Below are 72,089 nucleotides of genomic sequence, written 5' to 3' on the forward strand. Positions count from 1 at the left end.
CTTTTACTTGTATAAAATGTGTTTTATAGTTGTGCTCTTTGTGTGTGTGTTGTTGTGTTGTTGTTTTTATAAGCCCAAATGTATGTCTTGCTAGGTCAGTTCCAAGAAATCTTGTGCATTTTTTGTAAGTTTGTTATTTAAAGTAGAATTTATCTTTCTGTCATTTACTCTTGGCTTTTAGATAACTACACAAAAATTATACATTTTTATTTTATATATGACTACTTTCAAAATTATTTTCTTGCATTTTTTAAATATCTCTAAATAAACTATTATATTATGTGGGAAAATAAATTATTTTGCCTTTTTTGTTAGTTTGTTCCTTTAAATATTGTTATATGTATCATACTCCAATTACTAGAATTTCTAGTATCATGTCACATAATTACATAAAGGCAGGGACATCTTGGCTGATCCTTGATCTCATTTGGAAAGCTTCCAGTGTTTGTTCCTTTCAAATAAAGTTAGTTCTTTCTTTTATATAAATCTTTTGGTTAACAATAAAGAAAAACTTCTCCATTCCTTTTTTTTAAGCATCTTAAACACATAACACAATGTTATATCTTTCAAAGGTTTTAGGAGTTTCTACTGATAGGTTATTTTGTTATTTTTTAATAATAAATTATGTTTCCTAATGTTGAATCATCTTTTCTTCCTCATTAAAAGACCAGCTTTTTCAAAACAAATAATATGTTTATATATTGCTCTAGTATCTTTGATATTTTATTTTAAAATGGTTTTCCAACACTTGTGTGATATTGTTATGTTGTTCTCTTTTTCTGCATTATTTCCTCCACTTAGGTTATCAGGACAATATACACATCATGTAAAAATTTTCATATAATTCCTTCTTCCTCTATTTTTAAGAATAGTTTATATGTATAAGGATTCATTATTTTTAAAATGTTCTAAGAATTCAATTTCAACTCCATCTGTTCCAAGAGTTTTTGTTTATTTTTTTAATTAGGAATTCTTTTTTTGAGTTTCTTAATTTTTCTTTCTACAATTAGATTATGATCTCAAATTCATGTTTTATTAATATGGAAACTTTACAGTTTTGTAACTATTCATCCATTCCTTTAACTATCTAACTTCATTGGAATCTATTTTATATGGAAGCTTATAATAAATAATGTTCTTTATTTACTCTCCCTACATTGTAAACCATTCTCATTTTTTATTCTAACAAGTTGCTTTTCCCTATGACAACTTTAGTTAATTGATTTTATTAGTTAAAAGTTTTTGTTTACTAGTTTGTCTTTTAATCTTATATTTTATTAATTTTTCCTTTAATTTTGAAATACTTTGGACTTTTGTTTTGGATTCTTAACTTCTTGGTGTTTTAGTTTTAATTTCTTTTTTCTGTATGCTTATTTTTAGTCCTCCCATTTATTAATAGATATATGTCATTCCCCTTCCCTGCAAAGAATTGCTATGGCTAAATTACATACATATTTGTATATTTTCTCACTATCCTCATTCTTTTTTATTATTTATTGTTTATATGAATTCATCTCCTACTCATTCTGGAAATGTTTAATGTTTGTCTTTGTATTCCCAATGACTAACTCAGCAATGAGCACTAAATAAATGCATATTGTAATGGGAAGTACACTGGATTTAGATTCAGAAAACTTGAGTTCAAATCCCAGCTCTACAACTTACCTATATAATATTTAGAAAGTCATTTAGCCTCTATAAGTTTCTATTTCCTTATCTGCAAAATGTGTACATTGAATTAGATAGCTTCTAAGGTATTTTCTAGCTCTAAATCTATGATTCTATGATTCCATGAAATGAAATACTTTTCTACACTTATTACCCATTTTTATACATATCTTTTGTTCATATTCCATTCACTTATCACTAAAGTCTATATCAAATTTGTCATTGGGTGGTTAGTTGAGAACTGACCTCAGAATTAGGAAGATCTTTTCTGATGCATTATATTTATTTGACCTAGATAAAGTCACTTTACATCCCAGTGACCCAGAAAATTCTCTAAGACTATAAGCTGCAAAAGAAATACTATTCTGAATTGGTGATGAGAGTTTCCTTACTAGTAGTTCCCTTTTTAAATGAAATCAGGTCTAGTTAAAAAGAAAAAGAAAATAATATCTGTAAAGGATATTTTTAGTATTGCTGCCTTGTTGCATGGACTGATAAACTCTTTATTTTGTAGTACATGATTGCACTTTTTTTTAAAAATGCCATGTGATGGAGAATTAAAAGGTATTTTCTTATTTAATACTCATATTCAATAATCATCATCATTCTTTAAATAAGTTTTTCTCACTATTCTATCTTTTAATTTTCTTCTTATCTGTTGGTTTTGTCAAATTCTGAAAAAGTTAAGTTTAAGTCATCTATCTTCCTCCTGAGGCCTTTTTGCTTTTTAGTTGGATATTCTTATAAGTACTTAGAGTCTGTGTAATTCAATGAATATTATTTTTTATATATAAATATAAATATATATATTGATGTTATGGTGGGATAGAGGTAATATGCATTGTGGATAAGAAGCTGAGTTTGGAGTCAAGAAAAACTTGATTTGAATTCTCCCACCTACACCAGCTAGCAGTATGACCCTTAGCAAGTCACTTGGTCTTTTATGTTCCTCAATTGGCTCCTTAGAAATGAACTATTGAGTCACATATAAGTTGTCATTTGTATTGAAGAAAAGAGTTCTTAAATGAGGATTTCTCTGCATTTAGACACTGCTTCATTATTTATGGTTCTTTAAGCATAAAGTAATTCCCTGTTTGTCTTTCTTGATATCTTTTTTTTGCATCTTAAATCATGTTTACAAATCTAACTTTAAAAATTTTCCTGAAACATAATGAATTTTTCCCACCTTCATTTTAGCTGCATTTCTCTTTATGTTTTAAGTACAACTCATCTATGTAGTGAATTGATGAGCTCTCTTTTCTAACCCATTTTTAACACTTTTCTATCTTATAAATTAATTTAGTTCATTCACATTCAACACTATGATTCAAATGTTTATTTTCCTCATCACAGTATACATACATACATACACACATATACACATACATATATGTGCAATATATATATATATTATGTACACACACATACACACACACACACATAAATCAGCACTATGATATGTTTGCTTGAAACAATTTGGTTCTAGCTTTAACCAGATATTCTGTCTCCCCTCCCTGCCCCACACTGCCGAGGCTAAATCCAGGTTTCTCAGTTTTACATTTATTGTCATGTTTCTCTATCTCCTCCCTTTTCTTGTCCAACCTGGAATAAGCTGTAGTTTAGGAGACAGCCTAGTTCAGTGAACAAGCAATGATTCTGAATTCAGAGCACTCTGGCCCAATCTAGACTCTGCTACTTCTTTGCCTATGGAACTCTGAGCAAGCTTTTCTATATGTCTATCCTTGCTAACCACAAAACAAAATAGTTGAACCAGATGACCTCATATTTTTTCTGCTACAGGTATACTTTCCTATCATCCCTTTAATTTCTCCCCCCTCCCCATTTCATCCCTTTTCTAAGTCATTTCTATCTGATTTCCTTTTATCCTGAAAATGTTCTTTGTCTCTAAGTGACTCTGAAATAAATTAGGCTTCTAAAAGACAGTAACCATGTTTCCCTCTTTCAGGTTATAATATTAATTTTTACCTAGTTTTTGTACTATATGAATTTATTTAATTTCAAACTTCTCTTTTATAAATATGCATATAAAATTCTCTTTTTGTATCTGATTTCTTCAGTAGGAATTATCTAAATTCCTTTATCCTCCTTAAAACATTTTTTTAAATTTAAAGAGATGGTAAAACATAGACTTTGAAGGTATTTTGTCTGAGCTGGAAATTAGTTACATTTTCTATCTAGAACGTCATATTAAAGTGTTTCTTTCCTTGTACTCAACAGGAAAAAAAAATGATATGTTTTATGCAGTTTTCCTTGATTTATGAAAGACATGCATGATTCTTTAATGTTGAATCTCTATAACTTGATGATAATTTTTCAATGAATTAAACCTGGGCTTTTTATCTACTGGCAGTCTACTAATTTCACTGGTTTGTACTTTTCCCACTTACTTATATTATAGAAGAAGGGCTTATATCCCAACAATATTGCTCAATTAAAAAGTAGTTTATATCCCCTCACAATACTCTAGAAAATTTGTTATAAAGAATAATAGTATAACCACTAGTCCCAGGATGGCTTTCATCAAAAAAGATAGAAATAATCTAATAACAATACCAACAATGACTACTCATTCTTATAGTGTTTTGAAGTTTATAAGGAATCTATATTCCTTCTCTTATTTCATTCTCATAACAATCCTTCAAGGTAGGTCCTATGCCATCATTATCCCCATTTCAAGATGTGGAATTGAAGCTCAGAGAGGTCTAAGAGTTTGCCAAAGATCATACCATGAGTAAGCTTCAAGTACTTTTGTTAAGATTTAAAACCAGAGATTCCTGGCTCCACATAAGATATAATCTTCACTCCCCCAAACTATAACTTGGAAAATATGAAGACAGGGTTGAGATCATCAGGAAAGTAAATATATATAACAATGAAATGATAGATTTTTCAAAAGTAAAATAACTAATCCCAACTAAGTTGTACAATTCACTAGACAGCTCAGTCTGGCAGTGAGAGGAGAAAATTGCTCATGAGCGTAATTTTCATTCATTTCTCCAGTCCATCAGGATAGTTATCTACTTTATTTGAAGGAACTATGTCCCAGAAAGCTTCCATGGGCTTGAAAGAGTTAATGTTCTTCCCAGAAATTGAGCAATTAACTTTCTTCTCTCTGCTAGGATGAAGCTTATGATACCCAAAGAGAAAGACTTCCTGTGTCTTTAACCTTTCTCTGAAACAAATTAAATGTGTGTGTGTGTGTGTGTGTATGTGTTTATATATATATATATATATATATATATATATACATATATACATTGACAACATTGGTTTTTCTCCCTTTGCAGATAAGCCCCCTGGAAAGGTCATACCACTAATAAATTGAAAGGCTAGTCAAGCTTTTCCTGTTATCATTTATTTGGAATCATTTTTCCCTTCTTCATTTCAGTTTCCCGGAGATCTCTCAGCTGTTAATTGGAACCTCTGTGATAAGCTTTGCCCAATTTTCCTGTTTCTCTGAAGTAGGTGGTAATAAGGGCTAACCTCCACTACTAAAAGAAAAAAAAAAACTTAATTTACTGGTGCTTCTTGCAGTATTGCTAAAAAAAAACAAAAAAAAAAAAACTCATTGCTAAGCCTTGAAAGAGTTCTGCTTTCTCCTTTCAGAGATATGAGCTGGAATCAGAGTGGGCTATCCCATGAGTTACATTTTTCTGAGCCTTCAGATCAGTCAATGCGATTATCTCTCCTATTAATCAAAGTGCCAGCCTGTCAAAAGTCATACAGGGTAAGAAAGATATTCTTTGTGCTGCTAGAGCACTTGAATAAAACCCAAACAGAGAAAAACCAAAAGTCAAAACCAAAAAAAATCAAAGTAACGTGGCTGTCTATTTTCACCTAATGCTGTTGTGATGATCAGATGAGATAATATTTATAAATAGCTTTTCAAACCTTAAAGTATCATTTAAGTTCTAGGTATCATCATCATCATCATCATCATTAATCATTACACTTTTGGAGTTAGAATGACCTGGGTTGAAGTCTAATCTCTGACATATACAAGCTTTCGGAAAGTGATGTAACTTCTCACTCCCCGTAGGCAACTGGAAGACTGTAAGTTGTAGAACAGTCACAGATCTACCTTAATAGAGGGATATTCCTCCCCAGTAGTTCACCAATGAAATCCCAGGTCTCCCAGGTCTCCCAGGTCTAGTCTGACAATGGGAGGACTATATAGGGATATACATAGATAGATAGATAGATAGATAGATAGATAGATAGATAGATAGATAGATAGATAGATAGATAGATAGATGGATTTATATACATACATACATATATATGTGTGTTTATATATGTATCTACACACATCTATGTATGTGTATATCTACACGCACATATCTATATATACATATATATGATAACTGAAAAATAAATCTTACCTGTGAATATGGCAAAAATATGCCAGAGTTGAAACATCCTTATTCCCTTTTGGCTACAATGAGTATTTCCCCACAACTTATCCCTAAGGGGGGGGGAGGCTAAGAGATTAAAAGAAACTGAAAGCTCCCCACCCCTGCAGAGATATTACCATAAGAATGATCTCAACAGGGAATATCAAGGTGACAAATACACCTCACAGAAAAATGAAGCTGTAAATCTTCACCCAGCAGGGAAATACTGACACCTATAATTTTCCAAATGGCTTGTCAGTGATCTTCATGAAGCATCTAGTTGGACTACTTTTAGAATTGAAAATGACATCAAACTCTATCTGTATCATCTGACTCCATCACTCGCTAAATGTTGCCTAGATCAGTGTATCTCAAGGCATTGGTTGATCAAATACATCAGAAGTCTTTCTGGTGTATGTCCCTTCCCTTCCCTTTCCCTCCCATCCTCTTCCCTTCACAGCTTCTACAGAGAAAAAGTTGGGCAAAGGTAGGAGTGGAGGTGTGCTGAGAAATGAAACTAAATGGTTTCATTAGATTGTGAGTTTGTTTTTCTTTGTATCTCTAGTGCTTAGCTCAGTGCCTGGCACATAACAGGTACCTAATAAAGCTTGTTGAATAATTAATAAAGGAAAACTACAAAATGATCAAGAAATTCAGATACGGGAGTTGAATTCACAGAAGAAATTAGAAGTGCCTGAAAAGAAGAACCAAAGAGTAGTGAACAAAAACAACAAGTAAGAAAGAGAAGGGCAACCAGGTGGTACAGTATTTGGAGCACTGGGCTTGGAATCTGGAAGACTCATCTTCATGAGTTCAAATACAGCCTCAGACAGCTATGTGACCCTGGACAAGTCATTTACCCTGCTTGCCTCAGTTTCTCATCTGTAAAGTAAACTGGAAAAGGAAATGACAAACCATTCCAATACTGTTGCCAAGAAAACCCCAGATGGGATCACAAAGGGTTGGACACAACTGAAAACAACTGAACAACAACAACAACAAAAAGAAAGAAAAATGTGAATGGCACTTTCAGTGGGATGTTAGATACAATGGCCCAATCTACAAACTCAGCATTTAGTACTGAGTATCCTTATTATTTGCAAACTCTGCCCCACTCATTGTCACTTCCATTTTCTACATTTCCATATCAGTGGATCAAGCCTCTAGTTATGTTATTGTAGACAAACCATTTAAATGAAATTTACTTTTCTGATTTGTAAAATAGGAATTATAATACTTGCATTATATAACTCAATAGTTGCCCTGGGGATCACATGACAGAACATATTTATAAGGCTTTATAAAAATAAAATGTTGTATTAGCAGATGTGTTTGAATACAAGTTCCATTTTCCCTTTCCCCTCATCTGGCTTATATACAGCCCTATTATGGTTCATTGATGGCATTACTTATTGTAGTACAAATACACAAACACATTTCCTTTGAAAACTGTCTTATGTGATGGATGCTACCTAGTTCCAGACCAATACAGTAAATGTAAATCCTTCCTATCATGCTTATTTTCCTCTTATACTTGAGATTTACAAATACTCAGTCCTTTTTCCAATGTTTTGCTGTGTAGGTAGTCTGTGTTATAATAGAACCCTTAGAAGGAAAGCATTTTGAGGAGTTCTGTAAAGTGGATGCTGACCACTATCACATTGACAAAAAAAAAAAAACAACTGAAAAATATCTTCCCTATGAGTACAAATACTTACTACCTCCCTCAAACCAATCTAGTCCATTACTTCTTTTTTCTTTTTTTTCTGCTCAATGTAGCAATATTATGGTAATAAATTAATTCAACATGGCCTCTGTGTTCATTATAATAATGAAAGCTAGCATTTATAGAGAGCTTCAAGGTTTACAAAGCATAATTTATATGTTATTTTATTTGATCCTCACAACAAGATTATGGGGTAGGTACAGTTATCATTTCCATTGTACAAACGAAGAATCTGAGACTGAGGAAGATTAAGTGATTTGCTCAGAGTCTTGCAGTTAGTAAGTATCTGAGGTCAGTTTTGAACTCAGATCTTCCTGATTCCATGTCTGGGAGTCTATCTACTATGCCACCTAGCTTTCACATAGGACCCAAAGTGTTATTTGTATTTATAAATTGCCTGCTTGAAACATCAACATAATATTTTAAAGCAGTTCTGTTGACTATTTTTAGTTTTCAATTGGTTCATTTGTTTGGGAGAAATGTACATTGACATTTCTAACATTGCTAAAAACAATAACCTTATGTTCATTTACTTTCCTATGGAGTAAGCAATTTAGAGAGTGCACTTTGTTAGCTGATCTGGTGACATGCTAGGCAGTAAAGACTGGTGATTTATGAAGGTAATGGAAGTTCATTACTTAGGACATACAAGCCCCTGATTTGGTCACTGTCCTTAAACTTTGAGTTAAACCTACTCCTTCCTGTGAAAGTGAGTCTTGGCAACTAGTTCCTAATATTGTAAGAAGGGAGTGATTTTTCTCTTTTGTCACTGTTAGCTTTATGGAGTTTTATGTGGTTCAAAGAGGGGCTTCATCATGGCAAGCAATACAGCAATCTGGAAATCACTGAAGGCACCTGTCCCCTGCTGTGTTTCAGTGACTCAGAGTGAAATACTGATATGCTTGTTCAGGGAAAAGCAGTACTTTCTAGTCCTCAAGGCATTCTGCCCACCTAGGCACCCATTAATAGAGTTGCAAAAACTTCCTATTGCTTTTTTTTTAAATAGAGAAAATTTTAAAAGCTACAGAGTTAACTTTTGTTGCTCCTAAAACTTTGTTTTCTTAATACATATTTTATTATCATCACTAGTATTCTGGTATGGTAGAAAGATCACTGGATGGGATTTTGGGGTAGGGAAGAGTCTGGAGACCTGTGTTCTGATCTCATCTACACCACTCATTAACTGTGTGACCTCAGGTAGATCATTTGGTCTCTCGGGACTCCAATTTTCAGATCTGAAAAAAGATAGGGTGGACAGCATGAGGTCTAAGGCCCCTTCCTTTAAAACATTCTAAGCACCTGTGATACATAGTAATATCCAAAGTAAAACTGAAATGCCTACATAGGTATTATGGTACAACTGGTGTTTTGAAAAGCAAACCCACTATGATCCCTCCAGAGGTTTATGATACCAAATGTATACCATAAATGTAGGAAGACAGACATAGAGTTGTACATAGAGGACAGCAAATCCAGGAAGAAGGTGGGGGAAGTTAGGAATGAAGAGATAATTGGGAGAAAGATGTACATTGAGGATAATTATGAGAGGTAGAAGACTGAGTAATGAAATGTGGAAAGCATAGGTTGCTTGTCAGCTACAGTGTGAGGAATACCTACTTGATGCACTGCAGAAAGGCCTTCATTACAGTCAAGATCATTTAAAAAAATAAGAGTGGAATCAGGAAAGACTGAGGAACCTACTCCTTCAGGAGGACTTTTTAAAAACAAAATAGATTTTCATTGGAGTAGAAAGTTTTGAGTAACTGGATAACTTCACAAGGTCCCATTAACCCTCCCCCTGGTACTCACTACCTGTATAATCTTGAACAAATCACTTAACCTCCATAGACTTCACTTTTTTTTTTTTTTAATTTATAGAATGAGGAAGAATACTAAATGACTTCTAAGTTCTCTTCCAACTACAGATTCATGGTGCAGTTAGTCTCTGAATCAGGGGTAAAGGCGAAATAAGCACTTCATTTCTAGTTTAAGAAGGTCTCCTAGTGATAGGAAAGAAAGGAAGAAGAGAGAAATACATATAGGAGGAGTGTAACCAGGTCAGGTAGAATTTCTGGGAAGGCAGGACTTCAAATATAGGCAAGCAGGAAATGTGGTGTGATTTTGGCACTAAAAAAAATGATGTGTCCTGCTTCCTTGCCTCCTCCTTCATGAAAAATACATCCCTCAAATGATTTGCCCTGGAGGAAAAATTTTCACATTTCAGATTTATACTTTTGGTTTTAGGATCTATGACTTCCCCCTAAATGGAATAACCATTATTCCGTTAACAGAATCACACAGTATGATGTTAGAAGGGGCCCCAGAAGTCATCTAGTTCATCTTCCCACTGGATATAGGAATCCTTTCTGATGGATTCTCTGACAGATGAGTTCTCCTTCTGGTCTCTGCCTAATACTGCCAAGGATAGGGAGATTACCAACCTATCAAGGGATATTGTCATAACCCTACTTTTTTCCCTCCCATGACCCCTTGGGGCAGACTCTAACAGAGTAAAACAAAACAAAACATTTTGGGGAGAGAACAAGCTCCCTGAAATGTTCTCTTTCATTATAAAACAACCTGAGGTTTCATGTATATGGAGGTAGTATAGGATGGGTAATAATTAACTCTGGGATTTAAGATAATGTCATTTAGAGTTGGGAAGAAGAAAGGAGAGAAAGAAGATATGGAGACCATTTCTGAACAATTGGGTATGGTGAAACAATGATCTGTATGCCTATTATGATATGAAACATTTAACTAATTTTGGCTTCAGGTTCTTCAATCAGAAATCTAATTTGCTAAATCTAAGACATAGCAAATCAGTATGGGATAATGTAAAGGGTGCTGGATCTGGTCAGAAGGCCTGCGTTCAAATCTTACTCATCCCATTTACTACCTATAAGATCTAAGGAAAATTACTAAACCTCACTGAGACTCAATTTCCTCATCTATCAACTAAGAGTCTTGGATTAGATTATATTCTAAGAGGTGACTATGATATGGGCAGAGAGAGTGCTGTAATTCATGCCTAGAGGACGTGAGTCGGATCCTCAGACATTTACTTTTTAAGGTTACCTAGGGCAAGTCACTCAATCTCTGTGGGCCTCAGTCTCCTCAGTCGTAAAATGAGAATAATAATAGTGCCTATCTCACTGTGTTATTGTGAAGATTAAATGTGATAACATATCTACAGCCTTTTATAAACCTTAAAATGCTATATACATGCAAGCCTTCAGATAGCTATGCCTAAGTTCATTCTAACCCCTTCTAGCTCTAAATCTTATAACTGTATACTGAGTGTACCATATCCAATCCTGGAACAATGATGACAACATATCATTCCCAGAGGGTAGAGTGTTGAGCAGAAAACACAGAAATGAAAGAACTGTATCCAGGATAACTAACCAACCAAAACTGGGCTGCTCTTGCTGGGAGTAGCACCTCGATCCTTCTCTCCCTCATACAGACCTTGCATACAATCCAACATAAACCACTGATATTTACATTGCTTCTTCCCCTAAAATATCCCTAGCTAAACAAAGCCATGTCAGAAATGTTAGCAGCCTGGCCTCTAGTTCTCTTGTCTGCACTGTCTTGCTGCATGCCTTTCCTGCTCTGATACTCACTTTTGAACAGTTCATTTCATTAAAAATGTCTTCCTCATGCTGAATGGCAATCTCACCCTTTGCTTTCTAACCATTAGCCCTAATTCTGCCTTCTAGAGCAAAAGACAATCACGTCAAGTTTTGATTTCAATCACAGACCACCAAATTTGTTTGGATTATAGCAAGCCATCAACAAAATCTCTCCTATATATCTTGTAGACAAGATGGAAAAATGTGGGCTAGCTATACAGATGGATCTGGAAATAGTTGGATGCAAGAAAAGGAAGAGTAATTACTCATGCATAGAGGTCCACCCAAAGAGTGGTCTGCAGAGATGTGACCCAGGAATTTTCCCTTGTGCAAGTGCCATTTAACAAATTTATCCATGACTTAAGGTGAAGTCATGGCCAACATACCTAACAAGTCAACAAGCATTTATTTAGCATCCACTCTGTGCCAGGCACTATACTAAGGCCCAAGGAAACAAACAAAAAAAAATGCTAAAACAGTCCCCATGCTCAAGAGGCTTACAATCAAATGGGAAAAACAACATGTGAATAACTATGTAGAAACAAGATATATGGAAGGTTATTTTAAAGAGAGTCACTAGCATTAAAAGGGAGTGGGAAAGGACTTATAGAAGATGGGATTTTGGTTGAGACTTGAAAGAAGCTAGGCAAAGACAGAGAGGAGAGAATTCCAGGCTTGATGAATAGCCAAGGAAAATTTATGAAATTGGGAGATAGAACATCTTGTTCCAGGAACAGCAAGGAGGTCAGATCAACATTTACAGATAACAAAAACAAACAAACTAACAAAAGTAAAAACCACCAGAGAAGTATTATAACATGTGGGAAGAATAATGTTCACTGAGCTATGGCATAGTAGGTAAAGTGCTCAATTTGGAGTCAGGGAAATGAAGTTTATAATCCTACCTTAGATACTTACTAGCTATATAATTCCACACAAGTCACTTAATCTCTCTCAAACCTCAGTTACCTCACCTGTAAAATCGGGATAATAAATAGCATCTACCTTATAGGGGTATTGGAAAGATCAAAATGAGTAAAATCTATATTGCAGTTGCAAACCTTAAAGTACCATATAAATGTTAGCCATTAGTTGGTACATTACTAGCCTTGTACCTGAAAAACAAGAGGGGTTCTCACTCTTTATTCAGTCCACTTAGGACCAGTCCATCTGGAGAATAAAGGCATTCCATGACACTAGACTTACAAGGACTCCCCAAGGGCTCCTCGGTTGTCTGCTCATCTTTTTATGCCTCTTGTAAAATCTCTTGCAAGTGAGATATATTTCCTTTGCTTCCTCAGATAGCTGACTTAATATTGTGGAAAGGGACAAGTATTTTAAAAAAGATGGTTGTGGATGGAAATTATTGTGTGAGTAGAAGAGAATGTTCAATATTGGCGGGGGGATGAATTGCATAGGGATAGAACTGTAATAAATTCAATGCAATATGTGATGGAAAGACATTATCTATATATTTTAGGTGCTGTTATGTATAAAGGGAAGAGGAGGAGTACAGGAGATAAAATGTGTCATTATGTGAGTGTTTCTACCATTAGAAAAATATTGTAGTCATTCCCTGGAATAGCAGCAGATCTTTGCTGAAGCCACTATAAGTTATCTATGAGCAGCAAAAATCCTTGTCAGACATAGCTATCCTCCAAAATAATACCACTTTCATCTTTCAAGAGTCCATTCACATGACTATAAAGGAATATATCCTAGGAATTTTAGCTTCTCTTGTTCAAATGGGCATTTATCTGCTTCGTGATTAGGTAGTACTGATGATGCAGGTGCTGAAGAATGGTCTTCACCAAGACAAGGTGGTAGATGGGGTCCCATGAATATGCATTATGCCTCTTTGCTCGGGCCTTCTTAAGAGCTGAATGAAGTCCATGGGGCTACCTGAATCATCCTTGGTTTGGTGAGTGGAGAACTTGCAGCCAAGAAATTCCTGGGCAAGGACTATCTGAATTAAGGTGAAAACAAACCAAGAACCAGAAAGATTAGTTTTGGAGATGAGAGGATTGGAAATAGGAAGCACAGAGCACGAGCAAGATCAAATGTTTGCATTTACAACAAAGTCTAAGAGGGGAGGCTAGTCAAAGGTGAGGATCAGAGTTCAGGTTGTAGTAATTCAGTACCATGCAAATCATAATACAAATTGAGCTAGACAAAGAATTATCACAGTATTCCATACAGTTTTGGTCCAAGGTATAAGCTTTTGCCTCTGCATGACTGTGTATAGCTTGCCTGTACATTTCAGTTTCTCTAAAAAAAATTCAGAATTTTCTCCATTAAACTAATGAAATCTACCTAACATCACAATATCATAGTCAAGTCCCTTCTTTCTTTAGTTCTTTCAGGAGGAAGGTTGATTTTTTTAAAGGGCTCTTTCTCTAAATATGAATAAAATAAAACAAAAGTAAAGAATTAATGAGTTTATCATCTATCTCACAGAGTTTGTATAAGGAAAGCATATTTGTAAGGCATAAATAATTCTGTGAGATAGTATTATTATCACTATATATCTCAAAAATCTTATCCTAAGATAACTTCAATCTAGCCATATGTTAAAAGGAATATCCTGCCCCATTATTATTCCTTACCTCTATGCTTTATGAAGTATTTCTTCCCCACCTGTCATTTCTTCTTCTTCCTCTCCCTTTTTTTCTTTTTCATCTTCCTTATCAGGCAGACTTGGGGTGTATGGGGTGTTTGGGACAACTAGCACATCTGGTGTGAGGGCTTACCAAGCCCTTTTCAGGGCTGCTAATCGACCTTTGGTATCTCCTTGTGGCTCTAAGAAGCTGTAGCATGTGCAAGGGCCACACCCCAGTACAACTGTCTCAGCAGACAGGCAATAAATAAGATTGAAGGTAACCGATAGATCTCAAAGCTGTTGGTGAATTAGGGGGATGCCTACCCCAAGCATGTGAAGACTTTCCCAGGTGGACTGGGCGGATGAGAACAATTCTTTCCAATGGCTATCAAGGAGGCTGAAGCAGGCTCTTTGGACCACCTAGACATTGAAGATTCCAAAGTCATCCATTATATCCTGGGATATTGCCAGTTGTCTTGACTTTTGTCTTGCCACCGGACTTCATGTGCTAGGAAGAGAGTGAGGCTGATGACTTTGCGCAACTCTGCCTCACTGAAATCAAAATCATGTACAAGTCAAGACATCACCCGTGATGTCACTGGTCATATGAAAACTAAGGATGAATAACAACAACCACAAACACATAGACTTTCCTGGAGATAGAGAATCCCCAGAATCATAGAGATTTTACAGTATCATTGGCCTAGATTGTTCATAGGCGTTCCAGAGAGCTGATATTATTTGGGGATTTGAGTGGTCTTGGGTGATAGACTTCTGCCCAAGTTTTGGCATACAACATGTAGAGGGTAGAGTGGAGGAGGGAGATGTAAATATGAGTATGACTATGATGTGTATCATATATGTGTACATATATGTGTGTATATACACATATATGTACATGTTGGTATATATATGCAATGTGCGCGTATATGTATATATATATATATGTGTGTGTATACATATATATGTATATATGTATACATGTGTGTGTGTGTGTGTGTGTGTGTGTGTGTGTGTGTGTATATATGTATGTATAAATGGACAAGCCTGAGTACCACAGTGCAGCAAGAAGAGAGAAGACTGGCACATGATAGAAATGAACTGGAGCCCAGGTTCAACTAGAAGTACTTGTAATTATGGCAGTCTGTGAGAATTCAATCAATAGTTTTTCTTTTCCTTATTTTCCCAGAGTACAGAGGGGACTCTGGCTACAAGGTCCATTTCAGTCCTGTACACATGGTTTAAACATTTATTATCACATTATATTTCTTGGTGGGTTTCTTCGTAAGTGCTTTAAGTGTTCCTTCTCTGCTCTAGGAAGCTGTATCAAACAACCTATGATTTTATCTATAGTTTTAGCTCTGAGCCCCAGCCAGAGATAAGACTCTGGCAAATCTAACTTCAATATTATTTACTTCTCACTCTTCTCTGAAGGCCATTTCTCTTTCACTAACTCCTCCTAGCTGCATTTCCAATAAGTACACACAGATTAGCAAAAGTATGTTGTTAACACTGTTTATAAAGGCAATATTACACCATCTAAAACAAAACAAAACAAAAAAGTAGACTTTCCCTATGCCCAGTAAGACATGTTTCAAGCTTCCATGAGAGAGAAAGGAGAAGGGGGGAAAGGAGATAAAGGATTATCATCTTGGAGTCTCTAGTAGAGGGAGGCTTCAGAAATAGCACCTGTTCTAATGCTCTTCGTGCCTGATTATCTTCAAGCTACCTTCATTCTAGAATTCTGGTCCTTTTCTTTGTGGTATCTGCCTCTGCCCATGCTTCTGCTCTGCCAATTTCATGACATGTCTCTTGGCTTTCCTTTTTCCAACTCAGTGCATCTTCTACATTTTACATCAGGTCCTGGGTTTCTCATTGAAATTGACTTCTACAAATACTTATTGAACTGGCTTTGAAAGCGGACGCTCGGGAGAGGAATGGGAGAGAGAAACAATTGAAACAATCATTGTTCATCCTGTGTCTATGATCCTTTTCTAATTGATTCAAAGGGTCTTATTCCCTCCTCATAAAGGATCTCACCTACCACAGTCACATTTTTACATTCAGTTTCACATTTTTATAAGCCTTTTTTTCTCTGATTAGGTTCTAGACTTTAAAGGATCAAATTCTTTTCCTTGGTCCCCCTCAGTCAAACATTTACTGCCCTCAGCAAATCAATTAGGGTATATTCTGGCAAACTCCTTGCAGCTGTATTCACAATCTGGAAATTAACAAATTAGCATTCTTCCACAAGAATATAGGCCTACCATAGTGAGTAAGCCTGGGGTACTACACTCAATTCTAAATTCATAGTTATACAATTTTTACAAGCAGGTATCATTTTGTAAAATTCTCATAGGTTATATAGGGCATCCAAAATTTCTCCAGGGATCTCTGAATAGACTGGGAATCCAATTGGTGGTTGGAACTTGTACTTCACTAGGACAAGCAAGCTAGCTTAAGGAAAACACACTCAGAACACACCCCGACTCTCCCAGCAAAAAAGATACAAAGCTCCTCAAAAGGGATAAAGCACTTGAGCTTGATTACTTAGAGTTTCAAGGCCATAAGTCAATCCTTATCCTATGGACTGCAGTTCATACAACTCTCAAACAAGCTATCTGGACTGATTACACAATAAGGTAAATAGTCCAGGTTTCCAAAAAAGTAGAAACCAAGAGCATATGGACAGAGGTATGATGGTAAACATTTAACAACTGGCTTTCCAGGGGAAAACATGCGCATGTGACACACAGTTAAGTGTGCATTATTGATATTTTTTTCATAACTTTCTTAACTCCAAACATCATGAAAACAATAAATCAAGCCCTTATTTGTAACACTTGTTGATTTTTTGAGGTATAAATGTTCATACTGAAAATTTAACAATTAGCTCTCATAAGTTGTTATGGGCCGGTTCCACCACACCCTACAGATAGATCAGTTTCCATGGTATGTTCTAGGTGAGTTACTAGGCACTAATATAGATTAGTGTTTAAAGACAAAGAGAAGGAAATCTAGCCAATTGAGCAAGAGAGATTTCCCCAGTTTACTCTGGAGTGGAAACTGAGCTGATTAGAGAAACAGTTTCTGAAATTTTGGTCATTTTTGAGACTGTTTCAGATCATACCCACTTAAAAGACTTTGAACTCAGGGAATTAACAAATGAATAAACCAGATGAAGACTGGGATAGGAGGAAAAGGAGAGTAAATTCCTCAGTATACCCTGAATCACAGAAACATAATTTCTCCCTTTTTTGCCTCAGATTTGTGTTTTTCTTGGAATAAAAACTCCTTCCAGCTGAGCAGATGAGAAATTTGGTTATAATTTATAATCACAACACATCACCTGGGGCCAACTAAAGGTTAAGTGACTGACACATAACTAGATTTGAGCCCAGATCTTCCTAAAACTCAGTTCTATTTTAAGGTGAAATTATGCCTGCCCTTTTTTGTTCTAACTTCTAGCTCAGGTCTCTCCATATATCCAATACTAGTCATCTTCATTTTCCTTTGAGTCTGTCAGACACAAACCTTGGCTGATTTTGTTTTCCTATTTCAAGACTTTTTTCCTCCATTGAACTTCTCTCTAAATTGTAGGTTTTCTCCTAGGAGGTGTTTTGAGTTGGCAGCTCATTAGTAGGGCAGAGATAATAAAACCATCTTAATCTCAATGAACACTTAAACTTTCCTGGACTGGTTTATCAATCCACCTACTTTACTGGTAAACTTTGGATGACTCATGACTCAGGTGCCATCCCTCACCCTATTCCTTCCCATCTTCCTGCAGGAGTAATTTTCCACATTTTGCAATTTTACAATATTACAAACACCTTAGACATACAGCAATAACAGGCAATTTCCACCCACAGTAAGAGAAGGGTCATTTTGCTACTCAGGATTATAATGAGATCCAAAATCACATCTACCTACGTGTTCTTATATAATGTTTTTGCTTCAGCAGAAGCAGCAGAAAAACTACCAGAAGACAAATGATACAGCCCCAGAAACTTCAGAGCTCATGAGGTTTTTATACAGTTTAGTTTCATGTCACTTAGAATATGGCCTTCAACAAATTACTTTATTTCTCTGAGTTTCAATTGCCCTCTATATACATGAGGAGCTTGGACCAGTTGATCCTCAAGGCCCTTTCCAGATATAACATTCTGTGATGGTGAGATCTTGCATCATGTTACAGTGCAGAAATCACTGATTCTGGCTGGAGTCTTGCATCTGTGACATAGCGAAAGTTAGGGGCAGCAAGGTGGCATAGTGGCTAGAGTGCCAGGCCTAGAATCAGGAAGTTTTGTTATTGTTGCTCAGTCATTTCAGTTGCGCACGACTCTTTGTGTCATGTAACCATTTGGGGTTTTCTCGGCAAAGATACTGAAGGAGATTGCCATTTCCCTCTTCAGCTCATTTTACAGATGAGGAAACTGAGGCAAACAGGGTTAAGTGATTTGCCTTGGGTCACACAGCTAGTAAGTGTCTGAGGCTGAATTTAAATTCAGATCTTCCTGACTCTAGGCTTGGTGCCCTATACACTGCACCACATATTTACCCAGAGTCAAGAAAACCTGAGTTCAAGGCCTGTCTGAGACACCTGTGAGCTGTGTGATCCTGGGCAAGTCACTTAACCCTATTTGCCTCGATTTCCTCATCTGTAAAATGAACTAGAGAAGGGAAAGACAAACCTCTCAGTATCTTTGCCAAGAAAATGCCAAATGTAGTTACAAAGAGTCAAATATGACTGAGCAACAGCAAAGGGTTTAGGAGAGTGACCCTTCTAAGCACGGAAACAGCCACAGAGACTGGGGATGGATGTCTTTCTTTTATGGTGATTGGAATGTCAAGTGCAAGAGGACAGAGTGATACGAAATCAATCTGGAAAGATAAGTTGGGAGAAGATTGCTAAGAGCTTTAAACACCAGAAAGAATTTGTATTTATCCAAGAGGGAAGTGGGAGCCTTGGAAACTTCTTGAACAGGAGATTGACATGATTGTCTCTTGATTTAGAAGTATCACTTTACTAACTATGTAGACGATGCAACGTAAGAAACTTCAGGAAGGGACACTGGTGATCTCTTTTCAACAATAGCACCAGAAGAACAGAAGTCAATTATATGCCATGCCCTAAGGCAAGAAAGCCCAGCCTGGGGTGGGGAACCTGAAGTCTTCTAGGTCCTTGAGTGTGGCCTTTTCACTGAGCCCAAGTTTTACTGAACAAATCCTTTTATTACCGGGGAGTTGTTCTGTATAGTTTGGATTCAGTCAAAGGGCCACACTGGAGGACCTAGAGGGACACCCCGGCCTTGAGGCTACAGGTTTCCCACCCCTGCCTCAGGCCAATATGCTATTTTGTTGTTATTGATATGGATATAATTACATTTTGCCCGAAAATATCTCCTTAGAATGGTTGAATTGACCACTTTAGAAGAGAATGATTTGGATGGTCAATTCCACCATTACTAAATCAATGGTTACAATCCAAATGCCAGAGCTCATCCATTCTCAAGTCTCACTCTACATGACCTTGCTCTATTCTGTCCTAGTAAGACCACTTAGGAGATATAGTCAATTCTGGGTGCTGTACTTTAAGAGGGGTGTGAACAAACCCTACGTATTTAGGGCAGAGTATTCAGAAAGGTAAGACCATAGGATCATAAATAAAAGTAGAATGACCCTGAGGTTCAAGTAGATTAGTGACTTGCCCAAGGCCACACAGGTGGTAAGATACTTGAAACTATACTGATAAAGCATTGGTTGAAAGACTTGGAGAAAGTTAGCCTAGAGAAGAGACGTTTTGGAAGCAGAAGGAGGAATGATAGTTGTCTTAAATGTGAATGTCTGTCACATTGAATAATGATATAATCTCTTTTCTATTTGATGCCAAAGAGCTACCAGAAGGAATGAGTATAAATTGTAGAAAGAATCTTTTAGCTCAATGCAAGAAAAAGCTTCCTCATATTTAGAGCTATTCAAAAATAGGTGTGGTCTTCCTTGTAATGTAGTGAGCTCCTTGCCAGGAAAGGTCTTTAATCAAAGGCTGGAAGTCCAGTTTGAATCAGATGTGTTGTAGACAACATTTGTCATTTAAGTAATTGTTGGATTAATTGACCATTGGCATCTCTGGATTTGGCATCTCTGTTGGATTAGTTGATCTTTGGCAACAATTAGATGACCTTTCCAACTCTGAGGTTTTATAATCCTCTGATTGCTATTATTATTTCAGGACTAGACCTGTGATTTTATCAATATAGGAAGTACTTGCTGAAGACACTTCTACAAATGCCAATTGGCAACTCTTCTGTAGATTATATAACCATAGAGAGTTATCTAGTACAGTGAAAAGTTAAATTACTTGCCAGGTCACACAACAGGTATGCATCATCATTGGAAATCCAACTTGTTCATTTCTGACTCTGAGATCAGCTCTCTATCCACTACACTGTATGAAACTATTAAAACAAAACCTGATCTTTATTGGAGAAGATATATAGGTGTCTGACATTGTTTACCTATACAAACACAGTGAAATGAAGAATTGAGTCAACCATTATTAATAAATACCCCAAAATAATCTCCCCTTCACCAGCTATCTAGATAATTGAAGCAAAACTGGCTTGTTGAAGTTATTTTTATTATCTGAATTTTTTTTTATCTGAAAATTTTATCTGAAAATTTTTCAATTTTCTACTCTTAATCTTTAGTGAAGATGTAGACAAGATTATTTCAGTCTGTATCTACATAGCAACAAAACCAGTCAGTTTAGTTAACAAAAGAGTCAGTTTAATGCAGTTGCTGTTTTCCTAGTCAGTTTGATATCCTTGAGAGAAATCAGATGGATAGTGTATGAGATACTGGGTAGTAGATGACATATATTATTCTTCAATTATTCTTTTTGATGGTAGGCTATCTAGCCAGGTAAAATAATCTTAGAATGAAGCTTGTGTGAAATGCAGTGAGAGAAGCAAACATAGCCATTTATGCAATGAGAAAGGGGGGACAGCATGTTTTAAAAACATTTTCTTCTTTTCAAATTTTTGCCTTGTGTTTGGAGGGAAAAAATCATGCATCATTTAACTAGGGTATTATTCTGGTCTCAACTCAAATAAAATAGATGACTTGTGTTACTTTTATTGTGGAAGCTTCTCTTTGAGAAATGATTTACCATTCAGAAGTAGTGTATGTACTGAAAAAATTCCAAGTTTTATATATGGAGTATGCATCAAGAGCAAATTCATTGCCTGTTTTGTGAAGGATGTACATAGTTTTCTTTCTCAAGGACATCTTCAAGGGAAAAAAAAAGAGCCAGATAGAAAAATCACTAGGCTACCCTTCTAGTGACAATATCTAAGCTATCCTCTTATCCATGCTTCTTTTAAAGGTTCTATTTTCTGTGTAAATGTGTCAGTTTACTGCATGAAGTGTTTTTTATATAAGATGCCACTGGAAGTGATAAATCTCTAATATAATTCATGAAAATAACTAAGAGCCTTATTGACATATGAACCACAATTCTAAGTAATCTTTATGTATAAAAAATATTTGACATAAAAATTTGAGTATCATAGAAAGATAGAATAGTGAGGCAGAAAGAAAGAACAAAGAAGGAAGAAATGAATTAAAAATGAAAAGAATGAAGAAATGAAAGAGATAAACAGAGAAAAGATAGAAAAAAGAAAAAAAATACTCAAAAGAGAATAGCCTCTAGTATAGGGGAAAAAAACAAGTATTACAAAAATCAACTCTAACATGTTGAACAAATATAATAGACTGAAATATGCAGAAAAGAAGTCTTACTTAAATTCTTCAGCTCATCAAAGTATCCCATCATTGTATTTCAAGGATGCAAAGCAGAAACTTTTCCTCCCTTCCCAAATGTCCAACCTGTCCGTCCACTGGAACTCTTGTCCATGTTTACCTGTAAAACATCTACAGATAATAAGAGCAACATAGTGAAGGTCTTCCTCTAGATTTCTTGGATTAAATAGGTATCAATGGAACATATTTTCTATCAATTAGTTATCTCTAAATATGGTTCCATAAACAGTCTCTCTCTATATATGTGCTTCTCCATTCACCTTTAGTGAACACTCTAATTCTTCAGAGACTGTGGTACTCTGTAGTATTTGGTCATACAATATATCATGAGAAAATTATTATATTTTATAAGCTATTCTCTCAGGGAGAATATAGAAGTCATTAAAGAAAACAATTGCACAATATCCTAAATGCAATTCTGGCTGCTCTTCTCTACTTGTTCAATTTAGTATCTGATTAATTGTACATTTAAAGTCTCTGCAACATATATAGGCAAATTCATATTTGCATATACTGATATGTGCATATGTTTGCACATATATATTTATATACATATATACATACATATATATGTGTGTTTGTGATATATGCATATGTGTAGAGAGAGAGACAGAGAGAGACAGAGAGTATTTCTCTATATATATGTAATAGTGGATAGTGAGATAGTCCCAAAGCCAAAAGTACCTGAGCATCAGTTCCACCTTTGACACATGCTGTGTGTGTGACAATGACTATGGTCAATTTAAAATCCCAGTGCTCTAGGCCAGAGGTGTCAAATACAGTTGATAACGCTCTCAATTAAACCAGATTAAAAATGTAATTGAGAAATATTTGACAAAATAAATAAAAATACAGCAGAACATAGATAATGTTAATATGTGGTTTTCTAAGGCAATATGTTGCCCTCAGGAATCCTTATGTACAGCACAGTGGCCTTCATTTCTATTTGAACTTGATGTGACTACCCTAGGGCAATTCTCTAAGATAAGATGTTGCAGAGAAAGTACCAGTCTGCAATGGTAGAGGAAGTTTCCTTACCTGGTAAATCTTTATACCAGTAAAATAATAGGTGCAGTCCTTATGCATTATTTATAAATAATGTTAAATAAGTTGTAATATTATGTTATGATAATTATAACACATCATAATTATGTCATACATTTTATATTCTAATATATCATTAAGTTGTCTTCATAGAGTCTATTATATGTAATATACATATATTTATATAGTGTATATGGAGGAGAGAGAAGTGAGAAGGAGAAGAGGAAGGAGGAGAGAAAGAGAGAGGGTGGAGGAAGGAGAGAGAAATGGAAAGGAGTTGGAGGAGGGAGAGAAAAAAGGAAGTCAATGAAGAGGGGATGGGGAGAAAAAGAGAGAAGGGGGAGAGAGAGAGAAAGAAAGAAAGGAAGGGAAGGAGACTGAGAAAAAGAGGGGGAGGAGAAATCACGATGTAATGGATAGAGAGCTGGCCTCACTGTCAGGAAGACCTCAGTTTAAATCCCACCTTTGACACTTAAAGGTTATAAGACTCTGCTTTTCTGAATATAAGTATAGACTAGCTCTATGAGTTGTCCATATAACATAGAAAGCAGCACAACACAGTGGAAAGGGCAAAGGATTTGATGTAAACAGACAGAATTTGGCTTTGCATCCCAGCTCTCATCATTTGTATGATACTGGGCAAGTCATTCTTAGAACTTTGACTTTTTATTTGTAAAATAAAGGAGGAGGGATGGATCCAGTGACCTTTTGGTCTTTCTACCTCTCAATTTATAAACTATATATTATAGTTTGAACAATAGACACTCTTCAACTATTAAGTTTTCCCCTAGGTAAATGATTAGGACAAACTCTTTTGTATAGTTAGGAATCTCATTTGGGAGACATGGTAAGCTCCAGGGTTTACTACAGTAGTACGATTGAACCCACAAATATGAACATTTGAAGGACCTTATCATCCACAGAAACTCTCTTCTATTTGGATTCCACCCACACTAGATATTATTCATAGTGGTGGCAAAATCCTTTGGGAGCATATATATCTGGTGAAGAGAACTTGCCAAAACAAATTACAAATTAGCTGCAAAAATAGCCTGAAAAACAAAGTTGGCCCTACCATACTGCGTGTTAAATTAGATAATAAACACCATAAAGAAAATGAAAGAGGATCTAGCATTGGAAGAGAGGTGATTTCTCTAATGAGAGTTCTTTCTATTTTCAGTGAAAACAGAACAAGAAAAATTGATAGCAATAGTCAATAACATGTCAAAGTGGTAGAAACACAAAGAATAGCACTTATGCCAAATACAATTATCAAAAAAACAAAGCAAACTGGTAGAAGAATATTCTGCAAAAAAAGCAGATAATTCAATTGGAAAAAAAAATGTTCAAAAACTTCATTAGCAAAGTGAAAGAACTAAAAGAAATCACAAAGAGCTCACCAGTCACTGTATTTCCCTAAAAAATCCTTCAAAGAAATCACTTAAAATAGTTTCTCAAAAGTATTAACATCTGTCAATAAATAAAATTCTTTGAAGATCCTCAAAGAGACATGCCAGATTGCAGTCACTCAGAGCTATTATAATAAAACTCTGAAGCTTCTTTCATAATGAGAAAGTATTTCAAAAAGTCAAAAAGAAAAAAAAAACACTTAATAAGGTATCTCAATTTTATTCACAGAATTGTTAGCCAATCATGAAAGACTTAGCCAAACAACAATGTGAGTATTAGGTCCTGAAATTATTTCAAGGAGAAGGGGATATAACTGGATAGGAGACTTTTTTTTCTTTTTATCAGTGTTATGAAAGAAATGAATGTCTTCATTCCCCACCAGGCCCCACTCCTGACTCTCCAAACTTTCTCCGCCATGCCACAGCAGACTTCTCACACACCTGTAGTCCCTTCCTCTTATTGGTCAGGGCCTCCCAGAAACTCCATTTTAAGGAATGTGCCAGGCTGGCTATGTCTTCATTCCTCTCCTGTCTCCACTCTTGACTCTGGACTTTCTCCACCATGCCTCCATGTGAGTATCTTCTCTCCTAATCTCTTATTGTTCAGTTTCCTTTTATGTATTATTGTCCTCCACTAGAATGTAAGCTTCTTGAGAATAGGAACTGTCTTTCTTTTTGTATTGTGTTCCCAGTGATTAGCATGGTCCCTGACCCACAGTGCTTACTTAATAAATGCTTGTTGACTCATTTTCCATAAGAGCAAAAATCCAAAGGTGTTCATCAGAATTGTAGTGCTCTAAAAGGATGACTGTTCATCAGAATTGTAGTGCTCTTTAAAAAGATGATGTGACAGATGTGGCAAGTGAATCACATGCAACTGTTAAAGAAGACTAGTAAATGGTTGTGGCCTGGAGAAATCCATAATTGTCTACAAATTTTAGAAAGTTACACTCACAAAGCCACTTCCAAACGATAGAAATGTTAATATATTTCCACCAAAGGAAAAGCCACAGGGAGCTATCATGGGCAACCAAATATTTTGACTTAATTAATGCTTATGCAATAATCAGGTTTTTTATTAAAACTAACAGTCATAAATGAAGTTAGGCTGTTGTGTGGTGAAGAAATAGTTTATAAGCAAAGAAGCATAACCTTTGCAAAATAAGGAAAATACTCATACTTTTTCATGGTAAGGTTGGGGCAAGACATAGTTTAGGCTTAGCTCCCCCTTCCCTCCTCAAATCAACAAAAAAGTCACCCAATAATATAATAAAAAATAGAGCAACAACTCTCACTGGTAGGTTTCTTCTAGGCTAGGCCCTTCATTTTGGAGAGGGGCCCAGGCCAATTATCTTTCCATTCACTTCCCAGCTCTGACCCTCAGAACTTCCTCATCATACTCATCATGGTACAATTCCCCTCTTCTCCCCTTGTAGTTCCCTTTCGTGTGTTGTGTTCACCCATTAGACTGTAAGCTCCTTGAGGGCAAGGGAATGTCTTTCTTTTTGACTTATCTTTTGGCTATCTTCATTTTCATATCCTCAGTGCTTAGCATAGTGCCTAGCACAGAGTATGAGTTAAATAAATAGCTGTTAACCTGCCTACTTGAAGAAGAGAAACTCTGTAAGTCACTAGAAAATAAATCTTACAGAAAAAAGTAAACAAACGAGTAAACAAAAAACACCATTTCATCCTTGCAGTAACAGAAAAAAAGTATTGATATTATCCAATAAAAGCAGTTACTAATTCAATTTAAAATATTACCACATAAAAGAAAAACAGTTTGTGTATTAAACATTTTTATAAAATGTATCCATTTAATTAAGCAATTCCACACTGATCAGCTTTTATTCAGAAAATGAGCTCTTTCCCTATTCCATGCATCTAAAAATAATTGTTTCAGCATGAGAGCAAACAGTAGGATGAGGAAAAGAAAAAAAAAAGAAAAGAAAATCTTCAGCAAAGCATTAGATATTTCTGCAAGAATATTAAGATACTATTAACTTATTTTTATTATTTTAATGGCTATTCATAACTTAACAAATGTGAAGGAAAATGGACATTGGCATAAACATAGTAGAACAGAGGATTACACATTAAACTGTAGGTTTCTTGTTTTTATAAATTTGAATCAGTTCCTTATATATCTTGAAAATCAGGCCTTTATCAGAGAAACTTGCAGTTCTCACCTTCAACTTTACTCCTACCTTCTTCTTGTTCTTTCTCCTGCATTGAATCTAATCTAATTCAAGCCCAGTTCTCTGTGTGTGTGTGTGTGTGTGTGTGTGTGTGTGTGTGTGTGTGTGTGTGTACAGTTCAGAGGAAAGTCAGTTTCCTGGAGCACATTTTTTTTTTCTAAATTCATTGAAACGTCTGCATACACATATAGCACATATATAAATCTAGACAGCATCATATGATAAAGTCACATATGAAAATATGAATACTATATGGTATAACGGATAGGCTAGGCTTGTTTTGTTGTCAGGAAGATCCTATTGCAGATTCTACTTCAAATACTTATTAGCTAAATACCTTGGGCAAAGTACCCAACTGGGGTGGGGAACCTACGGCCTCAAGGCCACATGTGGCCCTCTAGGCCCTCACATCAGGCCCTTTAACTCAATCTGAAACGTGTTCTGTGAAGTTTGGATTTAGTCAAAGGGACATACTTGAGGACCTAGAGGGCCACATATGGCCCAGAGGCCGCAGGTTCCCTGCCCCTGACCTGACTTCTCCGCACCTCATTTCTTAATTTATAAAATGGGCTCCACAGCAAGTATCTCACAAGATTTGTTATGAGGATCAAATGATATAGCATCAGCAGAGTGCTTTGAAAACCTTGAAGTCTCTAGACATCAAATATATTCACATGTTCCTATGCTACTTAAGAAAATCAATGCAAAATTTTGTAAAATTTTCTCTGTCTCATTCACTGTTTCTCTTTCTCTGGCTCTTTCCTCATTCTCTCTCTCCCTCTCTCTCTCCCTCTCCATCTCCCTCTCCCTCTCCCTCTCTCTCCCTCTCTCTCCCTCTTGGACACCTGTTTTTGAAAGAGAAATGGTTTCTCAGAAGGCAGTAGGAAGGTAGCAAGAGATACTTTTTAAAAATGTGTTTTATATATTTGTTCCTTCACAAGTCAGTTTTTGCTTGGAATAAAGATGCTATTTCACTTTACTTTGCCTAAGAACTTTAGAAAATGTGAGATTCATTTTAGATATCTATCTAAATTGGTGAAAATAATTTTGTATATATTGGTATTTTAACTGGATCTATGATAGCTTTTGTGTAGTGAGCTCTTGGGAAAGAATGAGAGAAATTATTATTAATGACCAATGATTTGGGGAGATCCAGAGTTCCCCTTTTTTCTCAAATTTAGTCTCTTGAAGGACATCGAATTAACTGAACTCAGTCTTTGTCAGACCCCACCCAACCTTGGGGTGAATCTCTAATCTAAGGTGAATTCCACTCAGTCAAGCTTGGGTGGGAATAAATTCTTTGTCCAGATTGCCCAAACTTGGGGATAGTCTGGTTTAGGAATAGTCTCTCTGTCCAGAGTGCCATCTCCAATCATCCTGATCTATATCTTGCCACTGACTCAGATGGCTCTAGAGGAGAAAATGAGGCTGATGACTTTGCACAGCCCTCCCTCACTTAAATCTAATTCTCTTGCATGTCATGGCATCACCTCCCTGATGTCATGGTCATCTTGGAAAATTAAGGACAAACAACAACCACAACAACTCTATCCAAGAATGGCATGATGTCACCCCCAGCACCTCATTGTAATTTTCATTCTTTTATTAATTGTTAACTAATCAGAGTTGATTGCCACCTTCAGGAATGCCCCTCTTCCATGGACATGTAAGTCATAAGCCTACCACCAGTCTTTGGCATTTAAGAGTGTCACTGACCTTTTATTAAAATTCTGGCATTATTAATAAAATAACTAATTGCCCAGAAATTATATCTCTTGACCTTTTTAAATGCCACAGAAATCCTCTCCATTCATGAAGGTTCACACTTCCTCTTCAACTTAAAAGTCTTGGGGAACTGCTGGTAACAGTGATGTTAACTAATTTACCCACAGTTTTATATTCATTAAAGGAGGGATTTGATCCCATGACTTTCTGAGTTTAAGGCCTGCTTTTTATTCACTACACTGTGCTATCTTTTGGTGAAAATATAGTTGTTTTGAGGCAGCTAGGTGGCATAGTGGATAGAGCACTGGCCCTGGATTCAAGAGGACTTGAGTTCAGATTCAGTCTCAGACACATAACACTTACTAGCTGTGTGGCCCTGGGACTTAACCTCATTGTCTAGCCAAAAAATAGATATAGATATAGATGTAGTTATATTTATTTTGTTTTTGTTTTATTTGGAGTGGCCATTATTTATTTTTTTCATAATAGTATTGTATTTTTTCCAATTACATGTAAAGATAGTTTTCAACATTAACTTTTATGAGATTCTGAGTTCCAATTGTTTTTCTCCCTCCCTCCTCCTCCCCTAGATGGTATACCATCTGATATAGGCTATACATTCCATCATGAATGTTTTGGAATTGTCTTAGACCATTGTATTGCTGAGAAGAACTAATTCTATCAAAGTAGATCATCACACAATGATAGCATTCTTAAGACAGATAATATTTTCTCATATAAAGAAGTAAACATTTTGACCTTATTGAATCCATCATAATTGGTCTTTAATGTTTACCTTCTTATATTTCCCCCGAAGGTCAAATTTTCCACTTAGTTCTGGCTCTTCACAAATACCTGAAAGTCCTTTAATTCATTAAATATCCATTTAATTCATTAAATATCCATTTTTCCCCATGCAGCATTGTACTCAGCTCTGCTGGGTAAGTTATTGCAAACCCAGCTTCTTTGTTCTTTGGAATATAATGTTCTGTGTGTTTCGGACTTTTAATGTAGAAGCTGCTAAATCTTGTGTTATCTTGACTGTTGTTCCACAGTACTTTTCTTTCCTAGCTGTTTGTAGTATTTTCTCCTTGATCTGGGAGTTTCAAAACTCAGCCATGATGTTCCTGGGGATCTCTTTCAGGTAGTGAAAAATAAAGTTTTAAGGGCATTGAGGAATTAAAATCTCAAATATCTAGAAAATTCTGCAAGTAAACCTCATTCCTTGAAGTTTGTAGAGAATTGACATTCTATTTTGTCCTTACAGCTTCTAATTCTAACTCTTTTAAACTGTGATCTGAGTAGTAAAATGCTACATCCTTCAAAGCAGGGCACTGCTTAAATATGTTGGGCATGCTCTAATGTTTGGTTCAGCCTTTTTTAAGCACCTACTATATTCCAGGCACTGTGCTAAGTGCTTTACAAATGTTATCTCATTTAAGGCTAACAACCCTTTGTAAGTGCTGTTTTTATCTCCATTTTACAGTTGAGGAAATTAAGTGACTTGTCCAGGTCCTATGGCTAGTAAGTATCTGAGGTCACATTCGAACTCAGGTCTTCCTGCCTCCTGGACAAGGTTTCTAGCCATTTTTGTATCTGACAGCCTGTAGGGTGCACATTGTTCTCCCAATGAAGAAAATGAAGATTTTTCTTTAGTGATCTCTTTATTTATGTGTTGTCTCCCTCATTAGAATGTGTGCCCCTTGAAAGCAGAAACAAATTTTCCCTTTCTTTTTACTCTCAACATTTAGTGAAGTGACAGATACACAATAAAGTTTACTATATGCTAATTGGCTAACTAATTGCAAGAAAACATATTACTAGTAACCTAATATATGCATAAGTATTCCAAGAAGTTCTACATTTCATGTTTTCCTCTTGTACTTTTGTATTAAATTTCAAATGTATTTTCCAGCTTTCAAAAATGAGTACTATAATGAAAAATTGACTTCTGTTTGACACAAATCCATATTAGGAAAAATCCGTAATAGGAATACCGTATTATTTAATGAATATTCCAGTAAGCACATGACAACATCCTCTGGGTCAATGATAGAGTACAATGTAATGTCAGTGCCAAATCAATGACATTCTTATGAAAATTCTTTTTACATGTGAAAGAAATGTTCGCAACTTTTCCTTTCAAATTCATAGAATCCTCTCATGGTAGGTTGTATCTGACATGTAGATTATATGCTAGCCATTACTGCCTTCCAGGTGTTGCTCTAAACATTTTGTTAGCAGGAATGAAAAGTTTCCATTTCTAATTGTGGTGCTTTTATAAACTGGAAAGTATGCATGCTTGTACATTTCTGAGATAAATTGGCTAGGAGTATGGCTATCTTCCTTTTTTTTCTGAGTATACTACAATCAGATTCCTTGAGAAAATCTATTTTATTAAATATTTAGAGTTTAGGTTAAGGGAAAGAGATTTTCCTTTCCCAGGAGAGCCCTGAAAAGTGATATATAGTAGTTGGGTTACACCAATATAATCATGGGGATAATTGGATAATGACTCTGAGAATCCTGAATTACAATGATGCTCCAAGAACTATTACTTTACGTCTGATGTTGCAATTCATTGAATAGTACACATAACTATCATAATAATAGCTTATGATTTTATACCAATTTTCATTGCAAAACAATTCATATGCAAGCCCTAACTTGAACTTTGTAATAACATTATATGCCTATTTTTACAGTATATTGATGTCCATTTTGTAGAGGGACTAACTGAGGCTGAGGGAGACTAAATGATTTGCTCAAGTTCACACAGCTAGTACAGGGTAGAATGTGGGATCAATCACAAATCTTTTGGCACCAAACTCAGTACTATTATATTATAACACTGCCATTATAACACTGCTATGCATATCACATATTTGTTGGTGACACTTTTTAAAGTGTTTTCACATTTATTTCCCCAATAAGTTCAATTTAAGAAACATTTGATAAGAAATATTATTATATGTATAAATAATTATGTTTGATATGAGATGTAATACCTATATCTATCTATCTATCTACCTATCTATCTATTTATCTATCTATCTATCTATCTATCTATCTATCTATCTTCTGAATCTAGTGCTGGCCCTTATACTTCTCATTTATTGTAAGTTATATGACCTTGGGCCATTCATTTAACCTTTAAAAACCTTATTTTCCTCATACAAAATGTTAACCTTTGTGACAATGTTCCTGAGATGATCAAATAAGGTAATGGCTAAAATTTATATAGTGCATTAGATTTGTAAAGGGCATCCCATATATTATCTCTTTTGTTTCTCATAGAAACCATTTGAAGTAGGTGACATTGCTATACACATTTTAAATATTAGGAAACTGAGGAGGAGAGAGGTCCAGAGATTGCCCAGGATCATACAACTATAAGTGTCTAAGGCAGGATTTGAATTCAATTCGTCCAGTTCCAAAGTCAGAGATCTCCTTATAGTATTGCAAAAACACTTTTGTAAATTGTAAAACTCTACACGTGAAAGCACCATTGTTTTCATTGTTTTTGTAACTATATTGAGAAGCATTGTTGAGATAGTGGATAAGGGGCTAGATTTGAACTTAGGAAGATCTGAATTCCAGTCCAATAGACAGAACTCTGTAACCAGAAGGAAATCTAAGTCATGGCTTTAGTGTATACTAATGAAATCACAGAGCCCCTGCATTTTGACATTTTTTTTGCAGATTATTATAACGTGAAGATTTGTTGATGAATCTAAGAACAATAGTATAGGTAACAGAAGATTTTTTCGGTGGGATCACTGTTTATGAATACTTGAAGGTGTCATATATGAAGAAGATTATATTTTCTTTGCTTGGTTCCAGGGACAGAATTTGATGGAGGTTATAAGGAAAAAATTTCCAAATTAACATGAGGAAAAATGGCCTTACAAGTGTACAGTCAAATTGGAATGGACTTACTCTGGAGTCACTAATTCTCTAATTCTATGTATGAGTCCCTCTGCTGCACCACATTGCCTCTCCTCAACTCTGTTGCCAAGAATTATCATTTATAATTCAGCTGATTTCTGACTAAATAATCTTGAACCATTTTTTTTTGCTTCTGAAATTAGTCAATTGGTTGAGATGACTAAGATGAATCTGCTTCACCAGGGAGCCACTGTACAATTGCTGCATTTTAAATGAGGTCCTAAATTGTCCCTTCGCTGAATACTTGAATTTAGTATCAGAAGTTATGTTCTAAGTACAAGACCCTGGAAAAATCCTACCTTTCTATTCAAGATTCAGACTTGTATATTGATATTATATTTCAGGGACATTTTTTTCTGTAAAAATTACAGTGTTAATGCTTCATCAAAGAAACATAGTAATATGGTAAATGCCATAGTACAAAGGACAAAAGATTGGACAAAGTTATTTATTCATGTTTATTATATTCATATTAATTATGGAAATACCAGTTTTACTATGTAATCAATTATAGCTTTTAGGAATATTTTATTAATGTAAGAATGGTGGGGTGGCTCTCTGAGTTTATGGATGAGTCCATTTCAATAGTTGTCAACCTATTCATGCCAACTCTACACATTTGCTTTGTAATTTGGGTCAAGTCATTTGGACTCATCAGAATCCAAGCTTTATTTGTTCCTAGAAAAAAAAAATTTACCACTGACCCCTGATCATGGCAGAAATACATGTCTTGCAACCCACCCAGCAGAAACTTACCCAGTACACTTCTCTTTCCCTAAAATGTCATCATGCATACTATGTTGTTACACTTGCTTAATTCTATGAATCACAAATTATGAAAATTCTGATAATTAATCTAGCAGCATTTATTGAGTAATTACTATATTCCAGGCACTATGCTAAGTACTAGGGACACAAGGATGAAAATGAGACTTGTCTTTGTCTTCAAGGGACTTAAAGTCCAATAGAGGGAATAACATATACATCTATGAATCAGTACCTCCCATGACAAAATAATCCGTAATTATTGTTTGAATTTGGATTGTCATTGCTAATAATTTCTACAAGTTGTAATCTTATACTGATTTTCCATAAATTTTAAAACATCAGCTATACTAATAACCCAAAGTATTAATAAATGTATGTATGCTTGTGGGATAATGTCTCTTTTTTTTGGTTTGTTTGTTTGTTTTAATGAAGTAAATAGGGCAGTGTATTAGAGGGGAAAAAAAACAAGGTATTTTACTTGCTGTGAAATTTGTTGTCAATGTGCTAGAATATAGAAACTTTTGCCATGGAAGTCATTGCAGTTTTTACAGTTTTCAGGTTCACCTGTGTATACACACACACACACACACACACACATAATATTTTATAACAGTATGGTACATAGATTCTTTTGAAATCCGTAGGAAAATTGTTGACAGTTACTGTATCTGGGGCTATTGTATGCCTTTCATTTGTCCCTGTTCCTTGCAGAATTGGTTGTTGTTTGTCCTTTTGTTCTTGAAGAGGACCAATGACACCAGGAAGATGATATCTTGACTCACAAGTGAATTGGATTTAAGTGAGACAGGGCTGTGCAAAGTCATCAGCTTCACTCTATCCTCCAGAACCATCTGGGTCCAGAGGCAAAACATAGCAGGACAACTAGAAATGGCCCTGGAGGCAGTGGGAGACGTTGGCCTTTTTAAGCTAAGGTCTTTCCCAGGTCTGTTTGTGTGAGGCTATACCTATTCAGCGATTAAGGCTACATAAGAAGTGAGGCAAAAAAAAATGGCCTCTTTTACCTACTGAAAAGAAAATTAATATGGGAGGGGAAGACTCTCAGAATTTCTGGGCAGAACACAAACAATTGCTATTTACACTCACTCTGAGCCAACAAAACCTAAATAATGACCAAATGAGGCTTGGGTTGGGAGCCATTATTGGCCAATCAGTGACAGCCAGAGTGATTTGGGTTTAAGGCATATTCAGGAAGCTCCATTTGAATCCAAATGGGCTTTATCAATGCCTGGTTTAGCAGAGCTCTATTTCAGGAAATTTATATTCCTTTGGGCAGAGCATCCGCATGTAAGTGTATAATTCCCCATGTGCAGGGAAGAAGGAAAGAAGGAAGGAAGAAAGAAAGGGAAGAAAAGCAGGGGCAGCCTTGCTCAATTGTCCAGTTCCAGTTCTTGCTGAACTAAGCTAAATAGCATTGTAGAAAACTCGTACTTCTGTACTCCACCCTCTTCTTCAGCTGGTCACAGTTACGGAATCTAATTGTATTTGGGTGTCTTTAGCAGCTTTTATTATATATACTTCATTTCTCAAAACTACTTTGATACAACAAAATATACTTCCTAGAACTGAACAAAGTATGAACAAGACACATAGAAAACAGTCTCATGTTGACTTTGGACAAAAAAGTACTAGTAGGGGCTGGGGTAGGGCATGAAAAGCCTCATGGAGGGAGTAATACTTGATCTAAGTTTTGAAGGAAATCAAGGACTCTAAAAGGCAGCGGTGAGGTGAGAGAACATTCCAGGCATGGAGAATGGGAGACAGCTATTGCCTATGTACAGAGATGGGAGATAAAGCAGCATGTGTGAATAGTAAGAAGGCAGCATCACAAAATGCTCGGAGTTGAATAATATGTAGCAAGACTGCAGAGATAGAAAGATGCCAGCCTGTAGATAGTTTCAGAAGTCAAACAGTTTTTATTTCATGACAGCCAAGATAACAGAGTAGCATGAACAAGTACATTGAGTTCTCCCTCCACAATTTCTCCACAAAGATTAGAAAATACAAAGAGGAAACAAAATTATCACTTTTTTTTTTTGCTGATGGTATGATGATTTACTTAGAGAACCCTGAAAAATCAACTAAAAACCAATTGAAAGAATTACTTTAACAAAGTTGTAGGATACAAAATATAACACTATTTTTCATCAACATTTCTTCATATCAAAAATAATTTTGAGCAGATAGATATAGGAGAGAAATACTATTTAAAATGACTACATAAAGTATACTTACAAAGTTTACATACTTTGGAATCAAGGTGCCAAGTCATACACAGGAACAATATGAATATGACTTATAAAGTACTTCTTATACAAATAAAGACAGATATAAATGATTAGAGAAATATTAATTGCTTATGGGAATGACATGCCAATGTAATCAAAATGACAATACCTAAATTAATTTATTCAGTAGCATACTAATCAAATTACCAAAGGATTATTTTATACAACTAGGAAAAATTTCTACCAAAAATGTTTCCCTAAAAAAGATCTCATTTCTAAAAAAATGTAGTGAATCAATTCAAACTTAAATGAATATGAGCCATTCCCCAACTGATAAATTGTCAAAGGATATCAAAACAATTTCAGAGAAAGAAATCCAACCTGACAATAGCTATATGAAAAATTCTCTAAATCACTAATAATTCAAGAATGAAAACTAAAGATTCCATCTCACTCCTCAGATAAACAATATTGATTGAAAAAATAAGGAAAATGACAAATTCTAAATGAACTGTGGGAAACCAGGTACATTAATTTACTGCTGGTGAAGCTGTGAGCTGGTCCAGCCATTCTTTAAAGCAATCTGGAACTATTGAACTGTGCATGTCTTTTGACCCAGAGATTCTATTACCATGTATATACCCCAAAGAAATCAACAAGAGGAAAATGACCCATATTTACAAAATATTTTTACTAGCCCTTTTTATGGTGTCAAAGAATTGAAAATAAAGGGGGTGCCCATCAACTGGGGAGTAGCTAGACAAGTTAATGTGAAGGATTATTATTCTGCTATTAGAAATGATGAAGGGGATGTTTTCAGAGAAACTTGTGACATATGAACTAATAGAAAGTAAAATGAGCAGAACCAGGAGGAAAACAATAATATTGTAAAGACAAACTACTTTGAAAAACTTAGGAACACTATTCAGAGTAATGGTCAACCATGATTCCAGAGGAATTGTGATGAGATATATTACTTGCCACAGAAAAAGTGGTGACGGACTCAGTGCACATTGAGAGATATTTACTTTTTTGGGGGGTGGCGGGAAGGTAATCCGGGTTAAATGATTTGCCCAGGGTCACACAGCTTGTAAGCATCAAGTGTCTGAAGCCATATTTGAACTCAGGTCCTCCTGACTTCAGGACCAGTGCTCTATCCACTGTGCAATGTAGCTGCTCTGAGAGATATTTATTTTTGGACATTGTCAATGCAGGGCTTTGTTTGCTTGGCTATGCTTGTTTACAGAAGGGGTTTTATTTTTCTTTCTCAATGGGGGAGGAGGAAGGGAGAGAAGGGAGATTTAAAAAGTAGATTTATTTTTAAATGGAGCTGTCAGATAGCAAGGAGGGCCAATAAAGAAAAGCATCATGAAAACTTAGGAGAGAGTATCCAAGAGGAGAAGGTGGTCAACAGTATCAAATACTGCAGAGAGGTTAAGAAAGCTACAGAGTGAAGAAAAGCCATTAGGAGAGAACTGTGACAAGTAGTGGTGTCAGAATTCAGATTGCACGGAGTTTAAAAGAGGGTAAGAGGTGGACAATGGAGTCACCAAGTTCTTGTTTTGGCTTAGAAAGGGAGAAGAGATATAGGGTGATAGCCAGTAGAGATAGGATTTGTTGAAAATTTTTAAAAAATAGAGGAAACTTGAGCTTGCTTTATGGGCAACAGGGAAGGAGCAAGTAGATGGGAGAGACTGAAGAACAGAGTAAAATGGGGGTCATAAATAAAGGCAAACTATAAGAGTAGACAATGGAGATTGGAGAGGAAAGGTACACAAAAAGAGGTTGACATGGCAAAGATAAGAACCATCTTTTCATCAAAGACTAGTTAAAAGGAAAAAAAAGTAGTCATAGTATAAACACAAGGGGTTTTGAAATGTGGAGGAAGGAAGAAGAATAAGCTAAAATCAAGTGGCTTGCATTTTCTTGGTAAAGTATGAATCTCAGAGGGAGGAGAGGCTAATTGGGAGGTATAAGGACAGAAAGATTTGGAACAGTGTTTTTGATGAGTGGGCAGAGAATGAGGTAAGGATTACCTTTCTCTAGGTGGAGCAAGGTGGAAGAAATGTCTTCTGAGTTCCCAGTAGAGATTAGATAATATGTTTGTACTGGACACAGTTGGCAAGGCTGTGTTCCTCCAATTCCATGTGAGGAACATCAGAGGAGGACGAACATTGGAGGAAGTAATCTAGAGTTGGAGTCTGGCAACGTGTAAGTCATGATAGAACAAAGGTGCGACGGATTCAAAAGTAAAAGATATGGTAGAACTGAACCAGTTCACCACAAAATTTGCAGAATTTCGAATTTGTAGAGGAAAGTGTAGCTAGAGTAGGGTTAATTGCTTGGGAACATATTGTGGGAAAGAAGGATGAGAAATCATTGTGTGGATGAAGAATAGATTTATTAGTTATAAGGGAGAAGAAGAGACCAAATGATAATAGATAAGCCTTCTGTATTACTGAATTACATTTGGATTTGGGGTCTTAATAATATTGAAGTCTCCAGTCAGTTTCCTCTTTGTGTTTATGTATATACATGTGTGTGTGTCTGTGATGATGGTAGTTTGTAACAGACAAATTTGGGTACAAACATTCTTATAGAAATCCCAATTCACATCTATTTGGATGGGTAGAAGGCTTTATCAGTTTAAAAAACAAAGAGAGAGTAAGATAGTGGATCATAATTGTACTGTGGCTCTGTTGCTCTATTTATTCAGATGTCTGCTGACCCTGAAATTATGTAACCTGTTTGAAGATTAAAAATAATAGATTTTAGGGATCATCTTAAACCATATCTTGAAGCAGTTTTTCTCTATCTTTCTCATTTTCTAAGACCTTATTGGATTTGAAAGACAGGCTGGGTGCCTAGTGTCATTTGATTTCATTGGTGACATTTCTACCTGTTCATTTTATATTTGAAAGAAGCATTACATGATATCATAGGTTATAATTATCTGTGGTTGTGAGGAAGCAATGTTGTCGGTAGAAAGGACATTGATGGGGGCAGGTAGGTGGCAGAGTGGATAGAGCACCAGCCTCGGAGTCAGGAGGACCTGAGTTCAAGGCCAGCCTCAGACATGTAACACTAGCTGTGTGACTCTGGGTAAGCCACTTAACCCCAATTGCCTAACCCCCCCCCCCCCCAAAGAAAAAGAAAGAACATTGATTCTAGAACCAAAAGACATGGCTTGCAATTTCACCTCTGCTGCTTTCTACCCAGGTAACCTTGAAAAAGTCACTTAATCCCTTGAAGACTCCATTTGCTAATCTATAAAATGAGATGATAGCACTAGTTGGTCTCTAAGGACAGAAACAGAGAGGAAGAAAGAGAGACAGAGAGAATCTTTACACCTTCCTAGCCTGTAAACTCCATGAGAGGAATGACATCTAAATGTTGGGGCAGCTAGGTGGCACAAGGGATAGAGCAATGGTTCTGGAGTCAGGAGGACCTGAGTTCAAATCCAGTCTCAGATACTAACTAGCTGTGTGACCCTGGGAAAGTCACTTGACCCCAATTGCCTTGAAAAAAAATAAATAAATGTTGCATCTTCCAATGGATCTTGTACAATGCTCTGATATTAAGTGGGATATGCTTTTATAAATATTTATTGAATAATTGGCATCAGTTTATATGTGTGTACAGATTCACATGTAGGATTAGAGCTGGAAGGAACTTCAGGAGTCATCTAATCCTATCTCTTGATTTTAGAAATGAGGAAGTTAAGAGTTAAAGAAGGAAAATAACTTGCCCAAGTCCTATTAGCATTGGCAGAGGCAGCATCCAAACCCACGTGTACTGACTCCTAATCTTTCTATTGCATCACAATAGCTGGGAGAAGACATGCTTTCCCCTCCTATGTCAGTGGACTTATCCTTGTGTAATTTCATTTCTACTTTGTGCAGTTTATAGCCTAGTTTTAGACATTGACTATCTGGGGAAGCCAGCAGCAAAATTGAGGCTTTCTTATCTCTTTCCAGAAATGACTCTACTTATCTGATGCTTTGTGGCAACTCAGCAGCATTCCTTTAGAAAGGCAGTCTAGTAATCCCACTGTTTCTCAGAAAGGAGCCTGTGATTTAATTTCCTGGAAAGAGCATTCTAACAAACTAGAGCTGCACAGAATATCAGCATCAGAAGGGACCCCAGACACCATGTAGCTGACCCATGTCTAAAGAGGAATCTCTTCTAAAATATCCCCCTACCCATAATCGTACAACTTGTACCTGAAGACCTCCAGGTGGTGGGGAGGGCATAGGGAAAGAGCAAAGAAGAAAGAGGAAAGTTGAGTGAGACACAGAGAGATGGACACAGAAACAGACTGAGAGAGAAACACTTTAGCAAAACTAACCAAAGTGTGTTGAGTCCATAGTATATTCAACATTCAGATTCCTCTATCTTTTGCAAAGAAAGGAGGGAAGTGGATTTTCTCCTCTATTTTTAAGGGTTAAACTTTATTGTTATAATTTCCAAAGTGTTCAGCTCATTTTTTATCAAACCTAATTTCTTACAGTCTGCGTTCTAGTATTCCTATCATTTCTTCTCAAATAGAGAGTTCTTTCCCAATAAATTTATGTTCTTAGATTTATTGAACATGTGATTGTTGAGTTAAGTTTCCTGATTTTTCTTAATCTATTTTTTTCTTTCTACTTTCAACCAGTAAATTTTGAAGTGGCAATTGTAGCATAATACTCATGTTTATAAAGTGTATATATAATTAACATGGCATGATAAAAATATAACATAATTCAAAAATACAAATAGTTCTGATGATCATTGCCTAATAGTATAATTAAATATCTGGAAATACTTTTGTACCATCACTGACTTTTTTCATTATTTCCCTTTGGAATCTAGACCTTTGTTCTTACAAATCAATTTTGTTTTTAATTTTGTCTAGTTTTTTTTAATATCCCCTTAGCTGTTTGATTGATACAACACTAAATTTCATAGCAATCTCTAAATATGGCTTGTTGTAGGACTGTGGAGTCATTTTAAAAAAATGTTACAAGTCCATTGTGCCAATTTAGTATTGAATAATAAATGTTCATTGAATTGAATTAAATGATTCAAGTTTTCAAAAGATTTATTAAGTGCCTATATAAATTATTTACTTAAGAGTTCCCCCTGCAGATAATACAAAGCTAGGTAGGTACAGTCAGGAACCAAAAATATCTTTGATGGGCTGGAATAAATTGTTGATTATAATAAGATGAAGCATAATTAAATACAGGGCAGCAAAGATGATGGTTCATGTGCAAAAATTGGTAATGTGACATGCAGCCAAAGAGGTGAATGAGATTATGGGATGTATTAAGAAATACAAGGTGATCATAACGAGGTAAATGTTAATGTTGTTGAATTCTGAGTGACCAGGGTATTAATTCAGTCTAGGCACCACATTTTAGGAAGAATATCAACAATCTGTAGAGTATAGAGGAGAGTGACAATGACCATGAAGAGAATGGAGATTTTGCAATAAGAAGATTGGTTGAAGTAACTGGTGATGAGCCCATAGAGAGAGCCCATAAAGAGAGGACCTAAAGATAATATGATAGTGTATTTCAAATATTGCATGGACTAGCATAAGAAAAGTTGATAAGGCTTGGGTTTTCTGGCCCCTTAAGTCAGAATTACCAATAGTAGGTAAAAGTTGCAAAGGAAAAAATTTTGCAGCTGCTCAAGAAAAACTCCCTAGAAAGTTGAGATATCCAGAAAATAAACTGATCCACCTCTAGCCCTGGAAGGCTAAAAATAATTCATGATATTGGAGACATTAGGTAAGCAGAAACAGTTGACTATTATTTTAAGTATATCATAAAAAAGGATAATTTTTCAGATATGGTTAGCACTTCTGAGGTTACTTTCAATGCTAGCATCTATGAAAATAACTAATAATTCATCTGCACTTTCAGAATTATTACTGTTTCTGAGTATCAATCTAGAGTTTAGGAATTTATGGGTAAGCTTTTGCATATGGCATTTGAACCTTCAACTGGCCTCCCTCCCTATCTAACCTCTCCAATCCATCTTGCACACAGATGCCAACAGTGATATGCATCATGTAAATTTCACTTCACTACTCAATAAATTGGTTCCTTATTATCTCTATAGTTAAATAAAAACTTGAATTTTAAGCTATATACAACCTGATTTCAACTGACCTTACCAAACTTATTATATATTAATCCTCTTTATGATTTCTATAATATGTCCAAACTGGCCTTCTTTCTCTTCTTCACCTATAGCAATTGATTTCTTGTCTAAAAGAGTTAGCATTGGTTGCCTCCCTTTGCTTAAGATGCCCTCTCTTATAACAACAAAAACCACAACAACAGTAATACAAATACTAGCGTTTATATGGCACTTTTAGGTTTGCAAAGCATTTTACAAATATGGTCTCATTTTATCTTCACAACAACTCTGGGAGGTAAGGTACTACTAAAATCTCCATTTTATCAATGAGGAAACTGAGGTACAGAAAGATTAAGTGACTTGCCCAGGTTCACACAGCTACTAAGTATCTGATGCCAGATTTGAATTCAGGACTTTCTGACTCCAAGTTCAATCCTCTATACGCTGTGCCAATCTTAGCTATCTAATCAGTTGCCTAGATCCTTAAATTTATCTCTCCTTAAATTTATCTCTCAGAATCCCTAGTTTTCTTCAAAGTCTGGTTTATGCATTACCTTCTACATAAGATGCTTTCTGATTTTCCTGTGCAATTAGTACCTTATCCTCCAAAACACCTTATATTTTGCATATATTTATATATGTACATTGTCTTCTCTGATAGAATGTAAACTCCTTGAAGGTAGGTACTATTACTTTTTTGTTTTTGTATCCTTAGAACCTAGCATAGTGCTTGATACCTAATAGGAGCCTAATAAATATTTGACTGATTGATTCATTAAATTGCTTCACACTACTTTTAATTAATGTGACGTAAAGATCTTCCCCAGTCTGGTTTCTGTTTACCTTTGCAGTATTATTTCTAACCTCTAATCTCCTCAAACCTATTCTGGAAAAGAAAAAGAAAAAGAAAAAGAAAATTGTTACCCACAATCCTAGGTGCTTTTATTAAAGACAGCTGGGTTATACAATGGCTAGAGTGCTGGACTTAGACTCAGAAACACTGGCTCAGAGATTAGCTATTTGACCCTGGGCAGGTTACTTAATCTCTATTTGCTTTGGTTTCCTAAACTGTTAAATGAGGATAATAGTTCCTTCTTTCCTCTGAATACACCTTGTGCTTTCATGGTTTTATCCTCTGGTCTGTTTTTTGTCAGTATTTTATTTTCATTTTCTATCTATTCAAAGATGAAATATCTGATGATCTAGTTCATGAAGCCTCCTTCATAAAGTCTTCCAAATCCACACCAGATTAAAAGATTTCACTATCTTCTAAAATCTGATAGCACATATTCACTTTGAAATTTATTTGGCCATTACGTCCCTACCACTGGGAGTTACATCTTCTATTACAAGTAGCGAATGCTTGACAAAACTTGATCTAATTTGATTCTGAATGAGGATCTTCAGCAATAAGGGCTTGGCTATCTTCTCGACCTGATTAAATTTATGTTCTAAGTATTTTTTCTGCAAAGGAAAAGTACACATTATACTATGTATTTTATTCTAGGATTGGTCGTTAAATGGGAGAGGGGGAAGGCATTTTATAAGAGATAATCTTAAACAAAATTTTGAAGTAGGAAAAGTTTGCCCTGGAATACTTATGCTATCTCCTCTTTGCATTTTTTTTCTACTTTAAGCTCTCTCTATTAGTAATTTATCACTACCTGAGTGGCAGTGTTAAATAGCAGAAGTGGAGACAGAACTTACTTCAGTCAGGAAGACCTACATTCCAGCCCCACTTTGGACACACACTGGTTGTGTGAACCTGGGTAAGTGATTTAACCTCTCAGTACTATAGGCAAAACTATAAGTTACAGAGATTTCCACTTTTAGAGTGAGTTTCCTCTCCCAGGAATTACATCTACTAACAAAATTACTGTTCCATCCCTCTTCCTAGCATTACCCCCACTGCCAAGTGCCTAGAGCTTCTTATTCCAGTTTGATTAAAGAAGAGGATTTATGAAAGTAGCAAGTAACTTGAGATCAGACTAGACCCATTTCCCACTAATATTTGCCAGTGGAAATGGCTTTTGGGATCGTAAGGTCAAACAAATCATTCGCAGTAGGAAGAGAGGTAGCAAGAGAACCGAATATAGGCCAGAGTAAAAGGCAGGTCATTAGAACCTATTAGCTACACGTGGTGTTTTCCTTGCAGATACTTTGGCCTAGTTTTCGACGTTTGTAAGGGCAACTGAAAAATGTGATTCATCTTCAATTTGTTGGGTTGCTGTGGACCAGGACTTTCCCAGTTTTTTAATATTCCTTGTGTGCTTTATAAAATCAAGGCATGAAAAAGTAGAAGAGGCCTTCTAAGGCTGGATTAAATAAAATTTAAAAAAAAGAATTTGATATCCTCAAGGGCATACTGACATTTGGAGGAAACTCTAGAGAAACATCATTCTGCTTTGAGAGTATGGGTGAAAGGTTTTGTAGCTTAGTTTTATGTGTGTTTTCATGTGTGTATGTTTGCCACCGCTGTATTAAAAGACTCCTCATTGCTGAAAAAAGTTCCGTTTCTCTTGTTTTATTGCTTTCAGACTGAATTTATCAGGGTCCCAGGATTTCTGGAGCCAAATGACACCTACCTCAATGATGCAATATAGAGGATGGAATACTGGCAATATAATTAATATGTGACTGAATCCCTAGGTTGTGCCTGAAAAAAAAAATGAATGACTGGACCACACAAATAACTCTTATAGCCAAAGGGATGAAGTTCCCACTGATGAATAATGGTAGTTTTAATGGCTCTATAAAAAGATAACATGTTTCTTTCAGCAGATGGGTCTCTCTATGTCCTAAATGTGATAGAAGGAAAGGCCTAAAGGTGGTTTCTAGGTGACTCTGTCATGGTAGCTAATCCAATTTTTCTCCTTAGTAATACTGACAGGCATGTCTTTCCTGCTACTATTAAAATGCCTAGTTGCGCAACATCCTGGAAATTCTTTGCAATTAGTTTTGTAAATACTTAATGTTTGGGTGCTGGCTGCAGTTTCAAAGAGCTAAATACATTTTGGGTTCTCATTAAGGCCAACTATTTCTAGATACCCTCAATTCCCCAAGTAAGCATTTTCATAACCCTAATTTTACACCCGCTTTTGAGGTTGCATTTTTCAGTTGCTTTTCCAAGTTCTGAAAACTGGGCCAAGGTACCAAAAAAAAAATCTGAATTTAATATTTTTATAAGATCTGCTTTCTGTTTTTATTCTGTTTGTAAAAAATAAATTTTAATTTTCACATAAAGACTTTTGCTGATGAAGAACCAAATTCCCATTCCTTCTCTGAAGTCTGCTAATCTCTGTGTGCAGAGTTCTCTTTGAAGACCATCTCTGCCTTCTAAAATTGCTCAAAAGACATTCTTCATTATACAATTTTAATTTAAAATCATTTAGCTCTTTTTATTCCTCCAGTAATTGGCAATTAAATCTTTCCAGAGAACATTATTCTTCCACTTTTTATTCCAGAGTTGTCCTTCTCTATTCATTTTCATGTGGAACTGAATCACACTGTTTTCCCTTTCCCTTCAATTGTTCATCTTTTCTTCATCATTTGAAACTTCCCTTTATGTACATTTCCCCTCTTTTTTGCACTCATAAGATTCAGCACCTCAATGTTTAACAAGTCATCAGAGGTTCTCTAATAACTCCTTTCTGAGTTCCCAGGATAATAGCTCCTATCTCTCAGGGTTGGTGTGAGGATTAAATGAGATAATGTTTACAAAAGTCTTTGTAAACCTTAAAGCCTAAAGAAATGCAAACAGATATTGTTGTTATTATTAATCAGTCTCTGTACCTTATATGACACTGTGCTCACATTTATATTAAAGTACTTAGCAAACATCGAAGAACAAATATAAATGCCAATCATGACCACAAAATCACCACCACCCTTATCACATCATCATTGTTGTCATCATTATCATCATCAATTTTTCCTGGGAAAAAGAGATGAGTCTGAACTTGGATCCAAATAAGCATAAGCTAAAAAGTAAACTGAGTCAGGTAACCAAGTCTCTTAGGAGCAAAAAAAATCCAACGTTCTTGAGGGCAGCTAGATGGAGCAGTGGATAGATCACCAGTCCTGGAGTCAGGAGGACCTGAGTTCAAATCTCATCTCAGACACTTTATACTAGCTGTGTGACCTTGGGCAAGTCACTTAACCCCAATTGCCTCACCAAAAAAAAAAAAAAGAATCCAAGGTTCTGAGGTGAGCAAGGAGTCAGTTGGAGAGAGGACAGGATCATATCATAAGGCAGGATACAAAGGGTGTCAAAAATTGCCTATCTCCCAAAGCATTGGTCTTTTCTGGTAGCTACCAGTCTTGCCATTTCCCACCCTCATTGACGTGTTTGTAGTTACTATATGTCCCACATTTTGCATTCCTGCTAACAATTCTAAAGGCTTAATATAGCCTCAAGCCATACAAGTACTTCTTAGTGCCCTTTGAAATATGTAATAGCTCCTGGAATTGTGTGTGTGTGTGTGTGTGTATAAATTTACTGTTTTGATGTGCTTGCTGGAGGATGGGTCATTGACATAGAAGAAAATTCAATTTACTTCCGATGTACTGATCCAAATGCCATCTCAGTTACAACAGTACTTCATTCAGGATTTATTCCACAATGATTCATCACTAAGTTACAGAAATGCCAATGTAATCAGGAAATTAATTATTCATGGGAGACATAATATCCCAAGTATGTATGGGATAGACTATGGATACACCCAAGGAAGGTTGATGTCATGCTGTACTGGGTGCCTGGACCAACCAAAGATATGCAAGAGTTCTGGTATTTTATGTCAGTATTTTGATCTCCATTTAGGTCCCCTTCCAGTGCTGCTCACCTGAGGGCTTCTGTGGTCTTTGCTACTGAAACTAACTTTCAGCATTCAAGATCTTTGTTAACTAAATTCTAATCCTGCAAAAACAACCTGGCTGCTTCTGGTCCTTCCTTCAAAGAGGAACTTTCTGGCCAGCATCTGTATCTCTCTCTAAACTCAGGAAACCTCAGCCTACATCATCTGTGTCCTCACCCCTAGACTATATCAGGTCCTGTCTTCTTGGCTGGGTCCAAGAGGGATAACTCAGCTCTACACATAGCAAATACATCTCCAGGCCTCATCATTTTTTTTAGTCATGCCAGGTCTGTCCCCCAAAAAAAGGATCATGAGTAGGAAACCCTTGGAGTTTTGTAATCCCTGCAAACTCCTTAATGCTCCTATGAGAAAGTGACAATGTATTTATCACTCTGCTGCCACATTCCTGAGGGTATGATTTCATCCACATGGTATAAGATAACCTCACTAACTGTCCCATTTTATTCCTTCTTCCTCTGCTCCTCATTCCTCTTACTGTATTTAAGAACTGTCAGGCAACGTTAGGAAGAAAATTTAGTTTCATGGTCTCTTTTCATACATGACCAGTTTGGGATTTTGACTTTATATTATTTTTGTTTGTGCACACACTGTCCCTCAGGCCTTGAATTGACTTCACCTTCCCCAATTTCCACCAACTGGAATCTCTTCCTTCAAGGCCTCACATCTGGTGCTTATTCCTTGAAATCTTCCTTAACAACTTTTCTCCCCTACTCAAAATTATTTCTCCCTCAGAATTACTCACAACACTCTGTCCCGATCTCCTCTTTGCTTTTACCATATTTTGTCTCACATTATAGTTGTTTCTGTACATTAATTATTCCCCATTAAACTATAAGGTTCTTGAGGGCAAAGCCTACATCTTATTTCAACTTTAGCATATGTCTATCACGATGTCTTCCAAACAGTTGGCAAGATATTGCTTGAATTAAATGAAACTGCCTGAGCTCTAAAACAAAGAAGAAATTTGATATGAAAAAAATGAGGATCATAATTGCCACGTGGCTAACTTAATGTTTTCTCAACCCATAATCTTTTCCTTTTCTTTTGTGTTACTACTTGACTTAAAATACCCTACATTTTAAAGCTTTTAGTGGGTAAACTATTTAGTGGACTAATCCATTTATACTTCTGTAGAATGAAATAATTATTTCACAAGTACCTCTCAATAGATTTAGCTGGCTGGGTTGGTTTGTAAAAATATAAGTAATTTTTATCTCTGACCAGTGACCAAACAAACTCATAAACTTTAAATAATGACAATTTTATTTCCTCTCAAATTTGAGTAGTAGCAAGACATAGGGCAAGGACTTTTTTATTTTTTTTTATTAATTTATCAATAATCACTTCCATATGCTTTTGAGTTCAAAATTTTTCTCCCCCTTCCTCCCCACCACCCTCCCCAAGACAGTGCACAATCTGATATAGGCTATACATTTACATTCATGTTAAACATATTTTCACATTAGTGAAGTTGTAAGTAAAAATTAAAACCAATAGGAGGAACCCATCAGAAAGAGGAAACAAAACTCAACAGAAGAAAAAAAAGTAGCAATTCAACTTCCGTAGTTCTTTCTTTGGAAGTGGATAGCATTTTCCATCACAAGGCCTCTGGAGATGTTTTAGATCCTTGTATTGCTGGGAAGGGTTAAGTTTATCAATATTAGTCATCACACAATGTGGCTGTTATTGTGCACAATGTTCTCTTGGTTCTACTCACTTCACTCAGCATCAGACCATACAAGCATTTCCAGGTTTTTCTGAAGTCGGCCTGTTCATCATTTCTTATAGCACAATAGGATTCCATCACATTCATATACCACAACTTGCTCAGTCATTCCCCAGTTGATGGGCATCCTCTCAATTTCCAATTCTTTGCCACCACAAAAAGAGCTGCTATGAATATTTTTGTGCATGTGGGTCCTTTCCCCATTTGTGTGATCTTTTTGGGATATGGCCCGAGAAGTGCTATTGCTGGGTCAAAGGGTATGTACATTTTTATAGCCCTTTGGGCATAGTTCCAAATTGCTCTCCAAAATGGTTGGATCATTTCACAACTCCACCAACAATGCATTAGCGTTCCAATTTTCCCACATCTTCTCCAACATTTATCACTTTCCTGTTTTGTCATGTTGGCCAATCTGATAGGTGTGATGTGGTACCTCAGAGTTGCTTTGATTTGCATTTCTCTAATCAATAGTGATTTAGAGCATTTTTTTTGTATGAGGGCAAGGACTTTTTAAAGGTAATTTTGATCAAAGTTACAGTCATAGCTTAGTCATGGCTGTAGATCTTTGAAAATGGAATGAGCCTTAGTCCAAGCCCTTATCTTACACATGAGGAAAGTGAAGCTTCTAATAGGTAGGACCTCTAATGGATACCAAGACAATAGTAATGCAAAGATTGTCAGCAGAATTAACAGTTATTTTATGTTGCAAATAAGAAAATCGACTAAATCCCTAGTGATTGTAAAGGCATGTGTTTCCTAATTGAAGTCTAAATCATTTATCATGTATCTGTGAAGGCCTGCGCTCCCTTAAAATGAAGCAGATAAAAAATCAATACAACACACCGAGATATTTCCAGGGAAGATTCAATTGATTGGACATTGCTGCCTTCTGCTAGAGCAATATTAATGCATAGATTTGAAACATGATACATGTTGGGGACAAAACCTGGCTTTAATAAATCAAACTTTATTTTTTCTAAAAATCATGTTAATTTGTAATTTAAGACAACTCAAGGGGGACTCTTACAAACAGTTTATGGAAGATGTTTCCTAAGGATGCTTTGTGGAAATGATTTATTAAAAAGATGAATGAGAAAAAATAAATCAAACCTTAACATGTCCAGTATTTGTGAATAACACAAGTACACTGTATATATACAGGGAAATAAAGCCTCATGTGAGCAAATTCACTCATTTTCTTTATGAAGATATTGCTTTAGTCAAATGACTGCAGACACCAGTAATCAAACTTGTATAGTTTTCTATAAGTCATCATCATTATTATTACTCTTTCATTCTTCTCATCTTTAAGTTCAATACATTTCAGAAAGAAAAAAGGTCCCAAGAGGAGTTGTTATCCTCTAATCTTTTATGTTTAATGTTTGGCGAACTTCTGTGCAGGTGGATAAAATAATTTATTTTTGTAATTGAATAAAAGCATTGTGATAGAAGCATATCTTCTGCAGGCTCACTAAAAACATCTCCACAATAATTCCAGCATCAAGCAGCATGTCAGTAATGATATATGCTTCATCTTATTCTCCTATGGTTTGAATTTCTTCTGCTGTGCCTCTATATTTTGAAAATTTTTAATTTCCCATAGTTCCAAGGTTATAAGCATCCCTCATGATGACATCTATTAAATATGTTATTCTTAAATTTTCAGAAATCAATATTGTTCCTGGGTGATTGAAAGGTGTAAGTTATTCTGTGCTGGTGCTACTGTTGGTTCATTGAAATCATTCTTGATATAATACCAGTAGTAAATAGGATGACAGAGATAATATGTACTTCATTCTGTTCCCACATTTTGAAAGCTTTTCTTGACATGTAGCTAGGAGGTTATAAGTATTTTGTATGGCAATATCTATCAAAAATGGTGTTCTTGAGTTTTTTATAGATCAATGTCATATCTGGATAATTATTCATTTTGTGATAATAGTTCAGTTCTGGTATAGTTTATTGACTTAGTTTTCCAGGGTATTCTGAGGTTTACACTCATAGACAGAAGATATCATCTATCAGTCCATTAAAGATAGGAAGCTTCTGATGAATAATTCTGCTCACAAGGTCATTTCATGATAGGTATTTTGTGTGTGCCAAATTTGTATATCTTGAGATAATATATTGAGTAATTTCTATTGTTTACTTGCATGTACTTCACCAATCACTAAGTCTGGGATCCTTAAGAATGAACTTTCTATAACACAAATGACAATGACCTGGTTCTGAATTTCCATCATAGATTTCTATAAACAACTCCTCATGACTTAGTTATTTGTTCAATGCATTTTTGTTGACATACTCTTGGCAGAGTTCATTTGGATGTTACCCATGGAGGGCCTTTTGATTACATTCCCTATAGTTTAGATATTTCATAAACTCCATCTGGAAATAAAACACTTCCTATTATGTTAGACAAATCCAAGCAGTAGTAAGTACCTTACTTTTATCTTATCTACCCTTGCTCGGTAAAGTGATGTTTGCTTATTCCAAAAATTCTTCTTTAGGTTTTTGATGTGATAAACATATGCTTTGAGGATATTTACATGTGAGGCATTCTTTTCTGGGTGAATTTCTAATTTATCTTCATACGTCTTTCTCTACCTTGACATTGAAAGCTCTACACCCAGGAAGCTCACTCTATTCCTGGACTACTTCTCACATGGTAAGTATCTCCACCTCTTCAGCCTTTCTCTCTGATTGGCTGGTTCCTCCCAGAACCTCTATTTTATTTTTTAATAGAATTTATTTTTTTCAATTACATGTAAAGATAATTTTCAACATTCAGTTTTAGAAAACTTTGAGTTCCAAATTTTTCTCCCTCACTTTCTCCCTTTTCCCCTCTCCAAGAAGGTGAGCAGTCTGATATAGGTTATACATATATGATCATGCTAAACATTTCCACATTAGTCATGTTGTGAAAAAAGAAACAGAATGAAAAGGAAAAACCACGAAGGAAAAAAAGTGAAAATAGTATGCTTTGATTTGCATTCAGGCTCTATAGTTCTTTCTCTGGATGTGGATAGTATTTTCAACCATAAGTCTTTTGGATTGTGTTTGATCATTGTAATACTGAGAAGAGCTAAGTCTATCGTAGTTGATCAATGCACAATGTTGCGGTTGCTGTTACTGTATACAATGTTCTCCTCATTCTGCTCATGTCACTGAGCATCAGTTCCTGTAAGCCTTTCCAGGTTTTTTTTTAAATCCTCCTGCTCATCATTTCTTAAAGCACAATAGCATTCCATTACATTCATATATCTCAACTTGTTTAGCCATTCCCCAGCTGAAGGGCATTCCCTCAATTATCATTTCTTTGCCATCACATAAAGAGTTGCTATAAATATTTTTGTACATGAGGGTCCTTTTCCCTTTTTTATGATCTCTTTGGGATACAGACCTAGTAGTGGTATTGCTGGATCAAAGGATTTGCAGTTTGATTGGCCTTTGGGCATAGCACAACCTCTGTTTTAAGGAGAAGGCCCAGGCCATTCATACCTTGATTCCTCTCTAGGCTATACCGCTAACTCTCCATAGGACTTTTTCTACTATGCCCCATTGCCTGGTACCTTAATTTCTCCCCTTTGCTTTACTATTCCTTTTTATGTGTTGTCTTTTTCAATAGAATGCAAGCTCCCTTAGGGCAGGAATTGTCATTCTGCTTTTCCTGGGTTTGACACAATGCCTGGAATATAGTAAATGCTTAATAAATGTTTGTTTTTGCTCATTGTTGTGCTAAGCAGTTTGGGATACAAAGACAAAATAAAATAATTCCTGCCCATCAGATGACTTGCCCATGGACACAAAACTGACAAGGGTGAGGGGGAAAAGTGATTCAAACTCAGATCTCTTTGGATCAGAAGCAGTACTCTATGCTCTTCATAATAGTATGTCTCTGGTCTAGGCCATATCAGTTAGGTCAGTCCTTTCATTGGCACTAGCATTAGAAAAGTACAATATTGTTTCTAATAGGGCCTGATTCTTGGTGACTTCACACACTTTCTCCTGAAGTGGACTGAGTTGTCACAAAAAAAAAAAAAAAAACAACCCCCTAGCCTAACCTCCTCAGTTTCTACTTCAAAGGATCGCTAATCCCAATTGTAAACTGCTCTCCTAGGATTGCATCCAGGGGACAGTCGCCGGCCGGCTCCAGTAAATGCTCTCTATTTTCTAATTTGGCGTGTGTCTGGTTACTCTCGGCCCGTCCATTTCATTTGGAGGTCCCACCGAGATCGCCCTCTGGGCACCAGACACGGGCATCTCTGGAAGGCCAGGCTTCTCACCGTCCAGGGGGTGGCCACCAGGAAGACGTTCCCTGGCCCCAAACGCTGAGATAGCCCGTGCGTACCAGGCTGCCCGGACCACAAATCCTCAATTGGGCATAGAGCAATCTGTAATCTGTCTGTTCTGGTGAGTACTCTTCTGAAGTAAGTGGCCAGGCTGGACGCAGCTGCAACGCCCTTACTGACCTCCACGGGACGCCGTGTGAGAGTCCTGCCTGTCTGATTGTGTCTGTCCGGCACCGATGTCACTGTGTGTGTGTGTGTCCACTGTGCGCTCCGTGGCGGGGTGGGGGAGAAAGACTTCCTGCCTCATTCTCCAGGTTGTTCGGAACTAAGACGGGTTTGTTCTCCGCTACTGTGTCAGGAGCATCCAGGGTTTTGACTGTGTCTTTTTTCCGTTTTTGTGTCGACTGTGTGTGCGCATCTATCTACTATTTGTTCCGTGAGGGGGGGTGTAAATTCCTGTCTCATTGTCTAGGTCGTTCGGAATTGAGGCAGTTTGATTCCCCTCTACCCTGTTTTGACTGTGTCTTCCCTGTGTCCGTGTTTGGTCCTTGCTTACGTGAGCACGTCTATTTGTTACTCTTTTCTTTCTCAGTCCTTAATCCACCATGGGACAAGGACCCTCGAGCCCTAAGCCAGGCTCCCCTCTCTTTATTGTCTTACGGGACTTCAAACAATATCGGCGTATAGCAGAAGGTTATGGGTTTCAGGTTACTAAAAAGAAATTAGCTCTCCTTTGCCAACAGGAATGGCCCACCTTCGAGGTAGGCTGGCCCCCGGGGGGTACGTTTGACGTCTCGGTGGCCGGCCGGGTCAGGGGAATTGTCTATGGTATACCTGGCCACCCCGATCAGGTCCCCTATATCACCGCCTGGATTGATTTCAAACCCCCTTCGGGACCACTACAGGTCCAGGCCCTTTCAAAACTAAGACCAGGAACGGAATCAAAGACGACCTTTAGCCGCAAGCCTCCCGAAAGTCCTAAGGTCGTCACACAGCTTACTCCTGTCTTACCACCCCCTGATTCTGACCCCCTAGATCCAGCTGAGTACTCCCAGTCCCAGGTTTCAGATCCACCCCCGTACCCAACCTCAGGGTCTCTGAGACCCTCAGCCCCTCCTCTGATAAGTCCACCCCATACTCGAGCAGGTGCTCCTTATGGCCCTTCTAATTCCAGTTTGACCCCAGATTCCACTATGTCAGCGTTTCCCCTGCGGCAAGTTCCTTCCCCTCCCGGAGAATCAGGGAGACCGTTCATGGTATATGTTCCCTTCTCCACCAGTGATTTGTACAATTGGAAACAGCAAAACCCATCCTTCTCTGATAAGCCCCAGAGCCTAATCTCCCTCCTAGAGACTGTCTTTTATACTCATCAGCCCACCTGGGATGACTGCCAGCAGCTCCTCCGGGTTCTTTTTACAACCGAGGAGCGTGACAGGATTCTTTTAGAAGCCAGGAAGGGAGTCCTGGACCCAGATGGACATCCCTCTACTGACCTGGGGCGCCGCAACCACATCTTCCCTGAGAACCGGCCCGACTGGGACCCCAACACTGATCGCGGTAGGGAAGCACTGGACAGGTATCGCCAGTTATTGCTGGGAGGGTTACGGGCAGCAACACGGAAGCCAACTAATATGTCCAAAGTCAGTGAGGTTAAACAGGGCAAGGATGAGTCCCCAGCTGCATACTTAGAGCGCCTCTACGAGGCATATCGAACCTACACCCCTATCGACCCAGAGGATCCCAATAACCGGAGAGCCATCGTAATTGATTTCGTAGCCAATTCAGCTCCGGACATCCGTCGGAAGCTACAGAAACTTGAAGGTTTTGAGGGTAAAAATCTGACTGAACTCATGGAAGTGGCCAAGCGGGTGTTTGACTATCGTGAAGAGACTCAAGACAAGCAAACTCGCACGGTCGCCAGGGCGGTAGTGGCAGCTTTAGCACAGGTTCCAGGGGAGGCTCAGAAGCAAGGGTGGAAAGGAAGGCGGGAGGGCCCAAACGCTGGGCGCCCCTATAAGGGTAAAGGCTTGGGAAGGCCTCCTTTAGCTCGGGATCAGTGTGCTTACTGCAAAGCCATGGGTCATTGGAAATCTGAGTGCCCTAATCGCGGGCTGAAAGAGAAGGCAGAGCCGTTATTGACTTTGAATACAGACTAGGGGTGCCCCGGCTCAAAGTCCGTTGTGACTCTTGACCCCCTGGAGCCGAGGGTTACTCTCAGTGTTGGGGGTCAACCTGTCTCATTCCTAGTCGACTCTGGAGCTGCGGCATCGGTCCTGAAATCCCCACTGGGCTCCCTCTCATCGTCCACTGTGCAGGTCCAGGGAGCTACTGGACGAAAACAGTCTGTACCCCTCACCACTTCTCGGGAAGTCCGGTTAGGGAAGGGCCTAGTCTCCCATTCTTTTCTAGTAATGCCTGATTGCCCTTACCCCTTGCTTGGCCGAGATCTCCTACACAAGCTTCAGGCTATCATTTCCTTTAAGGGACCTAACCCCACTCTCGGGTTTAACCTGCCACAACTTGTTCTCACCTGCCCGTTGTCAGAGGAGTCTCGCCTCCTCCCCCTAACGTTTTCCCCAGACCGCCCCTCGACCACCTCCACCCCTACCTCCCTAACTCTGTTGAACCATTTCAAAGGCTTGGTTCCTGGAGTCTGGGCTGAGACCAACCCGTTTGGTCTAGCAGGACACCAGCCCCCAGTGGTGGTCCAGCTCTCGTCCACAGCAACCCCTGCGCGTGTCCAACAATACCCGTTGACTCGAGCTGCCCTTTTGGGCATCAAGCCTCACATCGATCGACTCTTGGCGGCAGGCATTCTACGACCCTGCCAGAGCTCGTGGAACACCCCCCTACTTCCAGTTCGCAAGCCCGGGTCTGGAGACTTCCGTCCTGTCCAGGATCTACGAGAAGTCAACGCCCGGGTGGAAACTGTACATCCTACTGTGCCAAACCCATACACGTTGCTGTCTTCCCTGGACCCTGCTCGGACTTGGTATACTGTTTTGGACCTGAAGGATGCTTTCTTTTCCATTCCCTTGGCACCAGTAAGCCAACCTATATTCGCTTTTACTTGGACAGATCCTAACACTGGGACATCCTCTCAGCTCACCTGGACCCGGCTTCCCCAAGGTTTTAAGAACTCCCCTACACTTTTTGGCTCAGCTCTGGCCTCCGACCTGGCCGCCTTCCGGGTCTCGTATCCGGAGGTCACTCTCCTCCAGTATGTTGATGACCTTTTGTTAGCTACTTCCTCTGAGGCAATATGCAAAGATGCAACTCTCCACCTTCTCCAGCTGCTTGAAGCTTCCGGATATCGTATCTCTGGAAAGAAAGCACAACTGTGCTCTCAATCCGTTGTTTACTTGGGTTTCACCCTTCGTTCTGGTCAAAGGTTACTGTCTCGGGGGCGTGTAGCTGCCATTTTGGGCATGCCCGCCCCGAGGGACCGCCGCGGGCTCCGGGAATTCCTGGGGATGGCTGGATACTGTCGCCTCTGGATCTTGGGGTTTGCCGAGGTTGCCAAACCCCTATATGAGGCCCTAACTGGTGAACCCACCCAATTTGTTTGGGGACCACGGCAGCAGGAAGCATTCGACAAGCTCCGAAAGGCGCTGTCCAGCACGCCTGCCCTCTCCCTGCCAGACCTGTCCAAGCCCTTCCGCCTCTATGTGTCTGAGTCTCGAGCTGTGGCCAAAGGGGTTCTGACCCAGCCCCTGGGGCCCTGGAATCGTCCTGTTGCCTATCTCTCCAAGCAGCTGGACCCTGTGGCTTCCGGGTGGCCCTCTTGCCTGCGAACTGTGGCGGCCGTTGCCGTCTTGGTTAGGGAAGCCGCAAAGCTCACTTTCGGGCAGCCTCTTGAGATTTCAGCATCACATCATCTGGAACAGCTTTTACATTCCCCGCCGACAAGATGGATCTCAAATTCACGCCTGACTCATTACCAATCCTTACTCCTAGATTCCGCGCGCATCTCTTTCGCTCCTCCGGTCACACTCAACCCGGCCACCCTGCTCCCTGACTCCCCTCCTTCCTCCCCTATACATGACTGCCTGGACACACTGGACTCCATCCACACGTCCCGCCCTGGACTTACTGATGTTCCTTTAACAAACCCCGACCTAGTGCTCTTCACAGACGGCAGCAGTTTTGTTCAGGAGGGGATCCGTAGGGCGGGTGCAGCCGTGGTCACTCCGGTTGAGACCCTCTGGGATACCGCTCTACCCCCTGGCACATCTGCTCAACGTGCTGAACTCATTGCCTTAACTCAAGCCCTTAGACTCTCTGCAGGGAGGCGAGTAAATATTTACACAGATAGCCGCTATGCCTTTGCCACTGTTCATATCCATGGATATGTATATCTCCAAAGGGGTCTGTTAACCTCGGCGGGAAGGGAGATTAGGAACAAGAGTCAGATCCAGGACCTGCTGGATGCTGTCTGGCTTCCCAAGGAGGTGGCGGTAATTCATGTTCCTGCTCACACCCGTGGAACTGACCCCCAGTCTCTAGGGAACGCAGCAGCGGATAAGGCTGCCCGAGCGGCTGCCTGCAAACCCTTGATACCCGCTATGGTCGTGGAACCTGAGGGGATGCTTCCTGTCCAACCATCTTATCAATCCAGTGATCCGGATGGCACCCCTGAAAAGGGGGGATGGAGAAGACACCCAAATGGCTTGCTAATTCTGCCCAAGGCACTGTTGCTACCCCTATTGATGACTCTTCATAGCCTTACCCACTTAGGCGGAACCCGGCTTTACGACCTGGTGAGCCGACACTTCTACAGCCCTGGGATGAAGCAGGCGGCCGAGGAAGCCGCAAGAAGGTGCCTTGCATGTGCCAAAGTCAACCCACGATCACAATCAAGGATACCAACTGATAGACCACGAGGAACATTTCCTGGCGACCATTGGGAAGTAGACTTTACTGACATGGGAACTGGGTTGGGAGGGTACCGTTTTCTCCTTGTATTCGTGGACACATTTTCTGGATGGCCGGAAGCATTTCCAGTCAAAGCTGAAACTGCAACCGTAGTGGCCAAAAAGCTGTTCTTTGAACTTATTCCTAGATTTGGCCTGCCGGCCTCGATAGGCTCTGACAACGGCCCAGCATTTGTATCTGCAACAATTCAAAGCCTATCAAAGATGCTGGGATTGAAATGGAAATTGCACTGTGCATATAGGCCTCAAAGTTCAGGGCAGGTAGAAAGGATGAATAGAACTCTAAAGGAACACATTGCTAAACTTAAAATAGAAACTGGTGATAGCTGGGTCAGTCTCCTTCCCTTCGCCCTCCTCCGGGCCCGGTGTACTCCCAATTCCTCAACCCTCTCTTTATCTCCATACGAGATCCTCTATGGAGCCCCTCCTCCTATTATTCCAAGAGTATCTGCAGCTATTTCAGCCCCAGATTTTACTAATCCGACTCTTCTTAAGTCCTTCCAGGCTTTGCGTGAGGTCCAGAACGCTGTACGCTCGGTCCTGAAAGCTGCGGGGAAAGAACCAGCCCCTGCAACCTCATCAGACGCCCTGTCACCGGGAGACTGGGTCCTCACTCGCAAGCTTCCAGCTGGACCAGCCCTGGAACCACGGTGGACGGGCCCGTATCAAATTATCCTCTGCAACCCCTCTGCCATCAAGGTTGCCGGCCGCAAGGCATGGATACATCGGTCACACATCAAGAAGGCCCCAGAGCCCAACTCCACCGCCTGGACAGCAGAAGCAGTGTCCGACCTAAAGCTTCGACTCTCCAGAACTTGACTCTTCTTCTCTTTCTTTTTGCTTGTGAGGTGACTTTGGGTGACCCCTATAGCCCTACCCCATCCAGGTGGATTCTCTCCCGAACTAACGATGGGACCACCGTCCAAGCTCTCACCAGTTACGGAGCCCCCACTTTCAGGTTTGACCTCTGTGCCCTCTTGGGACCAGGATGGAATCAAAACCGGGCTATGCGGGACCCTATCGCTGGGGGATGGGGATACTGCCCCACTTTTCCCACCACTCCAACCATACCCGGGGTAGGGGAAGTGAGAATCAGAAGTATTGAATTCTATGTTTGTCCGGCCACGGGGAATCCTTCCTGTCAGGGTAGTAATCACTTTCACTGCGCAGAATGGGGTTGTGAGACTGTGGCCAGGTGGATTCCTAGAGGTGGCCGAGACCCCCTAATCACCCTGGAGAGACAAAGCCCCCTCCCCGCCTCCTGCTGGCCTGGGAAATGTAACCCTATGATTCTAACAGTCAAGCAGGACACTGATGACTCTTGGAATCTCGGACATTCTTGGGGTTTGAGGTTATACATGACTGGATGGGATAACGGGGTCCTTTTTACCATTCAGAAAATCGCAGTTTCCACCCATACACTCCCCATAGGACCGAATCCCATCCTTAACCCACAAGCCATGTTGACTCTCACCCCACCATCTGTTAGGGACCTGGTACCAGAGGCTCCCGAAAATCCAGAGACCCTCACTAACCTAGGTTCCCCCATTTTTGATACACTCTCTGCTGTCCACTCATTCCTAAATTTGTCTGATCCAAACATAACCACCTCCTGTTGGCTGTGTCTGAATCCAGCTCCCCCCTATTTCGTAGGAATTGCTATCGAACTCAACATCACCTCTGTGGGAAAGTTGTCTTTAAGTAAGTCCAAACAATCCTCTGCCATACCTGCCCGCTGTAACCCAGACAAGCCTAGACTTACCCTAGACGATGTCCAGGGCAAAGGAATGTGTTTGCTCGGGCCTGACTACCCGCTGCGGTCCTCCCCATTCAATGCTACGTGCACTTCAGTCATTCTTATTTCCCCCACATCCAAAAGTTCTGACCTCCTGTTAACCGCCCCACCTGGAGTATGGTTCGCTTGTACCAGAGGACTCACCACCTGCATACAGGACATTCGTTTCCTCAACCCGACCGAGCTCTGTGTAGTGGTGCGTGTCTTTCCTCAGGTATATGTCTACTCAGAGGAAGGGGCAGCTGAGCATATTGGCTTAACTCGCTCCAGGAGGGCTGTACCCTTTTTGGTTCCCATACTGGTGGGACTCGGAGTGGCCGGCTCCGCTGCTGCTGGGGCCTCAGCCCTGATACAGGGGAAAGCCAACTACGGTGCCTTGAGTGCACAGGTAGATAGGGACCTACGCTCCTTGGAAGAGCTAGTCTCACACCTTGAAACTTCCCTAGACTCTCTGGCCGAAGTGGTTCTCCAGAACCGCCGAGGCTTGGACCTACTGTTCCTCAAACAGGGAGGCTTATGCATGGCGTTGGGAGAAACCTGCTGTTTCTACGCCAATCGGTCTGGAGTTATTCGGGAGTCCTTGCAAGCCTTTAGGCAGCGGTTAGATGAGAGGGACCGCGCACGGGCAACGGGGTCTTTTTGGTATCAGACCCTATATAATTGGTCCCCCTGGCTAACCACCCTACTCTCCGGAGTGGTGGGCCCTCTGGCCCTTCTCCTCCTTGGGTTACTCGTGGCCCCTTGTCTCATAAAATGCATCACCCGCTATGTCCAGAAACGAGTGCAAGCACTCCAGTTGTTTGTCCTGCGTCAATCCTATGCTCCTCTGGACTCTGATGAGTCCCCCGTCTGACTCTTTTCGTCCGTGAAAAGGGGGGAGTGAAGTGGACTGAGTTGTCACAAAAAAAAAAAAAAAACAACCCCCTAGCCTAACCTCCTCAGTTTCTACTTCAAAGGATCGCTAATCCCAATTGTAAACTGCTCTCCTAGGATTGCATCCAGGGGACAGTCGCCGGCCGGCTCCAGTAAATGCTCTCTATTTTCTAATTTGGCGTGTGTCTGGTTACTCTCGGCCCGTCCATTTCACTCCAAAGTCTTGAGACTTAAAAGTTATTTCTTCTTACCTACTCTTATTTACTTCCTCTTTTGTTCTGCTCATTCATTTAAGAGTATGCACGCACAAGCACCCACACATGCACACACACATACATACACATATTTTTTTTCTTGATCATTCTTTAGTCTTTAGGCTGTTCTGGATATTGTCTTGGCACCAAAAACCAGCCCTGAAGCCTCAAATGTGTATTTCTGTGAAGAAAGTTTTAAGCAAATGAGATGATGGAAAATAGAACCTTAATATTTACAAAAATTGTATTTTAGCTAGATTGAATTTTAAACTGAAGAAATTTTAACCCAAATGGCATGAGCCATTACTGCTTGTAGAGAAAAAGAAAAAAAAAGTTACTATCCCTATAGCTCTGTGTAAAAGCACTTAAAACATTTTTCTGGCAAAGGCAGTTAGACCATTGCTTATAATTGTGAGGAATAATTGAGACATGCAATTTTGTGCATTTTTCAGGATAATTCCTTTCATTTTCTTGTAAGTGACTTGATGACACCAATTTTTTTAATAGATTATTCCCCTTTTCCCACATATGTAGGGTTGAGAGTGGTTTTGCTATTCATACACCTATATGCATATACATATATATACATATACACACGTACATATGTGTGTGTGTTCAGTCATGTCCAACTCTTCATGACTCCATTTGGGGTTTTCTTGGCAAAGATACTAGAGAAGTTTGCTCTTACTTTCTCCAGCTCGTTTTACAGATGAGGTAACTGAGGCAAATTAGGGTCACATAGCTAATGTCTGACACCAAATTTGAACTCAAGAAGATGAGTCTTCCTGACTTCAGGCAGAGTACTCTATCCACTACCCCACCTAGCTGCCCATATATGTGTATATGTCTGTATGTATATGTATATGTATATGTATATGTATATGTATATGTATATGTATATGTATGTCTGTATGTATATGAATATATATATATATAATGTGTATCAACATATAAACAGTACACATTTGTACATATGTATATATGTATGTGTTCCCATATATTTCCATCTTAATTTGATGTTTTCTTTTCTATCTTATAATTGAAATTCATTCCTTCTTTAGTTTTTACAAGTTAGCATTCATTTATTAAGTGCTTACTATGTGTCAGTCACCGTGCTAAACCCTGGGGGCACAAAGAAAGGCAAAATCATTTTTAACTCTTCTTAATGCAATAAACTCACTTCAAAAGGCAGTAGCTGTCAAGGTCATCCTTTGTTATGATTAGGCTTTCTCTTAACAACTTTCTCATTAAGTACAAATTGCTAAGTTTGGATCAATCATTTTTAATTAATGCCTTTGGAGGCTATTCCCCAGATTGCTAATAGTATTAACAAGTGACCTTTACATAAAACTTTAAAGTTTGTGGAAAGCTTTATCTATCTACATCAAGCATGTACAACATACAACCCAACATTTTCAGTGTGTTGTGCAAGCCTACTCAAGGGTATTAGGCCTCTCAATCACTTCTTCTTAAAAGGCCAGTGAGCCCTATTAGCTCTGTCGGAGAACAGCCTTGGGGCCTGAGGATGACCTGAGCTGTGTTTACTTCTTTTGCATTTTTCTCACGCCACCCAAAATCCTTTGCCTGGGCTAAGTAGGTATGGACCGAATGTCGTGCAGGCCTGACACATCATTTTCTCTTGCTCTCACAATAGCACCTGTGAGGTAGGTGCTATTGTTACCCCAGTTTTACTCATGAGGCTCAGAAAGTTTAAGTAACCCACCCAAAGGTCACACACCTAGTAAATTTTGGGCAGGATTCATGGCAGGGTTTCCTGACTTTAAGGTCAGCATTCCATGGACATACCATGCTTTTTCAACAAATCTTCCCCTTTGCTCCTTCTTAATCCATTTATCCCTATCCAACCCCATGGCATTAACATTTGGCTAAGTATTTTCAGTATATAAAATTATCATTTTTTCTTGCTGATCCTGCAACGTGTTCTACTGCAGAGCAATTTATCAGATTTTCTGCCTCATTTATCTCAACTTGGAGTGATGAGTTTTAATACTAGTAGATTAATAATCTTCGAGAAAAAATATACAAAATGAAACTTGTCAAAATTTGGTTGGGGAGGATTGATTATTTTTCTACATTTAGTGATTTTTTTTTCCTTTCTAAAACCTTTCTTCCTGCCCTGGATGGAATAGTAGAAAGAATATTGGGAAGCAGGAGAGCTAGGTCTGGATGGTCTCTACTTAGCTGTGGAGCCCTTCTGGAAAGTCCCTCAGCCCTCACTTGATATTCATTTGCTCATTTGTAAATAGAGGTCATACTAGATCTCTAAGTTTCCATTCTGGTCTAAATAGAAGCATGGCCTAATGGAGAGAAACCTAGGCTTAGAGTCAGGAAAACTTAGGCTCTAATTCTTCCTCTGTCCATCTCAGTCTTTGTCCATCTCACTTCCCTTATCTGTAAAATGAGGGGATTGGACTAGGTGACCTTGAAGGTCTTTTTCACCTCTGAATTTATGATCTATGCTGATCTAAGCTATGACTAATGGTGATTATACACATATATGTAGGCATATTTACACATTATGTACATATACATATGTACACACACATATGAATATACACATATGACTTTAAGGTTTAGGAGGCACTTTTTTCACTATAGCCATATGAAGTAGTGCAAGTATTGTTCTGTTTTTACAGATGAGGAGCTGAGGTTCATAGAAGTTTAGGGACTTTTCCAATGTCACAAAGCTAGCAAGAGTTGGAGTGGAGACTTGATTACAAATGCTCCTGATTTCTCCCTCAATCCTTCTTCTACTAAATTATGTCACACTGCCTCTGTTTGATGCTGAACTATGCAGAGACCTACAGCTCTAAATATGCCAGAAATTCATACTGCATGGCTCCATGTTACCAATGCCACAATGAAGTAGCCAGCCCCACTAACATCCTGCTGTGTTCCCTCATAATGGCATGATGGGTGTTTTTTTTTTAAACTTTTTTTAAAGTTTTATTTTATGTTATCCACATCCAGAGAAAGAACTGATGGAGTCTGAATGCATATTAAAGCATACTTTCTTCACTTTCTTAATTATTCTTGGGGTTTTTTTCTTGCATGTTTTGGGTTTTGTTTTTGTTTTTTTTTTTTTGCAATATGGCTAACATGAAAATGTGTTACGTAACCGCACATCATAATCTGTATCAAATTGCTTACCTTCTCAAGGAGAGGAGGGGGGAGAGAGAGAGAATTTGGAACTCAAAATCTAAAAAACAACTTTTTATAGTAACATTTTTAATTACTGTTTTTAATTTATGGAATAAAACAAGCATTTCCATAACATAGTATAATAAAAAAGATGATTGTGCATGAAACCTCAAATTCATTATGCACAACTTGCAATTCCTTTTAAATATACAACAAAGTTATGTAAATTTCCTTTTTTTTCCCCTTTCCCTCTGCTACCTCAGAGATGGTTAACATTAGATTCAAATAGGTATTTTTTTCTTTATATGTAATTGAGAAAAAATAAAATACAAATAAAATGTAAAAAATATTTTTAAATAAATGTTTCAATATTTTTGTTTTGATATCACCTATATTTTCTTTAATTTTTTTTTCAATTAACAAGCAGTTATTTTCTCTCCCTCCCTCCACTACCCCCATTAAAGACCTGAGTTCAATCCAGCCTCATACACTTACTAGTTGTGTGACTCTGGAAAAATCACTTAACTTCAGTTTGTCTCAGTTACTTCAACTACAAGATGGGCATAATAATACCTCCCTCCCAAGGTTGTTGTGAGGACCAGATGAGGCAATATTTGTAAAGCACCTAGCACAGTGCCTAGCACATAGTATTCACTGTATAAATGCTTACTCCCTCCCGCCATACCCACTGATAAATAAAAAAAGAAAAAAATGAGGTAAATATGCATAGCCCATGTTATATTAGCAGAGAATAAGCTGGGGCAGAGCCTAGAAAGTTTCAAAGGGATAGATTATGTGTCTATCACCAGTGAAAGATCCTAGCCAAGGTGAAGAGGCTCATCTCCCAGTTGGTCACCAGGCGATGACTACTTTTTTTCCAACTCTTTACAACTCTTGACAACCATCTGCTAAGTCATAAAGATCCTACTGGGGGAGGATAAAAAGGAGTGCCCACATCAATGAAATCACAGGTCCTGAAAGTAGTAGAACTAAGTCATAGTCTAGATGAAACAGTGGATTATCTTTCTGTGATAGAGGACATAAAACTAACCTAGAGTCAGGGAAAGGCACTAAATGACCGGAGGCAGGTTTCATTTCTGTGACGCTATATGTCAAACAACAAAATTGAGAATGACAGGCTGGGAAGCTACAAACTTTATTTTAGCCCATTGTGCTCTTTTATCACCTTCCAGGGGAAAAGAAAAGAAGTTTACATTTCTCTGACAATTCTCTGCATAATACTTTACTAGTTGCTTTAGTTAGTCATGGCTAACAACAGCAAACCTCCAATGAATATTTTTTAAAAAATAGAGTTTAAAAATTGGAGGATCAGGAATGGAGATTGAAGAGAAAAGTAGTCAACCATGAAAACACAAGGGAGGAAATAAAAGGAATGCAACATTTCTATTTTCTTAGAGACTTTATCTTTTAGTTGATCATTATCAAAATAAGAAGCAATAAGAAATAGTAGGTAATCAGAATGACATTTGATCAAGACCTGTTTCTGTACCTGTGTCTCCATACTGACTCTTTAACCCTGAACAAATCACTCAACCATTCAGTGCCACATTTCATAGATTTTGTGTTTGAAGGGATTCAAATGTCATTTAAACCAACACACTCATTTTAAACTTAAGTAAACAGGCTCAACAAAGTTCCACAGATTATAAATGACAGAGTTAAGATTTGAACTTTGACTCCAAAGACAATATACTTTCCACTATACCATACTTGCCTTTCAGAAAACCTTTAAGTTATGCAATATGTGGCAATTTTTTTTATAGAGAGAATTTCTTCATTTGATAATCCCTTTATAAATGGGGGGGGCTGGAATATTTTAATAAAAAAAGTAAAAGGAGCAAGTATAGCTTTCTATTGATAAGGGTGGGGGGATTCATTGTCGGTTCAATTTTCTTTAATATTAAAAAGGAGCTTCTCATTCCTATGGAAACCCTGCTTTCCATTTCTAGTTGTTAACCAAAACACCAGTATAGCAGGATCATTTCATTGTTTGGAAATTATAGCATCCTGAGAGAGACTGCTTATTATTCAATATGCATTTTAGAGAGGATAGGGATGATGGAAGAAAAAAAAGCTCCCATTGCCTGCTGACAGAGAAAAACCCTGCAATTATAAAGTGTAAGGTTAAAGTGCCATTTTAGAAGGTGAGCTTTTTGGATCTTGGCATCTGTGTGACAGCCTGAAGTGTCTCTGTCATAATGGAACACTGAGCAAGAGTCACAAACAATGAACTCCTTCTTCCCTCCAGAGCATCCTACTCTAATTGCATCAACTCTTTCCTGATGGAAGTGTGAGGAAATGCCATGGGCTGTGACAGCTTTTCAGAGATCATAAAAGGAGAGATGTTTGTCAGGATCCCACTCCATTATGTCACATCTTTGCTCTCTCTGAGAAGAAGCACATGTTTATCAGGACAAGATGATTAGTCTAGGAAAGCTCACTTACTCTATGGATGGTTTGGGTTGGAATTTGACTGGCCTTTGTGCAAGTATTGCAGACAGGAAGGGAGTGACTAATCACCCAGCCTTCGGAGTTTCACTGACACTGGTAAGACATTGACTCAATGTACAGACCTTGTTGTTCCCTGGATTTGATGTTTCATCCCCCATCTCTGTGCCTGCTCACAAGACAAGTCACCCTGTCTGAATTCATGCCCTCCTCATTTCTATCTTCCAAAATCCTTATCTCCCCTTAAAACTAAGATCTTCTCCCTTCTTCTGTCATTAGTTTCACTTGGTAGTGTTCTAGCCTGTCTCAAGTTGTCCCAGAGCAGCATCACTAATCTCTTTTGGCTCACCACTTCTCTTATATTTAGGTGCATTATGCTAGCTAGGTGGATAGAGCACTAGGCCTGGAGTTGGGAAGATCTGAGTTCAAATTTGACCTGACTCTTACTACCTGAGCAACTTTGGCCAATTCACTTAACATTTGTTTGTCTGTTTCCTCTACTGTAAAATGAGGGGTTCATACTTCACTCAGGTTATTAAAAGTAGCCAACCTGCCCCAAAGTGTGGAAATCAAAAAGAAAAATTGAGACAACAGCCCTCCCCATTTCACCCTGCTATGGTGAAATGAAGTAAAATTTATGGTGAATTTTATCCTAAGGATATGGTGAAATTTATCCTAAGGGTCAGCAGGAAGCAGAAAACCCTTTAAAAGTACAATGTATTTGTATGCAAGTAATCTATTTAAACAAGCTGTCCTCTGTACCTATAATATACTCACTCTACCCCTCTGATGTTCAAAACCCTTTCTTTGACCAGGACAGTTCAACAGAGAGACTGCTTACTGACTCTGAAATCGGTTCAAATTCTGCCTTTCCCACTTGATGACTGTCACCTTGGACAAGTCGCTTAAACTCTTAGTCTCAGTTTATTCACCAGGAAAATGTGGGATTTAGGCTAGGCAATCTTTAAGATCTCTTTTCTCTCTAGGTCTCTGATCCTATGATTTTCCTTCCAGGTTTAGCTCAAGTGTTACCTGTGAAGTCTTTCAGCATACCTATTCAAATGCCACCACAGCCACCACCCACCCCAAGCACACCTTGTTAATATTCTTCCCTCCCTCAAAATCACTGGATTTGCTTATCTATGGATGTATTCTATCCCTCAGTGAACTATTATCTTCTTGATTGACTACAGGGTCCTTCTCCATTTCTGTCTTTCAAATCCTCAGTTCCTAACACATGACATGCACAGAGTAGAGACCTGAATGTTGAAATACGTTGAACTGAATTAAAATGAGATTTTGCCTTGTGAAAATTAAGGTTTTGAAAATAATACTTTCTGGGAGGAGAGAAACTGGTTAATTAGTTAATAGTTTAACTAATTTACTAGCTCTGGTCTTCTTAAGGGAGAAACATCCTCTCTATGAGAAAAATAGGTAAACGCTATTAGAATTTGTACTTAAACATTTTAATTCTAGCTACATTCTGTTTTTTTGGGAACATTTGTTCTCTTTGGGGGGAAAAAAACAATTCCTTATACTTCCTGCTGGGAATGGCCTGTGACTGAATGAATTAACCAAAGAATCCTCTCTTACTTGGCATCACTTACATCTGATAGAATAGTGATAACTCACATTTTCATAATTCGTTAAATTCTATCAATCATTACCCTTACAAAAGCCCTGTGAGTCAGATAGTACATGCATTAGTCTCATTTTATAGGTAAGAAAATGGCACCTAAGAGGCATACAGTGATTTGTCCATGAAAGCTCAAGTGGCCGGAATCAAGAATCCCAATCTCCTAACTACAAGTTCAGTGTTCTTTCCATTACCCTCATGCTGCCATGACTAATATATTTTTAAGAAAATTGTAGTGTCCTGTTTCATTCCCCTAGGGATCAGCACTAGCACCATGTCTTATGACACTAGGTAAATCACCAGATTTAGCATAAGCAAAGAAATGTTACTGATAAATACAGAGGCTTCCTATAAATTCTTAGATCATATTACACAGACTAATGGATAAGAGTGTTAATCAGAAATCCAAAAGCTTAACTAATGTATTATTGCTTGAAAAACACAAGAGAAGAACTCTTCTTATGTAATCAAAGGCTGTGGCCCTGAATATCCTAGAAAATCGCATCAAATTCTGTTTTTTTGGTTGTTGTTCAGTTGTTTCAGTTGTATCTGACTCTTTGTGACCCCATTTGGTGGTTTCTTGACAAAAATATTGTAGTGGTTTGCCATTTCCTTCTCCAGATTATTTTTACAGATGAAGAATTAAGGCAGACAGAGTTAAGTGACTTATCCAGGGTCACACAGTTAGTAAGGGTCTGAGGTCAGATTTAAACTCATGAAGATGAGTGTTCCTGACTCCAGGCCACGTAGTTGCCCTATCAAATTCTGTACAGCTTCAGAAATGCTAAAATTTGTGGGTGATATTGATAAACTGGAAGGCATCCAAAGAAAGGCATGTAAGATGGTGAAGGACTTTGAATCAATGCTATATTAGAGTTACAATAAGGGTGAAAGAAATTAGCATTTTTAGCTGAGAGAAGACTTAGTGAAACATAATAACTATCTACAAATATTTGAAAGGCTTTGGAAGAGATAATAGACTTGTTCAGCTTGGCTCCAGAGGGCAGAACCAGAATGAATTCATAGAGGTTGCAAAGAGGTTGTCTGAAGTTTGTTGTCAAGAAAAAACTCCCTAAACTATTAGAAGTATCCAAAAGTATAATGAGTCACCCAGATGAGATGGTGGAATCCCCCTCCTTGGAGTTCTTCTATCAGGTTGAAGACGTCATATTGGGTATTCCTTTGGCCTATGGGTTAGTTTAGAAAACTACTGAGACACCTTCCAACTCCAAAATTCTGCGAGGAAACACAGTGATACAGATCTTAGCAAATTCATGCTAATCCTTCTCTTGGGAGCTATATTTTGTAGCAACTAAATTCTTCAGCCAAAGATTGGATACATGTGTCCTGTATAACTGGACCCATATTAAGAAAGGAAGAGTGAATGGTCCAGTGTCCTGGAATGCTGCCAGGTGTCTAAAGAATAGAGGCCTCTGAAGTCACTCTACTTTTACATCTTTTCCTGAATCCTCTGAAATGTTGCTTCATATTTCCACAGTGTTAAACACTAGATTTTTTCAGTTTTTGATAAAAAAAGAAGGTTCACGCTCTCTAACCATGTTTACTGGTCCTAAAAGATATTAGTTCTAACTTTTTTAAATCATTAAAAGCTTTTATTTTTCACTCAAACATATTTATCAATAAATGCTTGTTAATTCATTTATTCAACTCCATGGGTCTGGTAATTACAGTATTTGGCTTTTTAGATTTATCCTTGTTGTAATTGATACAGATTTCAATTCCTGAATGGTTTTTACCCTTTGCCCCCACTGCATCATCACTTCTCCATCCTCTTTAAGATAGACTTCATACACCGGATTAGTTTTCCATTTCTTAAACCTATTTTAGGAGAGATGGTAAAAATTAACATTTCAAAGAACCCTTCCTCAGCCCATTAATATTTTAAGACAGAATGACAAAGATGTGGTGAAATGAGGTCAACTGAGTAAATTAGAGGAAAATTTCAAATGAAACATTGAACAGCCATTATAATCCCTCCTTATTTAAAGTATATCTGTTCTGCTGCCTTCCCAAAGTGCTAAAACTTCAGGCTATGATCAAACACATGGACACCCAAAAAATTCCTCTGTGGAACAGGTCAAATTTCACCACAAAAAATAATGCATTTTTGCACCACCTAGATAGGCACATATCTCTAAGCAAATAAACATGCTTTGTGAAGTCATTAATACTTAGATTAGACTTCTATTATGAACCTGTTCACTTGAAATAACAAAATGGTGTAATCAAACATCAAATTTTACTTTAAAAAGTGGAAGTTCTCATTTTCTCTCTTCTAAATATATGACCAGACAGTTCTTACGAATGTTGTTTCCATTTAGCATTCTTTAATATTTTTATTATTATGAACTTTACCAGTATTAAGCATGACCATTTCCACATACAAAGTAGAAAAAGAAATGTATGTAAAACTGCAAAACTCAGTTACATATAGCTTCTTTTAATACGACGCACACATACACACACATATATATAAATATATACATATATCCTTCTACAATCCATACATATATGTGTATATGTATATGTATATGTATACATACATACATACACATACATACAACTTAATTCAGTAGATTGGAGTTTCTCTCTGGCCTTATGCTCTCTTCCATACAGTTTTAAAATATTCCATTGCTACATTTTCCTTTAAAAAATGTTTGTCATTGCTATCATTAACCACCTTCTCTGCTCCATAACTCTCCCTCCCCACAGAAAAACCCTCTCTTAGACAAGCAGAGAGGAGCAAAATAAATCCACAAATTCACAGTGTATAAAAATAATATCTCATGCTATCATTTTCTGTTAAGATGAGAAAGACATTCATTTATGAGAAATTGAAATGGATCCCATTGGCGACAAAATCCAAAACCTTACAGTACCAGGATTTGTTAGCATTTTAACTGTTTCTCCATTAATGTCTTCTTCTGATGCCTCATACTGATGTGTCTCTGAGTTTTGAAGGCTGCCACAGTGAAATGCAAGTTTCAGTAAGTCTTCCCAAGCTAGGAAGCTTCAAGGCTTCAGGTATGAGATTGAAGGAATGAATAATTAAAACTAATATTTATATAGCACTTTGGGGTTTGCAAAGATCCTTTTCCCTCAATTTTTAAACATTTTGATTTAAAATTTTGATTTCCAAATTCTATGCCTCCCTCTCTCCTCACCACCCTCCCTGAAATGGTAAGCAATCAGATATAATTATACATGTGCAATTATGTAAAAAAAAGTCCATATTAGTCATTTTGTACAAGAAGACTCAAATAAAAGAAAAAATGAAAGAAAGTGAAAAATAACATGCTTCAGTCTATATTCAATCAATATCTGTTCTTTCTCTGCAGGCCTGTAGGTGGATAGTATGCTTCATCATTAGTCTTTTGGGATTGTCTTGTATCATTATACTACTGAGAATAGTTAAGTCATTCACAGTTTTACATCGAACAATATTGCTGTTACTGTGTACAACATTATCCTGGTTCTATTCACTTCACTGTGCATCAGTTCATGTAAGTCTTTCCAGATTTTTCTAAAATCATCTTGCTTGTCATGTCTTATAGCACAATAATATTCCTTTATAATCATATACCACAGTTTGTTTAACCATCTCCCAATTAATGGGCATTCCTTTGATTTCCAATTTTTAGCCACCACAAAAAGAACTGCCATAAGTATTTTTGTACAAATAGGTCCTTTTCCCTTTTTTGGATGTCTTTAGGGTAGAGAATTAGAAGTGTTATTGCTGGGTCAAAGGATGTGCACAGTTTTATAGCCCCATGGGTATAATTCCAAATTGCTCTCCAGAAGGGTTGGATCAGTTCACAACTCTACCAACAATTTATTAGTGTTCCAGGTTTCCCACATCTTCTCTAACATTTATCATTTTCCTTTTTTGTCATATTAGTCAATCTCATAGGTATGAGGTGGTACCTCAGAGTTATTTTAATTTGCATTTCTCTAATCAATAATGATTTAGAGCACATTTTCATATGTTCATATATAGATAGCTTTGATTTCAATGACCTTTATATATGTTATTTCAGATGATTGTCATAACCCTCCTGACAGGTAAGTGCTATTATGATCACCATTTTATAGATAAACTAAGATTGAACTCTTAAGTGATTTGTCCTGCTTATAAATATCTGAGGCAAGATTTGAACTCGGGTCATGATTTCAAACCTGGCATTCTACCCACCACAGAAGAAGATATGACTTTCATCTGAGCACCAGACTATATAAGTTAGGAAAAGCTCTTCACCAAATTAGCTGCAAGGTGGTGAATTTTCCAGCCAAACCAATTCATGTAGTCCCTCTACTAAGGCAGTAGTTCCCAAATATTTTGGCTTTCAGTAAACCTTCCCTTCAATATAAAAGGAAACCAATTCTAGAGTTTGCCATGTATATACACGAAAGGAATAACAAAGAACCTAAGTTTTCCATAAAGAATACTTCTTTTTGGACATAATAACAATTTAGTATCATACAGTTGTTAAATGTTTATTGGGTCACAATCACATAAGTATGCCATATATCCTCTTGGAAAGCTTGTCACAACCCTCAATCTATGACTAGCTCATGTTAGGAATCTCTATATTGAGATGTGGTAGGGTTATGGTTATGGAAATGGAAGAAATACCAACAAAAATATCATAGATTTCTGAACTATTTTAAATGATAAATTTAGCCTGAATCAGAAAAAAAAACAGCCAATAT

Source organism: Vombatus ursinus, unplaced genomic scaffold, assembly GCF_900497805.2.
Source record: "Vombatus ursinus unplaced genomic scaffold, bare-nosed wombat genome assembly UNPS02015175.1, whole genome shotgun sequence".
Classification (NCBI taxonomy): Eukaryota; Metazoa; Chordata; class Mammalia; order Diprotodontia; family Vombatidae; genus Vombatus; species Vombatus ursinus.